The following is a 72,089-nucleotide window of genomic DNA, read 5'->3' as shown; positions in this document are numbered from 1 at the left end:
CACTGGGCCTCACAGCGGAGGCCCCGAAGAGAAAAAGGCCCTCAGTGGTTATCTTCAACATGGACCAGGATTTTACCCCTGAACTTCTTGTGAAGGAGATCTACAGGAAGAATCTAAAAAGTGCACTCCCAGACCGGGATGGGAAAGTGCTGGTTTTCCCAAAATACAAAACCAGAGTAAATAACAGTGGCAACTGTAATTGGGTCATAGAACTTGCCCCTGAGGCTTGGCGAATCCTACGAACACAGAGTACCATCTATGTGGAGTGGAGCAGTCATAAGTATTGGGAGCATGTGGCAGTAATAAAGTGCTATATGCGCTGCAAGTATGGCCACACCTCCCATACCTGCAACCAGAAAGAAGCTACGTGCGGCCACTGCTCAGAGAAAGGGCATGAATTTAAAAACTGCCCAAACAAGGAGAAAGATCCCATATGCGTCAATTGCAAATCCCTGAGGCTGGACCACACACACTCCATACGGGATGCAAAATGCCCAACGTACCAAAAAGTAAAGAGTGTATTCCAACAACGAATTGATTATGGGGACACACCATAAGAAATATAACTACGGAGTTCTGAAGATACACCAGATCAATGGGCAGCGTGCCAGGGCAGTGGTTGACCAGGCGCGCCACAAAGCCGATGAAGAAAATTCCGACATCATCCTTATCCAGGAGCCCTATACACACACAAAGCAGGTCAGGGGATTCCCAATGAGTTATAAAACTATCCAGAGTGACGAGGATACCCCATGGGCAGCAGTAGTAGTGAGGAATCCGGAAATAGCGGCAACAAAATAGTGCCCTGGGCTGCCTGTGCTCATATAATCAGCTCAATTGGGAGCTTCTACGCAATTTCATTGTACTGCAGACCTGGTGTGGAAATCGACTTTGCTATCACAAATCTCCAATCCGTCCAGACAACCCTAGCAGTACAAAGAATAATTGTAGGAGCAGATGTAAACTGCCGCTCCCCTGTTTGGCACAGTGCCACACTGGACCGCCGCGGAACCAGAAATAGACAAAGACTGGACGAATTCCTGGCAAATTCAATCCTCACAGTCAAAAACCAAGCCTTTAACCTGCCAACATTCTGCAGTACCTTGTGGGAAGCCACAATTGATATCACCCTGACCACGAGGAATATTGAAGCTCACGTGACCGATTGGACAGTGCAAAATGCCTGGACCACATCGAATAACCGTACAATAACCTACCAAATCAGCAGATCAATGACAAAAATAACTACAAACAGACAATTGGCAAACAGATTTGCAATCCAAAAGGCAGACTGGGAACTCTTCAGAGTACAACTGACCAGCAAGGCACAAAAAACGCTGGAGGAACTGGACAGACTGGCGGTGGACATTGAGATTAAAAACCCAGATACACTCCAAGAGAAAATCACCAGTATCATAACTGAAGCAGCAGAGACAGCGATGAAGAGGAAAACCCCCTCAGTCGGGGACATGCCCTGGTGGACTCCAGAATTGCAAAGATTGAGAAAACAGGTCCAGACAAAACGGAAAGAATTCCAAAGAGCACGGAGAACATGGCCACCAACAGAGGTAGCAGTACTACGGCAACAATACAAAGAGGTGTGAAACACCTATACAGAAAAAATTAAAAAGAACAAGCGAGCCTCTTGGGAAAACCTGGTCTCCAAGACAGGGAACGAGAACCCCTGGGGCGTAGTGTATAAAATCACCACAAACAAGCTCCCCAGGGGAGAAGCATCTACTGTAACGAGGATGCCCAATGGAAGCCTGACCAAAACGTGGGAGGAATCGATTACCAATATCCTTAGTGCTATCATCCATGAACCACCAGATATCCTTAATGAACAACAAAAGGTAATATGCCAGGCAAACCAAACGTACAGAACCCAAGAAATAGAACCGCCCTTCACAGTCGATGAATTACAGGGTGCGGCCTTGCAAATGCGCAACAGGAAATGTCCCGTCCCGGATCTCATAGAACCAGAGATGGTCAAAAAAGCCGTGGAATATATACCGAACCTGATACTTAATCTCTTCAACCGATGCCTGGAAACTGGGAACTTCCCGACAAGTTGGAAGACTGCACACCTAAAACTTATCTTAAAAAACCCAACAAAATTTCCGGACCAACCAGCCTCATATCGCCCCATAGCCCTACTCTCTACCCTAAGCAAACACTATGAAAGGCTGCTCCACAAAAGGATCATGAACCATTACAAAACCGCCAACCTGGAATCATCCAGGCAATATGGATTCAAACCGGGCTTCTCGACCATTGAAGCAGTCCAAAACTTCATAACCAAGGCAACCCAAAGTAACAAGAAGTATTTTCTGGTAATAGCAGTGGATTTTGCTAGGGCCTTCGACACCGTCTGGTGGCCCAGTGTCCTTGGCAGACTCGGGAAAGCAGCACTCCCAGTAAACTTGTATAACAGTGTCCGGGCATATCTGTCGGATAGGAAAATTGAGGTCGTCACAACTTTCCGAAGAGTTGTTAAAAGCGTCCGAAGGAGCTGCCCGCAGGGATCTGTCCTGGGGCCACTAATGTGGAACATGGTTTTTGATGACTTCTTGGCTCTGGACCTGGGAAATGTGGCCAGTCAGGCCTTTGCTGATCTCATTTTAATGGTGGAAGCGGACTCCAGAACCGGACTTGAAACACAGGCAAACCAAGCACTACAAACCTTACAGAATTGGGCAAAAACACATATGTTAATGATTTCACCAACCAAGACAAACCAGTACTGTATTACTAAAAGGCTCTCTAAACATCAGACGACTACCGCAAATAAAGATAGCGGGATCCACCATTAAACTAGCAAAGCAAATAAAGTATCTAGGTATTATCCTGGATGGAAACCTCTCCTTTACACCTCACCTCACCTACTTGAGAGAGAAACTAAGGAACTATGCAGCACTTGTAGCAAGAGTATCTCGCAGGGACTGGGGACTCAACAGGGAGACCCTGTCCCTGTATTATAAAACAATATTCATCCCAGCGATCACCTACGGATCGCCAATCTGGTTCAGGAAGGCCGGAACCGCGGTCAACAGAAGACTGCTGAACACTATCCAAAAGAAACATACTTCTAACTATAATTAGGGCAGGCAAAACGGTGAGCACTCACGCTCTGCAGGTCCTGGCAGGAGCTCTTCTCCTGGACCTCGAGGTGACTAGATGTAGACTCATGTATTTACTGTCCAAGTATATACCTGCCTCCATCTATGACTTTACCTTGGACCCAACCAACAGCCGGACGGCAGAGAAACAACGAATAGTGGCTCACATTTTGAAGATTTGGCAACACAGATGGGAGATGTCGCCAAAGGGTCAAGTTACAAGAAGCTTCATACCGATAGTCGCAAAAATGTACCCAAAAGCTCCCTCGTTGTTCTATCCTGGGCTAAATACAACCTTCCTCCTGACGGGCCACGGCCCATTTAAAGCAAAACTGAACGCACTCGGAATAATAGAAGAGTCCACATGCACCTGTGGAGAACCTGAAACCTGGTAGCATATTATGCACGACTGTGAATGCTACGAAGAACACAAAAGTAGACTTATAACTGAGATTCAATACTAGCCGAAAAATCAAGAGTACCATCTACTGGATACAGAAGATGAATACAAAGCCTTCAGCCGATTTGCACTTGACGTCTTCAATAGACGACGAACAGAAATAGCCATCCACAATGAATAGATGACCACAAATAATAAATAAAGGCAAACTGATAAAACATAAACACAGAGGAAAGGATAGTAAAATACTAAGGACAAACGGCGTAATACGCAGCAGAATAAATTAAACAGCATCGACCTAGGAACCAATAGGTGTGGCTACAGCCAGGATGTCGTCGCTCCCAGGATGAAACCACACACCTAGAAAAGGACCAAACCCCACCAACGAGTCATCATCAGACTGCACTTGCTGGAGGGCACTGCAAATTGCCGCTATGGCGAGCTGGGCAGGGCTCCCTTTCGCAGCCCACTTTTCTCCCTATCCCTGGTGGGGTGAGGAGAAGGACTTTCTGCCCCTCCCCCCACCACCCCCTCATTTCCCTCTGGTGGGGCAAGGGAATGCCCCACTGATATACCTGGAGTCACCTTCCCTATTGACCCCATACTTCTGTCTTTTCCCCCCAGCTTTCCGTCTCTCCCCCCCTACTCTACCTATACCGCCAGCGAAAACCGAATGCCCCACGCAACGTAAAAATTTTTAATACCAAACTCGACACACTTGCAACCTCTTCCGGCCTAATTAAATTCAAGCGTTTAATCCCCCCCCCCCTTTTTTTTTTTTACATAGGTCCTAGCAACTGAAATCTCAGGAAATTAGGTGGCAGGACCTGCCAGAGTACTTATCTAAAAATACTGGTGTACCTGGTCTGCCTCCACGGGGCTAAGTGTGGGCAACGTTGGGCCTCAGTAGGGGTCCAGCGGCTAAACGGCCAGATGAACAACAGAACACAACACTACACATGTACAATATCCATACACTTTTAAATCTCTGGCCTTCCCAGTGAACCCACAATGAAAGCAACGCGGAGATGGGGGGAATCCCTGGTGCCGTTAGACACTAAATACACTTTACCCTTCTACCGAAGGTTATTAGTATAAATTTGTGGTACAAATCTCCTCACCAATCCAGAAAACTATATTACCACGCACATCCGTGGAGCTAATTAAAGCACAAAAGTACCTCTATCTACGGTCTTCGATGTACATTACGTTACTACAACAATCATTATCGTACCAAAATCATGGTAATCTTGGGAAAATTATCCCACGGTTATTCTACTACTGTAAATTGGATGATTTCTGTACATTCTGTTCCAACACTATATTATCCAATACAGTGCTTTCACGAAGATAAACAGCAAATTTTGACTACCATCTAGAACAGGGGTGGGCAACTTTTTTGTCAGCGGGCCGAATGAAATTTTCGTATCATGACGCGGGCGGAAATTGATTGAACGATTTAACAAAAAAAATCAGAACCTAAAAAATGTTATATTACTTGAATTACCAAATCATTAATGTATTAAAAAATAAAGTAAATACAATATTTAAATAGAAGTCGATTATAGATAGGTACTGATAAGAACTACAATTTGGAATAAACATTTTTCTTGTTATGATAACAAAGTAAATGCAGAAAACAAAAACTTTAATGTGAGTGATTACATTTGGAATGTTCCTGATTTATGATTTCATCAAAATTGGGATTCAATTCACTGGTGGCTATTCGTAGAACTGCTCCTAAATTTTCATCCGTTATTCTTGATCTAATTTTGCTCTTTGTATTTTTCATTAAAGAAAATGTAGTTTCGCATAGGTATGTCGATCCAAAGAATGCCAAATATTTCTGCGCATTATCGAGAATATTTTTAAACATTTCTGGATTTAACGACGCATAAAAGTCCGTTATTGTTTTTTCAGCAAACTGATTCTTTAATATTAAATTTGATTGTATATTTATCAGTTCCAACTGGATACAAGGTGGTGCATCATTGACACTAAAATTAAAAATTTCTAAAGATAGATCTTTAGAAATTTTCTGAAAATCATCAAATCTTCTTGTAAATTCATTAAATAAGTCACTTATTATAGCCTCATTTTTCTTAAAATCAGCACATTTCAAGTTTTTTTTCTCTTTTTTGTAAGATTGGAAAGTGAGAAAGTAAAAGAAACTGTTTGTTTTGGAATTGTTGTGAAAATAACTTGAGTTTTCTCGTAAACGATGTGACATTTGTATACATATCAAAAATAAATAGTCCTTTCCCTTGTAATAATAAATTTAATTCATTTTGATGCGAAAACATATCAACGGAGAAGAAAAAGTCGTTCAGCCATTGTTCATCTTTTAATCCACAAAATTCATTCAGCTTGTCCTTAGTTTAAGAAGTTTACAATATCATCCAACAAATCATGAAATCGTTTTAACACTTTTGCAAGACTAAGCCATCTTATGTCCGTATGGTAAGGAATATCAGTAAAATCACATTCAATTTCTTTAAAAACGATATGAATTGCTGGTGGTTTAAAGCTCTTCCACGAATAAAATTAACTAGTTTCGTTACAACCGATATAACATGCTTCAGTTATAACTCTTTTGCAAGGGGTTTCTTGATGAATTATACAATGTAAGAAAGTTATTTCTTTTTCTGGAATACGCTTTATTTCGTCGCTTATTCTTTTTAATAATCCAATGTTTTTTCCTGTCAAACTAGGACACCCATTGGTTGTGATGTTAACAATTTTGTCCCACTTTATATTATGTTTTTGCAAAGTTTCTTGAAGAGCTATAAAAAAAAAATCTTGGCCAGTCGTTGTGTCTTTCTTAGGATATGCAGAAAGTAATTCCTCCGTAATTTCAAATCTATGATTTATACCTCGAATAAAGATTAAAAGTTGACTCGTATCGGTAATGTCACATGACTCATCTAAAGCCAGTGCGTGGCAAGTACAATCTTCCAATTTTAATTTTAATTGATCGCATAAATTACTCGAAATATTATCAAATCGTCTCACAAGAGTTCATCTTGACAGAGAAATTTTTTCAAACGTCAGTTCTTTATCGGGGCATAATAATTCAGCAATATCTATCAAACATTCCTTCACAAATTCTCCGTAAGAAAATGTCAGAACATTGTTTTGCAACCTTATGTGCGTCGCGGGCCGGCTACTGCCCACCCCTGATCTAGAACCTATTTATGAATTGACGATTTTTTACCTCTTTCAACGCACTGCACTACATTCACTTCAACACAACCATCTATCTCATGGAAATTCAGCAGTGAAACTTTGACTGAGGTAAATTAATTGAATTTATAAATGAATGTTCTGATACAAGATACTGAATATCTCGTGTCAACTAAGACTTTTGTAGTCCAAATCCGAAAGTGAATGTCAGCTGGGGGTAACACATTACAAAGTGGTTGCCTTCGTGCGAAGCACAGTTGATAGGATCGCCGAATTACCCACATGGGATGGAAAAGATCTGAGTTCGAGTTCCGTCGTTGAATTGAGGAGATTATATGAATCTTTTTCACAACGTGACTGAGTTAATATTAGCATTTAGTATTAGTAATCGCCATATGATGCAAGGAAGCGCATGGCTTATGCTGCCCCAGCTTTAAAAAAAAAAAAGAATAAAATGACAAGAAAAGTCAAATAAATAATAATAATTAAAGAAAAGAAAAGGAAACAGATATCCCATGCGTTTCCCTCCTCCCATAGGCCACTATTCAGTTGAACTTTGAATTTCTGAAAACTATCAACCTCTACCACCCAAGTAACTGACTGATTTCAGTAATTTAAAACTCTCTGGCTAAATTAAGGTCTGGGTATATCCTTACCATGTGTAAGCCATATCCAAAAATTTCATTACTTCATACAGCAATACCACCAACCTTTTCTTACTATTGAATGCACCATGAATTGTCAAACTAATAGAGCAAGCTTATCTGCGAAAAGATCTAAACCTCCCAAACACTTCCTAATTCATTTCACAAATATACCTGGTCTCAATTCTAATCTCAACGATGTGCATTTCCACTTGCAATCTGCCAAACCCCATGTACTTTTTCACAGAATCTCAATTATCGGTTGATTCAACTACTGCTCATCTCAGATGCCCAAATTATTCACTGTATGATTCCTTTCGCCTCAAAGGTGGTAGGTACTAGCGCATATGACCGTTCTGATATTCCCTGTCAGAGACTTGGTAATTTGGAATCTCCTCTCCTTGATCTTCACTGGCTTAAAATCTCTCTACCTCATTGTGTCAAATTCATCTGTTGTCTCTACCGTTCTCCCAATTCCACTAATCACTTGGAGCTCTTTGACTTCCTCACTTTGCAACTTGACTTTCTCCAGTCCAACTTTCCTAACAGGGAGGTAATTTTCCTTGGTGATTTTAGTGTTGACAACTCCATCCTGGCTTCCGTTTTCTAGTCACACCGACCCAGCTGGTCGAGATGCCGAGGCTTTTGCAATTACTAATGACCTTGTACAGATTGTACAAGAATACCGGAACAATCCTAATCGTAGAGCCAACACGCTTGATCTTTCTCACAAACAACCCTTCTAAGTACACGGACGAACTGAGAGGTCCTTTAGGCACTTCAGATCACAACTTGGTGATTGTCTCTTCTCCAATGGAACCTTTATCTTCCGGCTATTCCCAAACTCGTGTTGTTTGGCATTACAAGAATGCAAAATGGAATGACCTGCGAGACTTCTGTTCTTCTTTTCCTTGGTCGGATTACTGCTTCAAAACGTCTGATGTCAACGTTTGCTCAGATCGTGTCAGTGAAACTATTCTTGCAGGAATGGAATCCTTTATCCCACACTCCACTTTAAAATCCCATCCTTTATCTAAACCTTGGTTTTCCAATAAATGTGCTAAGGCTGTTCAAGAGAAGAATGTTGCATGTCGTAATTGCCTTGTTTCTAATTCTCCAGTTTCATTTTCTGCATACACCAAAGCTCGCAACAATTGTAATGCAGTTATTAATCAATATAAAGTAGAGTTTGAACAGGCTAAGAATAGAAAACTTGCTTCTTGCCCTAATGGTAGCCGAGCATTCTGGTCTCTTGCCAAAGCTATTGGCCGCAACTTTTGCTCATCTCAAAACACAAGTAGTTGCTCTTGACATCTCAAAGGCTTTCGATCGTGTTTGGCATAAAGGTCTTCTAAACAAGCTTCGATCAAGTCTGCCAGCTGTTTTAAGTAATTGGTTATCCAGTTTTCTCTCTGATCGCTCACTGAGGGTGATGGTAGATGGTTCTCTGTCTTCTAACTTCTCCACTAAAGCCGGTGTCCCCCAACTTTCAGTTCTTCCTCCCACTCTTTTCCTCTTGTATATTAATGACCTTCTTCCATTGACTGGAAATCCTATCCATAGTTTTGCCGATGATAGCACATTGCATTCCACTTTCGATTTTGATAAACCTTGTCCTGCTCAATCAGCTTCAACTTCTCGAAAATCTGCTACGAATTCCTTAAATGCCGATCTTCAGGTAATTCTCTAGTTGGGCAAAGACAACTTAGTTGATTTCAACCCTTCTAAAACTCAGTCTTGTCTTATATCTTGCAAAAAGGATTCTTCTGCCCCTATGCTTATCTTTAGTGACACTGCGGTTTCTAGGCCAAATGATATATATCTTCTGTGGAATACTCTTACTTCTAATCTCTCTTGTCACAAGCACATTACAAATATTGCTTCCTCTGCTTCTAAAAAACTTGGTTTTCTCTTTCGCTCTCGGCGTTACTTTTCTTTCTAACAGCTGCTCACTCTGTATAAATCGCAAATCCGCCCTGTCTTGGAATATTGTTTCCACATCTGGTGTGGTGCCCCCCTAAACCTCTCTCAGGCTTCTTGATTCCATTCAGAAGAGGTCAGTTATGTAATTAATGATTCATCTTTAACAAAGTCTCTCCACTCACTGTCTCATAGATGTACTGTTTCTGCTGCATGCCTCTTCTACAGATACTTCCATGGGCACTGTTCTTCTGAATTGGCTTCTATGATTCCTGCTCTCTCTTTCCAAACAGTCAGAACACGTGCCGCCACCAGCCAACATCCATTTACTGTCCAACTCCAAACTCACAGAACCAACTTTTCATCTTCTTCGTTTATTCATTCTACTGCCGTTTTCTGGAACAACCTTCTTTCATACGTATTTCCTGAAAATTACAGTCTACAGATGTTCAAGTCCTGTATCAACAAATATCTTCTTTCGTCTTCTCATCCTCCAACCCAAACACAGTACTAAGTACTATAGGTTCTAAAACCTCTCGTGTTTGAGGTTTACATAAAAAAAAAAAAAAAAAATATTTATATATTTATATATATACAGTATTTTACAAACCATCGAGTATTGCTAATTAATCAGTTCCAGGTCTAGCTGAGGACAATGTAAAAATACTAGTTGAGAACAAAACCAACTTTGAGACTTTACAGACCTTTGCAGAATCGGTCTTTAAGAAAAGAAGTGAACTAAGAACTCAAATCCAAAATCGAATATAAATCTGACAGCTGAGAAGTTAATATATATATGTTTGTATCCCATTAAACAGAAATAAAATGACTTGTTGTAAGATATGTAAATTTAATTGTATTGCTAGGATTTGGAGTTAAACTTCTATTATCTTGTACAAATGTTAATATTTATTCGCGAAGTTTATTGGATTTTTTCCAAATTGGCATAAACAATAATCTATATACAATTTTATGTACATTTTCATTCTCATATATATAATTACCCTAGCATATATATATATATATATATATATATATATATATATATATATATATATATATATATATATATTTTGTTCACAATACAGTTGAGGAAACAGTACAAAACACGTGTGTGTGTGTCCTGGTATCAAGGGTGGCCCCTAGGCATAGCCCATCTCCACCTAGTGGATCTGTATTGAATGTAGGACCTCTGCAAAGGAGCAGCCAATACCTGTGCAGCTGCTGTCTGGTGCCTGTCCCCAGGCGCGAGTAGCCAGGCTTGGGTTTTTTTTTTTTTTTTTTTTTTAAACCTTTTACATGCCAAAGTGCACGAAATCCCGCACCCATTGGAGGTAGTGCAATACCAGTGGGTGCCCGCTGTCCCGCTCACAGGCTGCCCAGTCCTGGAGCCCGCAAAAAAAAAAAAAAAAAAGAAAAAGAAAACAAGGCTGGAGCTCCAAAAACCCATTGAAGTCACACAGCCAAGACAAACATTTTTAAAGAGACCTGCAGTTATCAGGAGCATTATATATCAGTTATCCTATTAAGTTTAGCATTAACAAGGAAATAAACTGTTAACATTGATCACTATTTACATTACAGTGAGGTTTACCAGTCTCTCTGTTTGACAGTTCTAGCAACAGAATTTGAGAATTATTTACAGTCGTTTTTACAGCAACATTAGTTGTTACTTGCCAATAGTTACATGTATTTCTGTTTTGTACAATTGTAAAGACTGTCCAGTAGTCTAACTGTTCAGGAAATATAGTCTCATTTAATTTCTTCCCCGGTAGAATCTGAGCTTGTAGAGTAGGGCTATAGAAGTTCCTCAAGGCGATTTCCATGTAGATAGTACACATAGTATTCCTGAGCTTTAGGCAGGAGAGGAAGTTCCCAGCATGCATTAAAGCACTCGCAGTAACACTAGCGTTCTTGCAGAAGGTTTTTCTATACGTGTAGCTATAAATTTTCTATACGTGTAGCATTACATCAGTCAGAGAGCAGAAATTGGAGTTTTTTGTGTTCAATTGGCTTGATGGCATTTCAGATTATTGCAGGATTCATCCTATGGGGAGAAGATCTTATTTTATTTATTTTTTTCTTTCTTTATTTATTTATTATTATTATTTTTTTCTTTTTAAATAAGATTTCATGAGAGAGAAGCGTGTTGGGGTGCGCAGAAGTATGGGTATTCTTAACTGTACGTTAAGCAATTATTTACAATTCTTCGAGGTTAGCTTCCTAATAATTTAGGCCCGTTTATACACAAAGCTTCTTGGAATCTTCTTGGAATCCCATCCAGCATCACTTAGAGGAGAAAGGGGTCTACCTGTCATTTCCTGTTGCGTTGATGACTATCTTCCGATATGTTCTTCCCAAAAGTGAGTTAATCTGGATCATTATGACACCGCAGTAGAGTTTCTAGCCGCAAGTCTTTTCTTGAAAACTGCCGCAGAGAACTGTTGAAATGTAGTGAAGACATCAGAATTTTCGATGAGCAAATGTACATTATTTTCTGAGAGATTATTTATTTTACTCAGCAGTACCTGTCTTTCATTCGAATAATCATTACATTCAAAGAGAACGTGCTGCCATGTCTCAGATGCTCCGCAGTGACAGAAAGGATCAGGCTCAAGGCTCCTTTCGAAGAGTTTAGCCCGGAGCGATCCGTGGCAAGTCATTAAATATGATGTAGTCATGCTAGGCACAAACCATTTTGAGACTGTGGGTAATGATGCGAATTCAACATTTGAAATGTATCTTCGTGTAACCTCACCGTGTTCACTTTCAGCCCATCTTTGCTGCCAAACAGCGGTGAGTTCCTTCCAGAGTCTTCGTTTTTCCTCTTTTATTCTGTTCGTAGGGTCTGTTACAATGTTAAAAATATTTACAGAAATTCCTTTTTTGAGATTGTAGATCATACCCCTGTAGGAGATATAAAGATCCAGAGGCAGGGTTCCTGTTAGAACTTGTAGGGCATTATTCGACACCGTCCGAGGAACTTGTAGAAGTGTGAGCAACACCGAACGCTGTAATGAAAGAAGTTTAGTCCTGGTCTTAGTTTTTGAGACCCTCCAGAACGAAACACCTGCTGCATACGCAGCAATTGGTAGGAAGATAGTCTTATAGTATAAAGACAACGTCTTTTTGCTGAGGCCCCATTCTTTTCTGGAAATCCTTGCAATTCCAGCCGTGAAGTTTTTAATTTTCTCAGAAATTTTGGATACGTGAGTATGAAAGTTTAGTTTGTCATCGATTGTAAGTCCCAAGTACTTGGTGCTGGATACGTAGGGGATTTGTGAGCCATTTAGGATAACTCTGGGAGGTCTGCCATAATTGAATTGCTTTCGAAAAACCATGAAAGTAGTTTTTGTAGGGGAAATTTTGAGCTTATTTAGATTGGCCCAGTTGGATAAATCATCCAATATTGTTTGGATCTTTTGTTCTAAGATTGTTCTCGACATTCCAGTAACGCCAACCGCCAAGTCGTCTGCATATGCAATTTTTTTGCAATCTCCATTTTTCTTTGTCAGCCATTGGTCTAAGACTGCATTCCAGAGGAGAGGCCCCAGGACTGAACCCTGCGGGCACCCACTGGAAGCAGTCGTGCTGTAAGTCAGGTGTTTGGCACAAACCTTGATCTGTCTGTCTTGAAAGTATGATCTCATAATTTGGTAGATATGATTATCACACATGGCTGAACGTAGCGACCCGAGGGCGCTCTCCCACCAGTGGGAGTCGAATGCGCCCTCGAAGTCCACGAACACCACCAAGACATACTTGCTGTGAGAATCCTGGATGTATTTCAGAAGAGAAATTATAGCATCTTCGGTCGAGTGACCCTTTTTGAATCCGTGTTGATGATCTGAGCACAATTGCTGGTCCGATAACATGCTTGCAATTCTGGGAGAAATTAATCTCTCAAAAAGTTTCCCTAAGTTAGCCAGGAGGGATATTGGTCTGTACGCCCTTGGGTTTGTTTTGACTTTTCCAGGTTTATATAAAATTTTCAGTAGAGCTAGTTTCCAGAGTTTGGGAAAAAGTCCTTCGAGGAAGCATTTATTGTACATATTCAGTAGGATATTGGGAAACAGTTTAAAAAATTTCACAATTACCAAATTCTCTAGCAAGTCAATGCCAGGGCATTTTTTCTTATTGAGTTTAACAGTAGCAGCTCCTAGTTCCACGAGAGTGAAAAGGCAAACATCGGTAGATCCAACATAATTCTGGTTTTTCCTCCTGATCTCTGCCTGTTCTGGAGTATCACAGTGAGGTAGATCCTTTGGAAACAAATTATCAACGATCGTTCCGACAGTAGAGTGCCAGTCTGTTGTTTCTAGGTTATTACTAATTACAGTCTGATAGATATCTCCACTTATCAGTTTATTCCTCATTATTTTATATATGATCCCCCAGGGGTTGGTATTCCCAACATCTTTGACCAAGTTTTGCCAGCAGGTCCTCTTACTTTCAGATATGGCTCGATGGAATAATTTTCTTTTCTCTCTATAACTGTTTTTCAGCCTTTCAACGTCCTCGTTAGAAAGATGTCTACTACGCTGATATAAGCGTCTGGCTTGTTGAGTTTGAAGCCTCAAATCAGAAAGCTGAGCGTTCCACCATGGCACTGAAGGCGTTCTTATATGTTTCCTTTTACTTGAGTTTGACATAGCTATATATAGATGTTGCTGAACAGTGTCTACATATTCTGAAGCCGATAGTTGGTTTAATGCTTCAGCATCCTCCCCATTAAATACTGTACACAGATAATCCTCGAATTTTTTCCAGTTGACTTTATCCGTACGGTATCTTCTTAAGTCATGGACAGTCAAGTCATTGTGTTGGGAGTTCTTTGATATGTTGAACGTGATAGCCCTGTGATCGCTGTTCACCAAGGAGGGTTTCACGTCCCAGTTTCCAGTTTTGTCTTCCATCCTTATGGAAGTAAGTGTGACGTCAATGTTTGATTCTCCGTTGGTAGTGGAGAAAGTAAATGGTTTATTTTGTACATTTTTAATACAAAGGCTTGCATGTATACCATGCAAGCCTTTGTATAAGGCTCACAGCCTTTGCTAAGCTCATAGCAAAGGCTGTGAGCCATAATTAAATTTTCAAATTGGGCTCCCCGAGGATCAATGAAGCCACTGTTCCAGAACGTCGATTTGGCGTTCAGGTCCGCCGCCACCAGCAAGTTATTATTTGCGAATTTATCACAGATCTTGTCCAGTAGGTGCAATGCTATATGCACATCTTCTGAGGGGGGACCGTATAGTGAAGTTAGGTAGAAAGAGATGGAACTAGAGGATACGAGGATACACGTAGCATTCGCTGAGCATTCTCCTGTAATCGCAGTAATAACTAGTTCGTTATTAAACACAACAATTGCAGTTTTGGATGGAGGATCACAAGTTGCTATGATTCTAGTGGAATTGGGGTAGCCCATGATTTTATGCGCTGTTCCACCTACTTGGGATGAATAATATGGTTCCTGTAGACAGACAATGTCATAATTATGTTCTATGGCTACGTTTCTGATCTCATCAGCTGCGGCTCGAGAGCGCTGTGCGTTTATCTGTAAAATTTTAATTGTGTCTGTATTTTGAGAGTAGCCAAAGTTATTTCTGCTTGTAGTTGTATTATCCATCAACGATACGCTTATTTGCTAGTTCCATCGCTTTTAAAAACTCGGGGCACTTTCCATCCCTGACTGAGTGATTGGAGTCCTTGTTCTTGCGTTTACAGTTTATGCATTTTGGTGATTCTTCTCTGTTGGGGCACTCTGCGAAGATGTGACCCCCATTGGCACAGTGACTGCATGACACGGTTTTATGAGAGCAATTTTGTGCAGAGTGCCCGTAGGCCAGGCACCTGAAACATTTGTTAACTACGGTGAATTTTCTGAACTTATGCGATGTAAAGCCTAAATATATTCGATCGTTTTGAAGTAAACAGTGGAGAAGTTGAGGATTGAATCCAATCACCCAGTTAGTAATACTGTTTCCAGAATCTGAGCTGAACCTAAATGTTGTACCCTCGTTTACCTCCTGTTGTGAGAAGGAATAATCTTTTAAATTTTTATGATACAGGTCGTCCAAGATATCTGCCTTACTATAATCTTTTGGAACTCCATAGACTAGAATTGTTGGGTTTGACATTTTTGGCTTTTCTATTGAAAGTCCTGCATTCTTGAGTGCAGGCAAGGTACAGATTTTGGTGGCATCAGATGAGTTTGTAGTTTCTACTAACAAACCCTTGTTCCGGAGGAGTCTGATGTTCTTAACTTTCATTTCTTTATACTCGGTTTTGAGTGTGTTCGTCACCGCATTCCTAATGTCTTGACTGGACTGTATCACTGAGTCAGCAGTGGGTCTTAGGATTAGTATATTGCGTGGATCACCAGGTCGAGAAATCCAGGGGGTTTTGGCAGGCTCTGAATGGGCCACCATCTGTGGTTCATTTGACATTTCTGTTGATAGTTGTCTAGGCTTTTCGCCCCGTCTTCCGGAATTAACTTTCTCCAATGGATGGGATCGCTCAGGATCAAGTCGCCCCCAATTTGATTTTGCAGCCTCTGCAAAAGTCTTTTTCATCAACGATTGATTTCCTCCATGGGAACCTCCTGGGGAGAGTATATGTTGATCAAAAATATCTGCCCGACATTCTGTGCTGGTCGTCTTGGCCTTCAGCCTCTCATTATCTATTATTAGAGACATTGTTAGTGCCTCCATGTCAGCCCAAAGGCTGTGAATGAAATTTGATGCAATTTTCGTAACCATACTGGTATCTGCTGACATAAAATCTCCGAGCGCCTTCTTTATTTTTATAACTGTGGCGTGTACAATAGTTGGATCCAAAGAAGCTCCAAGATCCAAGGTATCGGTGAAAGACATGCTTTGAACCCCTGTTGTCTGGGAGGGGCTAATATTTTCAGTATTTTCTGGATTTGTTGGTTCAGTTTTGTCACCAACTGTGCCAGTATCTTTCAGTACTGTATTTTTAGACTTTGAATCTTCCGGATTAGTGTGTACGTTTTTGTGTGAACTTCCATTTTCGTGGTCTGTTCGCTCTCCTTGAACAGAAACAGCTCCAGCGCGGCCGTGTTGATCAAGTTGGGTGAAATACACCTGGCTGTCAATGGCGTGCCGCCTTCTACTATGCTGCAGTGGGCAGGGCGACGCCAGGTGGGAGTCGAGCAGCAATTTCGGGGGGGAATCCGGTACTGATTGGAAAGGGCTTGCTTGTCCATTCGTCGGCTTTTTCCGACAGCAGTAAGCAGTGAATTTCGCGCGGGCTGCGCTTGATAATTTTTTCAGGCTTATCTGGGACAGACCTGAGCAGCTTTGGCAAATTTGGCATTTGCACTTCGAACATTTGATGTAGACTCCTTTGCAGTCTTTATTAACCTCTTTTTTGCATAATTTGCAGTTGTCTGCATTTTTCGGTCGAGTCTCCCCTTCCATAGAGAACGGTATGAATGAGAGTGGGAACTACGTACAGTATATCACCCGCGCACTCAACATAATCCCGTTAGTCACTGCTGCAAAAACGAGGCTCTCCCCAAATGTGAAAGGGACCTCCTGCTGTACAGTGATTGCCGCAGGCAGGGAGGTGACACGGAGAGAGCGAGAGTGAGGGAAAACACTGTTGGTCAGTTGTGCTAGTGTCCACTAACTGCCATCGTGCTATATAAGAAATGACAAGATATCGTCCATCTTGGAAAAATTCATTGTCGCAGGCCAAAAAGGGAAAATTATAAAATACTTTTGTATCGTCTGCAAATTTGGACATTAAGCTTGATATACCCTCATCAATATCATTTATAAATACAGAAAACAATAATGGACCCAACACGGAACCCTGAGGTACTCCAAGCTTGATATTAAGCTTGATATACCCTCATCATCATTGATATACTTATCTTTGGCTGGAGCAACGCATCTGAAATTTCATGCACCAGTAGACAGGCACTCACTGATGACCTCTGTATCACTTGAACGGTCGAGCATTCACTGTAATTCACATAAATCACCTTTAATTAGGAGCACGAAATGCACAAGGTATATAACTAGACGCCACCTGGCGGATCATTCATCACCTGAAGAGGGCATTCCATTTTTCCATTTATTTGTACACACAATTCTTTACATTTTATATACAAGAACTTACAGAGAAGATATATATACAATTTTATATACATTAGCATTCTCATTTTACCTATATATATACTATATTATATATTATTATTATTATTATTATCCGTTTATTTCCATAAGGAAACCACCCCGGGACGGCAAAGTGCCAGGAGGGTGCTAAGTACAAATCAGGGTACGAGATACTACGTGCAGTGGGTTACATATACTGAACACGTAGTCTCGTCCCGAAATACATTTTATACACATTTTATGTTTAATATATATAGTATTTACACATTGATGATTCTGTACATACATTATACAACTGATATATTTACAATTCACTAATAATTCCATCTATAAATTACATATTTACATAACTGTTACAGAAGGTATATTTTTACAGTCAACAAATTATTATTGTTCTGAAAGCAGAAAGTTTCTCTTTTACTCTAAATTCTTTGGTACTTTGCAGCCGATTCATATTTTGGTAAGTCTGTACGAATCCTGGAAGATCTCTTTCCGGTATGTTGCATCCTCACACAGTTTTTCGGCATCTATGTGTAGTGAGTTAAATATTTTCGCTGCATTTGATGGGAAGAATCTTTGCAGGCTACTAAGATTGTTCAGGACTGGACGCAGTGGATTATTTACTTCCCCGCAACGTCTAGCAGTGACACGCGGTTTGACTAGAATATTATCCAGGACTGGAGCATCCACTCTGCCTGTGAGCATTTGTGCGAGAGTGTGTATGTTCCTGTTAATTGTCCGCTGCATCCAGGGCGTGATGTTAAGGTTTGAGTAGAGAATGGCCCTTGAGATAGTAAAAGGGTGGCCAGCAATTCTGTTAAGCCATCGCAAGAACCAGTACTCGATCCCAAGGACGGACTTATAATGTGAATCTGGAGCTGATGACCAGATTTGCGAGGCATACATTGCAATTGGCAGGACACACATTAAAATGTACTTGGTCGCTAGCTGAGGATCCCTAATTCCTACCAGTTCCTGTCTAGTAGCCCATAAAGCGGCGAATATTTTTGTCTTCATATGGGCGAAGTGTTGAGCAAAGGTGAGTCTGTCATCCCACTTAAGACCTAGGTCCAGGTGAGAGTGCACTTTTTCCACACTAGACCCGTTCACAGAGATCGAGATGTCATTTTTATTCTGCTTGCAAGTTATGGTCATTTGGGCAGACTTCTGCGCATTAATACGGAGCCCGATGCAATCCAGGTAGCTCTCAAATTCTCTGATTGTGCTATTTGCCATCTGACAAATACCTTCTGCTGATTCATGGTCTTTGGAAGTGATGAAGAATTTTACATCGTCAGCATATGTTATAAAATTGTAGTACCGTGCAAGAAACGGCTCCAGGGCGGCCGCGAAGAGAGTAGCCGAAAGAACTCCCCCTTGTGGCACTCCTCGCGAGATGGTAAAGCAAGATTGTAGCTTTTGGTGCTTAACAATAAGTTTTCTATGTTCTAGCAGGCTGGTTATTATAGTTAACAAATTTCCTCTTACATTAAAATAATTCTTTAAAATCGCAATGAGCGCTGGAATTGAGACGTTGTCGTAGGCTGCGGAGATATCCAAAAAAATAATATCAATTTGCTCCTTCTCATTTAGTGCTCTCTGCACGCGAAAAAGGGTTTCCAGTAAGTTTGTTATTGTTGATCTACCCGAAATAACTGAGTGCAAATGCGGTGGTCTATGGCTGAAGCAGTGTTGATTGATGGTGGGAAGCAGTGCTTTTTCGAATACCTTCTGTAGGGTGCAGCTGACAGAAATTGGTCTGTAATCCTTAGCCAATTTTGGGTGTTTAATCTTTGGTATTGGGGTTACAATGTAATTTTTCCAGGCTTGCGGGAAAGCTCCTGACCTAATGATTTCCTGATAGATGTGCAGTAATAGATCTATTATAAATGGGCTACTTATCTTAAGGATGAACATTGGAAATTTGTCTGGTCCAACAGTGGCCTTATTGGGCAGATCGTTGATTGCTTTCATTACGCTCTCTTTGGTGATTTGTATTTCACTCAAAGGAGGTCTTGTTGGTTCCTCTATTGCCGAATGGTTTCGCTTGTTTAAATCTTTCAGGAATTCAAAAATTTTGTTACCATTATCAGTGTTCTCAATTTGATTCAGTCCATGCAGGTTACTAAAAGTGTTATTAGCCCATTCCTTGAAAATGCATTCGGTCATATTCTCTGTGCTATTTCTATTGCTAGTAATTCTTTTTGCTCTTTTTAGTTTATTATGAACAACACTGCAGTGTGCCTGTCTTTTTGCTTTGATGAAATGTGCTCTTTCTTTCTTATAACGAATGTGATCGGCAGGATGACCCGTTCTTTGCCATTTTCTATACAGTTTTTGCTTCCTGAGGAAACTTGCTTTCAGTTGTGGGTTAAACCATTCTTTTGTTCTCTCAGATATTTTGATTTCTTTTGCTGCTCCTTCCAATGCTGTTTGGTATAGCTTTTTAGTGATCATTTCTAAAGCTTCGTCTACTGGCTTTTCTTGCAGGTCATTCCAGTTGTAACTAGTCAGGTGACTGAGAATGACCTCTGATTTAATATACTTCATGGAGAAAAGATACTTACTTTGCTTTTCCCAGTTCGTGTGGTTACCCTGCATGTATTTGTGTATCTTCAGTGCTGCTTCTATTTCAATGGGATTGTGGTCCGACTTAAATTTTATGCAGTTTTGCGCTAGCCTTATGTCTAAGGAACTATGATACAACAGGTCAAGTTGCTGCATTCCCCTTGTCACTGGTGTCGGAAGCTGCGTTAAGTGCAATGCACCCAATGTAGCATCCAGCTCTTTCTTGGCCTCCCTGTGTTTCGGAAAAGGCAAATTAAAATCTCCCGCTATTATTGTGTCGACTGATGGCTTTAGATTTGCAGCAAGCCAAGCATAGAGTTCGTTTCTTGTCTCCTTTGTGTGCTCAGGTGGGAGGTATATGATGCATATCTGTATTTTCACGTGCTCTTTTGAAAAGGTAACGCAAATCCCTTCAAAATTATTTGAATTGGTTTTTCGTTCTCTTATAGGCTGGTATTTATTTTGGTAGCAAATTATAACTCCCCCTCCTCGCCTATCTGTTCTTCCGGTTCCCACACATTTGCAGTTTGCTGCCGCAGTTAGCCGATCTAACTGTTTTCCATTTCCCAACCAGGTTTCGATTAGGCAAATGAAATCCAGGTCCCCGTACATCATCATCGTTTGTAGGGTGTGGAGCTTATTTGAGATGCTCCTCACGTTTTGTACAAACAGGTGGATGTGATGTTCTGCATTCCCAGCTGGGGGTAGTTTTCTTGATTGCTATTGAGCCCGATTCCTTGCATCATTTTTAACCAGTGGTCTGGCCCATCTGTCTCTGTAGGGCTTGACTAAGGTACCTACTGGCCAGGCGCTTACGTCTTGTAGGCGAGTTGCTTTATCTGGTGGACAAGAGATTATAAAGGAGGAGTAAGCTGGGTGTCGTGTTTTCACCTGCTTTACTTCCACAGTTATCCCATGTTCGCCCTCACACATGGCTTTAATGTTTCTGGGCTGTGTTGTGGGTCCCAGCCTTGATACAAAAATTTTCTCTCTGGTTGCAACGGAAGTAATGTTGTACATTTCAGAAAACCGTTTGTTTGTTTCAGGTGTGTTACAGGAAGACACGTTAATACTTTCTCTGTGAACTGGATTACGTCGTCGGCTGTCCTCGGCGAGAGTAGGCACGAAATTTTGGGATGGGCGGGTTTTTCTACCCTCAAAAGTGTTATGCTTTTTAGGTAGCATAGTGATGTGCGCATAAGTGAGTGGGTTTGCAGGAACATGATTTGAGGGGGAAGATGTAACTCTGGAGTTCGTACTCTTGGAATACATGCATGCTCCAATCATTTCAGTTGATTCCTGTTGTCCTAATATTTCTGAGGCTTCTTTATTTTGGTTTCGACTTTTCCTAGTGGAATGTGTGGAGCCATTTCCTTGTGCTGCCCCTAAAGTTTCACTGGGTTTGGTGCTATTGCTTGCGAGGTCCTGCTGCAAACAGACAGTTCGCGGCTGGGCTTGAGATTCACATATTGTTTGGCTGTCTTGTAGTTTTGCAATTCTTTCTGATTTGTTTTCCTCCGAATTCAATTCTTTTCTTGTCTTCTGTTTGTGATTTTCAATGCTTTCTGTCCTCCTGTACAATCCATGCATATCACTTCTACTTTTCTTTGGGTAGCTCTGCCTCGCATAGCAAGTTTCGTCGGTTACGGGAGCCGTTGAGCCACCTTGTGCAACGAGGACGGATTCAAAGCATCCTAGCTTTTCCTCCAGTCGTTTAAGGGTGTGCAATATTTTACAGTTTTGTTCTTTGAGAAGAAAATTCTCTTCCTGCAGTTCCTGTAGCATTTTATGTACAGGGATGAAATTGCTCGCGAAGTTTTCAGCGTATTCCACAGCCTGCATCGAAAAGGGGCTGATGCAGTCTGCAAGGATATCCTTTAATTCCGTAAGCGAGACATATTCTTTACGGTTCTCTTCCTGCCTTTCATCCGGGCTATGATTGCTCCTCTTTCTAGCGAAACCCCCTTCAGAGTGCTCGCAGTCTTCCGGGCAAATATCGCATCCCAAGGTTTCAAAAATTGATCCTTCAGGATGGCCCAAGATGCCATTTCCAAGGTCAGTCTGCAAGAGGATTTCTCTTGTTGCTTGTTCAAGGTCATTAATCTGTTCTGTGCATGAATCTTCACAAATGACTTCATTGGGTAATTCTTCATTATTTTTCCCTGTTTGTTGCCTACAGGCGTTACATTCAAACTTGCGTTTTCTAGTTTTGTTCAATCTCTTAATATCGATAGAAGTACAATCAGGCTTATTGCAATAGTTTTTGTGACAATTAATGCATTTAATTATGAAGTCATCATTGGTCAGACATATGCAGCAAGTAAGCGGCACGGCTGATGCGCTGAAATCTGTCATTCTGAAATGCAAATGGGGGCTGGAATTTCAGTAATTTCGAGGCAGGTAGTCTTTAGTACAAGATAGGGCACTTCTATCGTTCGATGACTAGCCTATGAAATATGCAGGTGGAAATGGGGGAGGTTTTAATCCCTAACTTTGTCACCGCTTGACCTTGTTCAGAGCTTAAGTGCCGTATTGCCTTAAGCAGAATATTGCTATGTTCCGCTGCACTGAATCGCTATAAACCAACCGTTCCTTTCAACTATTACCCGAAGTATGAATGCTTAAAATCAAGATTAGACATATTACCTGTTCAGGATTCCATTAGTAGACACTATATCCAGATTCCACTTCTCATAAGCTCTCTGTTAATATGCAGTTCATTTATGATCCTTTCAGGTTAACTTAGGTATTTGAGTATTTTTAGGAGCACATAATTCAGTAACTCACTGACCTTCGCCACCTAGCGGAACTTCTCCGCTATGAACACGTGTGTGTGTGTGTGTGTGTGTGTGTGTGTGTGTTTTACCTGTATCAAGGGTGGCTCCTAGGCCTTAGCCCATCTCCACCTTGCACGTCTGTGGTGGTGCAAAAACTCAGCAAGCTTTTTATCGCTTGTGGATGTCCACCTTGCCACCAGGGAGCAGCCAACACCCAGGCAGCCGCTGCCTGCCCCCAGGCACAAGCAGCCAAGCCTGGGTCTGCTATTACCTTTAGTGCCATGGGCACAAATCCCACACCCCCTAGCTCCCTTCATCTTTAGATTACACTTCGCTGGGGGAAGGGAGGGGACGGGTTTTTTCTCCCCTCGTCTCCTTTCCTCATCGCCACCCCCAATTTTCCTCTCTAGTGGTGCATGGGCATGCCCCACTGAAACCTGGGGCTACCTTCTCTATTGGGCCCATACTTCTGCCTTTCTCCCCGCCATTCTTCACTCTCCCTCCCCTCCCCATCTGTACGCTAGCGAAAACCGCATACACCTATTTTTTTTTTTTTTTTTTATAGGTCCTAGCCGTCGAAATCTCCGGAAACTACGCGGCAGGACCTGTCAGAATAAATGAGTCTACTGGGTTCCTGGTTTGCTCCACGGGGCGAATGTGGGGCAACGTTGTGCCTCAGCAGGGGTCCAGCGGCTAAACGACCAGATGAACAACGGTACACGACACACACAGATACAAAGCCCACAAACTTTTAAATCTCTGGCATTTCCCAGTGAACTGGAACACCCACTACTACCCTAGAGCGGTTTTCCATTCACAAAAATTTAATAATTAGTTATTTTCTACAAATTAGTGATACTGCAATTCAATCTTTTAAAAAGAGTTTTAATTGTTCGTTTTTTGTACTATTTTAATAAATTAAAAGACGTACGTACAGAATAATTTCGAAACACAATGCAAAATGATGTTTACACTTTTAAAATCAGGTTTGGATAATGGATTTGAATGAAGATATGTTCGCAAATATTGTTGTTCCTAACTCTTGAAGTTTCGAATTCTTAAGATTAATGTTTCGTAACAATTTGTCGAAAAATATTTCTCAATGTTGTTTGTGGCATTAAGACTATTAATGAGAAATACACTGATAGATGAATGATCACGGCTGAAAGATCATTTTATTGTTTTTAATTTTCGAAATTAAAAATAATAAAATACAATTTAAGGTCATCTATGAACGGTTAAACTTCGATATCAATTGAAAGAGAAATTGCCAAAGTTATATTGTAATGACATAATTGACGATTTTGCCGCGAAGCGTTCTAGAAAATTTATATAAATCCAATAACTCATTTTTATTAAATATGAGTTCTTCTGTTAATACTTTACCTACTGTGCAATAAAAATAAGGTAAATATACATTTTGTTTTGTATTTCCTTTTATTCATTTTCTCATCCTTCGTAAATCTATACCTATAATAAACAATAATACAATCTGGGATAGTCCCCTATATTCCACGATCGGTTGCATTCTTTTTTGGACTGAAAACCGGAATCTCCGGATTGGCAACCTGTGAAGTTGTCTCAGATCTACGAACTTTGCTGTAATGGGAGACAGATACCATAAACGTTCCAACTCACAGTTATGTTTATAATATTAAATTGTCCCACAGAAATACATATTCAAGTTCTTTAAATCAAATATCCGTCCCTTGGACCCATCCACAATTTTTTTTTTTTAAATCATAATATGTATAATATGTCAGAACGAGATTTCATTAAAATAAAACAAATATTTAAACTTGAAACTGAAAATTAAACCAAGATTTTATTAAGTGCTTAATACACGAATTAAACCCACCCTCCTCCCCTTTATGTTTTTAGAAAAATTAGGTTAATAAGGGCTTTTATTCATCTGAATATTAGCTCTTATTATGGTAATGATTCTACATTTTTAAAATCAATTTAAATTGTAAATTGATACATCTACGTAGACTACTCGGGCTGCATAACCATCTTTCTTCACGATTGTTGCTTTACCTAACCATCGTAAAGCATGAAGGAACTGAGGGAAAACACGAATTTCATAACCCACACTCCACCAGATACGTGTTTCCCAAAAAATTAGTGATTAGAGCATTAAAGGCAAATAATCAAATAAATGTTAGCCCTCAGTGCGCGTAATATTCAATTGAGAATTAGCTCTTAATGTACCTAATCCTTTAATGAATATTAGGATTAATGCCTATTCAGGCTACACGTTTTTAAAATCAATTTATAAAGTAAATCGATTGCACTTTTACGTAGACTACTCGTGTTGAAAAATCTCATTATTCCCTGAATTCCGTTCAACAATCGCCATCGTTGTGCTGGCAAACATGCATAATATGGATAATTTCGAAGAAACATTTATTCTCAAACAGAAAACCAAATGTTTATTCGGAGGTACACATCCAAATGCATATTCGCCCTGCACTAATATCCTGCAGAGATAAGAATCCACCTTTTGTTAAATCACACATCTATCCTGTGCCTTTGCTAAGTCTAGGAAACAGTTACATTATTTGCATATTCAAAATGTACGCAATACCACCCAATCCACGTCCACGCCTCGATTTACCCCAACAGAAAGCCCACGCCACACCTACACCTTTTCATAAATTATGTCCGCCCCACACCACGAGCAACGAAACTAAAAAGATGAAGTCAAATACGAACCGATGTTAATTAGCAAGCGTACCTTGGTTACCATTCTTGATCAGAGTTTCGTTACTATTAATTAGTACGCTTACCGTGGTTACCATACCTGATTAGAGTTTCGTTACTGTTAATTAGCAAGATTCGCATACTTCATCAGAGTTCCGTTGCTTTTCCTCCAGATCTGCTCCACTACCTACCCTCATTGTATTGCTATGATTAAACACCTGAAACCTACGTACTCAGTTCAGGAATGTGGTGCCTCTCATAAAACGTTCCCGTTTAGTTTAGTTTTGAATGTAGGCTTAAAATTAGTAAGGAAAAACAGGCGACTTACATTACTCGACCAATGTCCTTCACCTCTTACCTCCACTGGATATCGCTTGCAGCCTAATTCTATTCAGTATCGAGTAGCAAAGATACACCCAACACGCACAGTATATATACATTAGAGTCGTGACGTACGTATTGTCAAATATACATTGCATTGTTAAAGCAACAATTCAACAAAATCACTTATTATTATTCAAATGCAATTCGTTCTCATTGTAAGTTACTTCTATTGTTTACCTTTCTCCGAAATTTGACAACAGGGCAAAATACTGAGCATCAAGGAAAATCAACAACCGTTGGCACCGAAGCAACGAATCCGTTGGCAATAAATAATAAATTTTCTGTTTATACCCCGGGACGACCAAACGGTCAGAGGAGTTTCAAGATACACAGAATACAAGAAACAGCACCACTCAAAAACTCCTCGAATAGGCAAGTTCCCCAGTGAGGAAGACTGTTGTTACCTATTCTTGGAAACTCTGGACATCATCAGGCCCTCTGGTGCCGTTTCAGGGCTATTTTGTATATGTGTGGGATCATAACTCGACTATCCACTTGTCCCTATTAGACTTAGAAAAGCAAAAAGGTAGAGGGAAAGTAATAGTAGGAGTGGAAGAGTAAAAGAAACGGTGTAGAAGAATGAAAGGGACAGTAACTACTTCAACTCACACCACTCAAATACTCAATAAACTCCTCGAATAGGCAACACTTCCTCAGTGGAGAAGGCTGTTGTTACCTATTCTTAGAAACTCCGGACATCATCAGGCTCCCCCCGATGCCGTTTCAGGGCTATTTGGCCCTTCTTCGGTGGGTGGGTGGGTGGGTGGGTGGGTAGGTACTTAAGTGATGTCTCAGGGCTATTTATGTATGTATGTGAATATCTACTCGAATATCCACTTGTCCCTATTAGACTAAGAAAAGCAAAAAAGTAGAGGGAAAGTAATAGTAGGAGTGGAAGAGGAAAAGAAACGGTGTAGAAGAATGAAAGGGACAATAACTCCTTCAACTCACACCACTCAATAACTCATAAACTCCTCGAATAGGCAACGCTTCCCCAGTGGAGAAGGCTGTTGTTACCTATTCTTGGAAACTCCGGACATCACCGGGCTCCCCCTGGTGCCGTTTCAGGGCTATTTGGCCCTTCTTCGGTGGGTGGGTAGGTACCCAAGTGATGTAATGATGGCAAAACAGTTATTAAGTATAACTCCACAATACGAGAGATGACTGATGGTGTATAAGATGAATTAAGACTATAATGCATTAGGGCTTATGCCTCAGGCTGCGAGAAAATTAGACTATGTACAAATTAGTGCAAATCGTTAGAGTAAGTACATATGTGCACTAATTTGTACATAGTCTAACTTACGGTTCTAAGGCATTAAGCGCTAAGACATTATAGTCTTAATTCATCTTGTACACCATCAGGTAACTTTTGCCTGGCACAGCCTGCAGCAGGGTCTTTCTTAAGTCATCGTACAACCTGTATTCGAAAAGAACATGTTTCCAATTCTCTGACATGCCGCAGAAACGGCGATCTGTTGGTAGCAAACCGAGATGTAACTTTTCGTTGAGGGTCCCGTGTCCGGTAACCAAGTAGGAGGATTCGAAGGTGAGGGAAAGCCAGGTCTTTACCGTTTTCAAGGTTGTGAAAGTGACCTGGGATGGGCAAAGTGCACATTCCAGAGTCATATTGCAAGTCAATTTAATGTTTCACTTTGGAATACCGAATGTTAAGGAACTATCAGTCTATCTCAGGTTATAGTAGAAATTTGTTGTACAAATCTCACCAATCCAGAAAATTATATTACCACGCACATCCGTGGAGCTAATTAAAGTACCTCTATCTACGGTCTTCGATGTACATTACATTATTACAATAATCATTATCGTACCAAAATCATGGTAATCTTGGGAAAATTATCCCACGATTATTCTACTACTGGATATTGGATGATTTCTGTACATTCTATTCCAACACTATATTATCCATTACAGTGCTTTCACGAAAATAAAGAGCAAATTTTGACTACCAGCTAGAACCGATTTATGAATTGACGTTTTTTTACCTCTTTCAACGCATTGCAGTACATTCACTTCATTACACCATCTATCTCATGGAAATTCAGCAGTGAAACTTTGACTGAGGTGAATTAATTGAATTTATAAATGAATGTTCTGATACAAGATACTGAATAACTCGTGTCAACTAAGACTTTTGTAGTGCAAATCCGAAAGTGAATGTCTGCTGGGGGTAACACATTACAAAGTGGTTGCCTTTGTGCGAAGCACAGTTGGTAGGATCGCCGAACTCCCCACATGGGATAGAAAAGATCTGAGTTCGAGTTCCGTCGTTGAATTGAGGAGTTTATATGAATCTTTTTCACAACGTGGCTGAGTTAGTATGAGTAATCGCCACATGATGCAAGGAAACGCATGGCTTATGCTGCCCCAGCCTTAAAAAAAAGGAATAAAATGATAAGAAAATTAAAATGAATAAATAAATAATAATAATTAAAGAAAAGAAAAGGAAACAGATATCCTAAGCGTTTCCCTCCACCCATAGGCCACTATTCAGTTGAACTTTGAATTTCTGAAAACTATCAACCTCTACCACCCATGTAACTGACTTATTTCAGTAATTTAAACCTCGCTGGCTAAAATAAAACTTACTGCAATCTAGGCTAAACATCTTTCCTGTAACTTGAATTTATGGTGCCTAATTATAAAATCATTTATATGCGTGAAAATTTCGTCCTCATTCATTTCATCCACCAAGTGTATGCTGGTTTTGGGGTTAATGTCACCCAGGTGTATTACCTTTCACTTTGCTGTATCAAAGCAGAGCTGCCGTTTTTCCTACCATCCCGGAAATATATATGTCACTCTGGAGAGGGAAAGCGTTCTCTTCTTAAAGTCCCAGTCCTTCCGGGCAACTCTTGAGACTTGGGCAGCATTCTTCCTGATCTTAATCCTGAGTTGGTCTAGAAGAGTGGTGTAAGAAAGGTTTTTATCTGAGATTAAACCTAGATATTTAAGTTCTCTTTTTAGTTTCACAGTAACACCTTGGGGTGGTTCAGTAACACATTTGGGGTGATCTTCCCATATAAAATGTACCTTTTATTAGGATCGGATTGGTTTTCTCCGGGAAAATCTTTAGATTATTCTCTGCCCAAGCTTGAAGAATACAGCTGGCCGCGTTGGCAGTCGCTTCCAGTTGAGCTCTGTCAGCAGAAAAGAGCATGACCAGGTCATTCGCATAGGCCCGGAACTGTATATTGTTTAGTTTGGTGTTCAACAAATCATCCACCATCAGATTACCCATAGGGTTCCGTTCTGGGGCCGCTCCTGTTGAACATTGTTTATGATGAGTCCCTCCAGTTTGACCTGTGGGACGTATACTCGTAGGACTTCGCCGACACTTCATCTTGGCTGTGGACGCTAACACTAGAGCGAGACTGGAGTTCAAGCCGAATTCACCTCCGAATACTGAAAAACTGGACGCACAAGCACTTCTTAGAAAATTTCCAACTAACACAACTTCAAAGCTCCTGAAGGGAGCACTAAATACACGGCATCCCCAGAAAATTAAGGTCACAGGGAAAAGCTGAAAGCTAACTATGCAACTGAAATACCTAGGCGTCATCGTAGATAGCAATTTGTCCGTACAACCGTGTGCGCGACAGCGCAGTGTCATCATAACCCTCCTTCCCAAACTAGCAGGAAAACGACCAGGTTTGAATCCTGTCGACGACGCGAGTAACTTGAATGGGCTTTTTTCACTCCATGGCTGAGTTGACAGGTCTTAGGTAATATATATATATATATATATATATATATATAATCTCTATTGTGTACAAAAGGATGTATACAATGTACCTTCACGGCAGGAATGCCAGGGGCTTCACATTGGCTGGTGGACAAAAAAGGCCTTGAGGACGGGGCCCACATCGAAGTTGGGGTTCATTCCCCAGGGCCAACAATATAATAAGATTCAGTTAAATTATTCACAATATATTCATAAAAATATTATACATCAACGGTTTCCCCTAGAAACTGCATTTTTTCCTTCAGCAAAATAGGCAAATCCCCCAGAGAACACACGCAATTTACAGATATATTACATAAAATGGGTATATGTAAGAAATAACGGGCGGCCCTAATATAACAGTTTAAGTTTAGGTTTCCTTCCAGCCACCTGAAATACCTCAAAGACAAGATTAGAAATTGTACAGCCCTGGGGACTCTAAAAACTTACCGTGTCATTGTACTACGAAGCCTTCTTCATGGCGGCCATTACATGCTGATCGGGCATCTGGCATCCAACACCCATGATAGCGGTAAATAAAAGGCTGCCGGACACCATACAGCGGTAAATATAAGGCTGCCGGACACCATACAGCGACAAATCTTGCTTACCACCACCACCAGTGCTTGCTGTACTGTCAGTACGCATGCCATTCAGGCACTTGCAGGCGTCCTATCACTGGACTTCGATGTGGCATCATCATATCAACTTGTGAAAGTGTTGCCGGCCAGTTTCATGGGACACACCCATGAAACCCTTTAAACTGTGGAATATTGTCCTAAACGTAGATGAATTCCTAAACTACGATCTTCAAAACGTACAGTCGCAGGCATATGCAGATGCTTTGGTACTCACTGTCACAGCGGACTCTCGACAACAACTAGAAACAAGGGCCAACAGTCCTCACTAACATGCAGGAATGGGCAAACCATACTTCTTTCACATCTCATCAAAAAAAAAATAGCTCCTTATCGATCAAAGGGAACCTAAATATTTAGAAGCCACCACAAATAAAAATACCGAGAACAAAATCCTATTAACATAGCAAATGTAGACATGTAGACATGTATAGTATCTTATGTAGGACGTCACCTGAACGTCAGTTCATCTCCGCCTTTGTGCACTGTGATGATTAGAGAACGCACTGTAACAGGCCAGAAATGTGTGTAATGTTATATTCGTGCAGTGTGTGTTGTTTCTGGCCGTTTTGTCACCAGGCAGGCGATCACCTGAAAGGCCTGCCCAGTGTCCGTCAACACCACGGGGAGGTGGGCCAAAACTACGCATGTATCGCAGCCGCCCACCGAACCTGCTGGTTTACCAGCTCTTACTGCCCTAATATCAGAGCAAACAAACAAAAAAAATTTTTTAAATAAATAAATAATAACAATAAAATTTTAAAATATAAAAAATAATAACAATAAAATAAAAAATAAATAAAAAATTATAATAAAATAAAAAATAAATAAAAAATTATAATAAAATAAAAAAATATATATAAAAAATATGTAAGTAAATAATAAAAACTAGATAATAAAATCCTGTCCCTCTGGCAGCCCAAAACCCAGGGTACCAGCAAAAATAATTAAGTAAATGAATAGAAATAAAAAGTGAAGAAGAAAAAAAAAGAAAAATTAAAAATTTAAAAAAATAAATAATATAAAAAAATAAAAATATGATAAATTAAAAATAAATAAAGAAATCAAATATAAAAAATAAAAAAAAAATAAAAAGAGAAAAAAAAGAAAAAAGCGAAAAAAAAGGGGGAAAATATATATCTGAGCCCGCCCGGGGCAAGGCCAGCGCCAGTAGGAGTCTTCACTAGGAAGACTAGGAGGTATTCCGTAGTTGAGTGTGAAAGCATGACGAGTAAATTCTTGCAGGGTCTGGAAATTTTTTCTGGTGCTCAGGAAGTCCGGCTCATTTCCGGGGACTATGATACCGGTGGAGAAAAGAAGGTTCTGTCGAAGATCTAGGTATTGATGGCAGTGGTATAAAATATGTTCCCAGTCTTCTGGGTCGCCACAAGGACAGAGATGTGATTCAGCAGGGTTGAAAGTTGCAAGTTTGGCATTAAGGGAGCCATGACCCGAGAGTAAGTAGAGAGTGTACAGAGCAGGATGAATCCATTTCTGAGTGGACTCTAAAGTGGCAAAGGTGGAATGAACTTTAAAGTAACAAGACCTTTAGAGGTGGCGGACCATTTGTCTTGCCAACTCTGCATCAGAATATTCCAACAGCGTCTTTTCTCTGTCTTGGGATCCACAATGACATCGACAGTAACACCAAGGAAGGTGACAGGGACTGCGTGCCTAATGTAGAAGCACAGGCCTCGGTGCATAAGAAAGAGATCGAGGGGCAGACAGCCGTTAAGGACCTGCAAAGCAGGAGTAGACACAGTCCTACAGGCCCTGCACATTGCTAAAAGAATTTTACGTTGAATGCTGTGAAGTTTAGTCTGTACTGAAACCTTCTTAATAACATAGCAAATGAAGCACGTGGTGATGCCCTGGAGAGGAACCTGACTTTCACTCTCCACTTAAAATACATCCAAAAGAAGATCCGAAATTACATCGCCATTGAAAATAGAATTACTCAAAGAGACTGCGGCCTTAAACGTCGCACACTATCCTTGCTCTATAAGGCTGCCTTTGTGCCAATCATCACCCATGCCTCTGGCATATGGTATCACAAAGCAATAACGGCGATGAATAGAAAGAAACTTGACACAATACAGCGCTCCATACTACTGACTATATCTACAGGATACTGCACGATTAGCACCCACGCCCTACAAGCGCTGACTGGTGCCCTCTCCTTGACCTGGAATTGTCCGGACAGGCCTTATCTATAACGTCACAAAATGCAGAACAGTAATCTGCCGTGCATATACCACAGACCCAACAAACACCCTCACGATGGAGAAAAGACGACTTGATACTCACCTAATGCGGATATGGCAGGATCGCTAGACCAATTCCACCAACAGACACATCACTATGAAATTCATGTCCAAGACCGAAAGGACCTACCCAACTCGCTACACTGGTTTTTCCCAGGTCTATATGCTACCTTCCTGCTAACGGGACACGGACCCATTAGGAAGAAATTCTCCATCCTAGGCATCACCAACTAGGTTACTGCGGACTCCCTGAAAGCTGGAAGTCCCTAATTTGCAGATATGAACTATACGAAGCTCTCCGTCTCCCAACTAATAACAAAAATATATTACCTGCTGCTAGACCAGGAACATCACATCCTTAGTGATGAAAGGTACATGCCATCAAGATATTCGCCCACGATCACTGCAAGAGACGAAAAACCTACCCGCTGAACTAAGACATAATTCTGACGTCGAATGTCTCTTCAGTAGCAACCGAGGTATACATCCACCCACGACCAAACCAAGCCTGGCAATAAAACCGAAAGCACAACCTGGACGCGAGAGGTGTTCCAGGAACGATGTCTTCACCGGATACGACACTTACCTGATATAGACTCTGCACCGAACTTCAAAACCTGCAGCTCTGCTGCCAGCGCCATCTGGTGTTCTGTATCACGCTCCCTTGGATGGTACCTGTAACCACTCTTCCCCGGCGGGAAGAAGGAATTCTGCCTCCCCCTGCCCCCGCTTCTTCTTCTTGTGAGGCATGGGCCTGCCTCGCTGTCTTATTTGGAGCCGCCCCTTCCCTAATGTCCCCACACTTCTGTCTTTTTCTCCTAGCCTTCAGTCTACCCACCCTATTCTATCTATATGCAAAAGAATGCCCCACACGTCTAAATTTAAACATGTCAAATTTACCGCGATCATCAGTTTTTGGTTTTCCAACTTCAGCATTTCCCCTACTGTTTTTCTTTTTTAGGCCCTAGCCATGAAATCTCTGGAAACTAGGTTGCAGGGCCTGTCAGAAAAAAAAATTCAAACTATTGGGTACCTGGTCTGCCTCCGCGAGTTTTAGTGCAGGCAACGTTGGGCTCCATGAGGGGCTCAACCGCTGACAGGCCAGAAGAACAACTGCACATGATATTACACACCACAAGATCCACACATTTTAAATCTCTGACCTTCCCAGCGAACTGGTACTCCCAACAATTAAAGCAACCCGGAGATGGGGGGAACTCCTGGTGCCGTTAGACACTACATACACTTAATTTTACCTTAGACCGCACAAAAACCAGAGGAAAGAAAAGAAACGCCTCTGTACCCACCCACTTGCAGGAGGCTTAGACTCCACAAATAACCTAAAGCAAGAGACGGAACGCCTCATCGCCCATTTGCAGCAAGCATGGCATAACAAGTGGACCACCTCCACTAAGGGAGTTATTACTCGGAAGTTCTTCCTGCACATTAACAGGGTGTAGCTGAGACCTCCCCATTGTACTCGCCAGGATTATTCATAATGTTATTGTGGATGGGCCATGGCTCGATAAAAACAAAATTAAGCTTTATGGGAATCACAGACGACCCAGCATGCTCGTGTGGAGGCTTGGCAGCACCTCATGTTCAACTGCCGCTCTATGAGGACAACTGCAGCAACCTAATTACAAAGTTAATTGACTTTCCATGAAATCAGGAACGACATATTTTAGATAATGAAGAGGAGTATAGGGCCGTAAGCCAATCTGCTCAAGACCTGTTCATAAGAATACGAGAGCAAATGGCTATTAGAACACCCAATATGAGTTAGAAAACCTGACTACGACAAAACCGAACTAGTAACTATCTAGACCTGACAAACAACATTGGACTGAATAAATCGCGATCTGGACCACCACCAAACGTTGACAAATTCAAATTATATTAGGGTCACGAAAATTTTACATATACCCAATTGATATTGTGTCTGTAAATTGCGTTGTACTCAGGTCGATTTGCATGTTTTGCGGGACGAAAAATTCCCAGTTTCTGGGGGGAAAAAACCTTGCCATCTACGCCTGATACCAACAAACTCAGCCACGGAGTGAAAAAAGCATATAAAAGTTCCTCGCATAATCGAAGAGATTCGAACCCGGGCCTTTTCAACCTGATGTAGGCAGGATGGTGACAATACCATTGTGCTATTCGCGCAGTCACCAAACTTTGACAAGTAACGTTGGTCTGGGCAAAAGAACTTGCTAAATTGCCAGCCAATGGAACTATGCCAACTAGCGATCTGAGATAGGCGCCCTCGCCCGACTCTCTATATTATCCTAATCCCCATTCTCATTGTCGCCAGATGGATTAACTATCTCCCCACCTTGGGGGCGCCTTCATCTACATCGACAATAATTCTGCCTCTTCCCCCATTCGTTTTTGACACTCAATCATCTACTCTACTTTCATTCGATGCTTTTTTTTTCTTTTAGTAGCGTGCAACGTGGGGACCCATCAGGGGCCCTGTGGAGAAAATCCAGATGTACAACAAAACCCAAAAACTACAGTTCAGAAAACAACACACAATCCAAAACTACAGTTCAGAAAACAACACACAATCCAAAACTACAGTTCAGAAAACAACACACAATAAAAATACAATAAATTTTTTTTTTTTTTTTTAGGTCCTAGCCACTGAAATCTTAGGAAATTAGGTGGTAGGACTTGCCAGAGTAACTTAAGCCTACTGGGTTCCTGGTCTGCCTCCACGGGGCAAAGGTGGGGCAACGTTGGGCCTCAGCAGGGGTCCAGCGGCTAAACGACCAGATGAACAACGGTACACGGCACTACACATATACAATACCCATACACTTTTAAATCTCTGGCATTTCCAGTGAACTGGTACACCCACAATGAAAACTACGCGGAGATGGGGGAAACCCCTGGTGCCGTCTGACACTAAATACACCTTACACCTTACCTTACCCAATCCAAAACTACAGTTCAGAAAACAACAACCAATCGAAAACTACAGTTCAGAAGACAACAGACAACTCTACACACAGCTCTCATATATCTGGCCCTTTAGCAGTTGTACTGATCTTCACAGAGATATGAAGCGGAGATGAAGTGACATTCTAGGAGCCGCCCTTAGAAAAACACATATCCACAACTCACACCTCGTGCTTTTACAGAGTTATCACCGAACAGAATAAACGGCACAGATGAAGGAAAACACTTGAGGTTCCTCCCCAAATACTGTCACTATAACATCAATTTATTGATTAGAGATATCTACCCAGGCCTAGGCCCCTTCAAATGAATGAATGAAATCCAAAAGGTCTAGACCCCTGTTGAAGAGAAGCCTCAGACTATCATATGCTGCGGCCATCAGGTTGCCCAAGATTTCTGCCATTGGAACAGAAGCACATGCTCATTATCAAGGCAGCAGATGACTGATATCATGTACAGCGATGGCTTAAAAGACACTTAAAACTCAAATTGATCAACATAAAAATTAAAAGTGTCCGAAAGATCCGTGAAGGGGTAGAATCCTGGAAGCATCCTCCAAAACAGATCTTGACCAATTGCAAACTTGTGGAAAAACTGCAAACTTGAGACCGCAAAACTTAGAGGGCTTTGTATCATCTTCGATGTTGACGTCTCACTCTAGAAGGAAGAGTTTCTGCGGAGTGGTTTTCAACAGAAATTTATTTGGACACAGACAGGGAGGAGGCATCCAATGAAATCAAGATCCATTACTCACCGACTACCAGGTCACTGCACAAGGTTAACTGAATTTTCCAGGTATCTCCCAGAATTAGAAAACTTTTGCATTGTGAAGAAAGGTGAGCTGGTCATTGCACCGTTTCCGGGACTCTATATGAGTTCTAAAATGTTACAATTGCCTAGGACATGGCCATACCTCAAAGACGTCTCAAAACGCAACCAATTTTCGGGCATTGTGCAGAGCCAGGTCATCTTTACAAGGACTGCCCGAATAAATCCTCCCCACAACTTGTGCCAACTGCAAGGCTATTAATAAATCCAGCAATCACTCCGTTCGGGAGGAAGCCTGCCTTGCATATAAAAGAGCAGCTGAAATAACCCATAACAATACAAATTATGGAAAATGGGCATCTAACCTGAAAACATTCAGACTTCGCTTAGCCCAAATAAATGGACAAAAATCAATCTCTGTGACTTCTCAGCTCCATCCTCTCATGGCAGAACTTGACCTAGAACTTCTCCTCCAGGAACCCTACTGCGTTTGTAGTACAGTCGCTGGATATCCACTTGCATACCGATAGATACTGACTGCAAATCAGCTATGCCTTGCAACTATTATAATCCGCAACCCGGACCTGGTTGTGACTAGACTTGATTTCTTATGCACCCCACCTACCTAACTGCAGCCACTGTGGAAGGCTGCTTTGGTCATATCTCAGTCTGTTCATCCCACTTTCAGTTCGACACTGATATCCACCCGCATATTGCCACCCTGGAACAGGCACATGATCTGTTTGAAGATTCACGTGTTATCATCGCAAAAAAAAAAAAAAAAAAAAAAAACAAATGATGATATTAGGGTCCCCGTAAATGATTACATCTACCCATATATTTATTTGTCCGTAAATTGCGTGTGTTCTGGTCGGTATACCCGTTTTGATGGACGAAAAAAAAAAAAAAAACATTTTCCGGGGAAAAACCTTGCTCTCTACGCCTGAGACCGACTAACTCAGCCACGGAGGGAAAAAAAGCCAATTAAAGTTCCTCGTGTCATCGACGGGATTCGAACCCGTACCTTATCCCTGCGGTGTGGGGAAGATGGTGGCGATATCACTGTGCTACCCACGCAGACTGGTACAAGTATCCGTCGCGAGATGGGAAAACACATTAAGAGAAGAGAGAAATAATAATAATAAGTATAAAAGGAGCAAGACCATCCAGCCCCACCAACTGGAAGTGCCTCCTGCTCTAGTGATCACCTGGGTAGGAAGAAAACGCCGACACTTGAAGTGGAGCACCGAAATGAATACGTACATCATGCAAGCATACTACGAAATAACGAAGGTAGAGAGACCGATGTGACAACGTTCAGGGCGAGACTACATACAAAGTAGTTGGAACGATTTCTGCATATTCAGGTCACCGAACAGCGAATAGCAGACTAATGAAGGACCATCGTCGCTAAGAACCTTATAGCTCCTGCAATCTTGGAAAAAATCAAGCAGGACGTGAGCGATCAACTACAAAGGATAAACATGGTCAATACGGAACCAGAGGAGGAAGAACATACCACTACCGAACCAGAGGAGGAAGAGCAAGAAGAAATACAACCCACAGCAGCTGAAGTGGAAAGAGACGAGGTCGTAATATCCAGAATAGAAGACGAGTGGAAGAAGCCCCTAATAGAATTCGAAGTAAAGGATCCCACAAAGACAGACGTAATACCGAAGCAGAGGCCCAATAGAACCACGTGGAGAGTCACAGATCACCTCAATCGGCAAATAATGTCACATTACCTCGAGAACAATGGCGCAAAACTGAAAGCCATCCACAGACGTATATTGTGCTGCCATAGCAACCACTAGGATTAATGGAAGAGAAACGAGGGACCAGCAGCAGAAGAACCGAAAACAGAAGGAACCGCCCGCTTGGGAACGAAGACTTCGGCAGAAGATAGAAGAACTGAGACTCAGGATAGCCCAATTGACCCAGTACCAACGGGGTAATAGGAGTAAGAAATTGATTGGAAAAGTGAAGAACATCCTCAAGAGAGACAGAGTCCACAGCAAACACGAGACAAAAAAATCAGAGAATAGAAGAGTACTTGGACACACTGAAGCATAACCTCCTCGCACTCACCAAGTGATCACACCAATACAAAGAGCGCTCCCAGAGGAAAATAAACAACCGAATTTTCGATGAGGGCTTAAGAGCTTTCTACAGAAGTCTTGGAGAAGACGGTAAAGAAGGTAACGGATCACCCGAGCAGAAGAAGATTGAGGAGTTCTGGGGTTAACATATGGAGCAGTAAAGTAAGACATAACAGCCTAGCCCCCTGGAGAACTAGATCGCAAGAAAACCAAAGATGTACAAGAAATGAGAGAGACAGGGATTCAGGAAGAAATAAAACAGACGATCAAGAACTCTCACAAATGGCGAACTCCAGGAATAGATAACGTCCACAACTATTGGAACAAGAAGCTCACTTGCACACACAAGCACCTGGCAGAGCAGTTCACCCAATTGATAAGGCACCTAGACAATCCCGAAGTTTCTCACTCAAGGAATCACACAGCTGAAGCCTAAAGACGAAGATACAAGAAACCTGACGAAATACAGGCCAATCACCTGCCTTCCAATGATGTATAAGATCCTGATCAGGTGCATAACCAAGAAGATATCAGACCACTTGGAGAGCAAGAACATAATGGCCGAACAGCAGAAAGGATGAAAGCGGCTGAGCAAAGAATGCAAGGAGCAATTAACCACAGATGCCGCGGTTATAGAGGAAGACTAAAAAACCAAACTATTATATTTAGGCCACCCGAATAATTAAATTCATCTGCTGTGATGTGTCCTATGTCTGTTAAATGCGTGTTTTCTATGGTCGATTTTTTGTTTGCGGGACGAAAAAGACCAGTTTCTGGGGGAGGGGGGGAACCTTGCTATCTACGCCTCAGACCGACTAACTCAGCCACGGAATGAAAAAAGCCCATTAAAGTTCCTCGCGTCATTGACGGGATTGGAACCCGGGCCTTTTCCACCCGGTGTGGGGAGGACGGTGACGATACCACTGTGCTGCCACGCAGACTATAGAGGAAGACTACAAGAATCGCCGCAACCTGTACACCGCCTACATCGATTACCGCAAGGCCTTCGACTCCATGCCTCATAGCCTCCTAATAGAGGAGCTGAACATCTACAAAGTCAATCGAATAGTGACAAACACTCTAGGCGAAACGATGGCGAAATGGAGTACCACCATTAAGGTCGGAAACGTCACAACTAGGCCAATCCCCATCAGGAAAAGAATCTTTCAGAGAGATGCCCTGAGCCTATTGTGGTTTTTGTCTAGCACTTAACCCACTATCTACCATTCCGAACGGCAGCAAGTATGGATATAACCTCAAAGAAGGAAGGACAAACCTACACCCTCACCCACCTGATGTACATGGATGACATCAAGCTCTACGCGGGAACTGAGAAACACCTTCAGCAACTACTCCAGATCACCGAAGAATTCAGCAATGATATTAGGATGGAATTTGGTCTAGACAAATGCAAGACTCATGGATTGCACCAGGGAAAATTAGTCAACCGAAACTACCAGCTGCAGACTGGTAAAGAGATCGAAACCATGGCAGAGGGAGAGATATATGATGAAGGCTCAGCAGTTACAGCAAAAGGAAATTAAGGCCTGCCTGACCTAAACATACCACCAGAGACTCAGAAATCTGCTGAAAGGAAAGCTGAATGGAGGTAACACAGTTAAAGCCATAAACAGCTATGCAGTCTCTGTGCTAACATACTCCTTCGGGGTAATAGGAAGATTGGACTAACTTGAGCTGGAGGAAGACAAGGACAATGAAGACCAAGAGCCGCCAACACCACCCGAAGTCAGCCGTAGAGAGACTGAAAATTGCTCAGAAAGAAGGAGGGAGGGGCCTGATAGACCTCATCGAACAACAGGAAACAGCGATTGCTAACATGAAGGATTACTTCCAGAAACACACGGCAGCACTCCATCAGGCCATAAGGAAGATAGACAAGCGTTATACCCCACTCAACCTAAGCGAGGAGACCCCTCCCAACCAGGAGGTTCAAATGAAGCTAGAAATTTGGGCAAAGAAGACGCTCCATGGCAACACTAAAATGATCTCCAACAAGATCATAGATAAAATTGCTTCCAATGCATGGCTCACTAGCGATACGCACTTCCCCAAGAATGAAGGATTCATGCTTGCTATCCAAGCCCAGGTAATCAACACCAGAAACTATAGAAAATACATCACCAAGGAACCAGAAGTGTCCGATGACACGTGGACGATGCCAACTGGCCACAGAAACGATTCAATATATCACCGCGTTCAACATATCATCACACATCAACACATCACCCAGACTGAGTACACTCATAGACACGACCACGTAGCCAGGATAATACATCAGAAGCTAGCAAGGAAATACCAGTTGATCAAAGAACGTGTAGTGTACTACAAATACGAACTCCATGCAGTACTAGAGACCCCAACCCACAAGCTGTCCTGGGACCGCGTCATAATAATAGATAAGACAATGCCACACAACAGACCGGACACAACCTTATCGGACAAGAAGAAAAAGGCAACCTATCTGATTGACATAGAGGTACCCAACACTGGCAACCTGCAGAAAACTCATGGGGAAAAAATCAGGAAGTACACAAACCTAAGAGAGATCAAAGAAATGTGGCATATATAACAAGTAACGACCATTCCGATCATCGTGTCAACCACCGGTATGGTGCCAAAAACCCTACATAACAGCCTAGCAACAACAGGTCTCCCAGCGAATACCTACAAGGAACTCCAGAAAGTCAGAATCCCGAACACCTGCAGGATAGTTAGAGACTTCGACCAACAGTAACACTAGACATAACAACTACCTTGTGTACTTGACAGCAATACCCGTCACGAGGTGAAACCCCCAACCATGGAGGAATAATATAAGAGCAATAATAATAATAATAATAATAATAATAATAATAACGCAGCAGCACCCTACCAGGCCATAAGGAAGACAGGCAATCCGCATATCCCACTCAACCTAAGGGAGGATAACCCTCCCGCCCAGACGGCACAAACGAAGCTAAAAAGATGGGAAGACACTCCAAGGTAGACACTACAATGACATCCCTCAAGACCACATAGATAAAATTGTTTCTAATGCATGACTCGCGAGTGGGATGCCCTTTCCCGAGATTGAAGGATTAATGCTCGCCATCCAACACCAGGTAATCAACACAAGAAACTATAGAAAATACATCGCCAAGGAGCACTTTGTGCTCCTTGGCGACGAGGCCACGTGGCGTATTCGACATGTGTTATCACTGGGGACGCAAGATGATCACCCAGACTGAGTACACTCGCAGAAATGACCAGGTAACCATGAAAATACATCAGAAGCTAGCAAGGAAATACCAGTTGATAAGAAAAGTATTACAAGTACGAACCTAAGGCAGTAGCAGAAACTCCAACCCACAAGCTTTATTGGGCTTCGTCATAAAAAACGAACAAGACAACCCCGCACAACAGACCAGACATAACCTTTTTCGACAAGGAGGAAAAGGCTACCTATCTGATAGACTTAGCGGTGCCCAACACTGAAAACCTACAGAAAACGAATGAGGAGAAAATCAGGAAGAAAGAAAACCTAAGGCAGGAGATAAAAAAGATGTGGCATATACAACAAATAACGACCATCCCGATCATCGTGTCAACCACTTTTATGTTGCCAAAAAACCCTCCATAGCAGCAATAGGTCTCCAAGAGAACATCTACAAGGAATTCCAAAAAGTTGGAATCCTGAACACCTGTGGGGCAGTCAAAGAGTTCCTCGACCAACAGTAACAACGGACATAACAACCACTCTGTATACTTGGTAGCAATACCCATCACGGTGTGGAACCCCCAATCAGGGAGAAATAATATGAGCAACAACAATAATAATAATTATTATAATTATAATATAATACAATTTATTCATCAAAATTTTGTTTATAATAATAATAATAATCTTCGTTGTAATCAATGTAACTCTGGAAGCAAAGTACTTTCTAAATATAGCAACCTGGCCCCAGCCAATGACTTTATAATAACATTAAAAAATTCACCTATTAAAATTTTATTTTAAAAATATGGTATTATTATTTTGCAATGCTATACTTTAAACAGATTTCATTATTTATTTTATTTATTTTTTTTTTAGGCTGAATTACCTTATGGCGTAAGATTCTCAGAAAAATAGAAAATTACAAATTATAATCAAATAATAAAATTTATCAAAATGCAGTCTCATTCAATAACTTTATACTGTTCTTAATGTCACGTGATCTAGTTATTTGTTAAGCCTATTTATGTCTATTTGTATTATTTGCATTACCATTTTTTATAACAAGCAAATACAGTCACTGTCAGGTTAAGATGACATGTTTTATATTCTAAAAGCTTCTCTGATCAAATAAAGCTTTCATAAAACAACAAAAACAAGAATTAAGACATTTATTTCTCAAAAATTGGTCTAATACGAAATAATTGTTTGCGCTGTAGCTTTAAGCATTTGCCAGATTTCTAGTTTAGCGAAAGATTAACTTTACTTACGTGAAATTCTGTAACGGGCTGCCATATAATATTTCATATCGAATTAGAAACATAAATAAACTCTTCTTGTCACATTTACAATTATGCTCCAGGGTAAAAATAAAAGTGAAACTTTTTTATTAATATAAGCACATTTACATAAATACATCTTATCTCTTTTGGTTCGAACATCCGGTTCTTTCTTGCTCGTTAGATGGCGCCTCGCTTCATTTATTGAAGCCCGGAAATTATTAATATTAATTCAATGATTTCCGGTAAATTAAAATAAATTATTTTAAAGTATTTATTAATATTTAGTTATAAATTACCTGTTTATTTTTAAGATAAATTAAGTGAAATTAAATTATTAAACACTATTTGAGTAAAATTTGTAGAAGTAAGGTGTGTAATTAAATAAATACTACATATTATACATTTGGATGAAGGCTAGTAAGTTATTGAATACAGAAAAAAAAAAAAAAAAAAAAAAATACTTGGCTAATTTCCGTTTTCAAACGGAAATAAGCTGATTTATTCGCTACTGATAGGAAGTAATAATAAACATGGTACCAACGAAATTTCCTAAAAGATAAATGACGCATGATTGCTCTACTGAGTGGTAAGAAAGTTACTGGCGGTAAGAAAATTAATTTTATTATCTTGTTATATAGTGAATAGTTATTTTGAGTTCTTGTACACAGGGCCGGTTTGGCGTGTGTGATCGCCCTGAACCTCGCAACTCCGTTTATATCTATAGGAGTAATCGGTCAACAAGTCTGCAATTATTCCAAGGTAGGGTGATTTTAACGGAACTTTTAATGGATTAATTTTTCGGACTGCATACGCTATTAAAGCGAAAATAAATTCCTGAATATGTATCTCTTGTATGTTATAGTCATTTCCCTTTTACATTTTACTAGTCAATTTTGGTCGTTGGAGAGTCTACACTGATAACACAGTGGCTACAACCACCGTCCTCCTGGCACTGGGTAGAAAAGGCCAAAGTTCGAATCCCATCAATGACGCGAGGAACTTTTATTGGGTTGTTTTCATTCCGTGGCTGAGTTAGTCAGTCTCAGGCATGGTTGTTGTATGATTTTCGGAGCATCAACACCTTAGACCGTATTGTGCCATACGTAATATGTTTGTTCCTCATCAGACTAACTCAGCCACAAAAAGATACAAAAAAATCCTCACTTCCTTGAGGAAATTCAAACTCAGGTCTTTTCCATCCAGTGTGAGGTGGGCAATGATTGTATCAACTATGCTGTCCACAAGGGGTTCAAGCATTGATGCTTTTCGCCCAGGTATCTTGAGTTTTTCGTCCAGCAAAACAGGAAAATCGACCAGTGAAAACATAATTTATAGACATAATTCTTATGAACTTATACGTTCGCTCTTGGGTAGCCGTTATTGCTGTTTTAGGCGCATCAGCAAATTAGACCATATTGCGCTGTATATATAATAATGTCTGTCTGTAAATTTTGTGTCTACTTAGCTTTTCCCAGTTTCCTGGTGGAAAAAAACCTCGTCTCGCCTGAGATTAACTAACTCAGCTACTTTGTGAAAATAGCCCATAAAAATTCCTCGGGTCATTGACAGCAATCGAAATCAGGTTCTACCCCTTTCCCCCGATTTGGGGATAACGGTGATCATACCACCTGTGCAACCCATGAGGGCCAACAAGCCAGTGTTTTGATTCATGTTCTGTGTTGTCATATTTGTCAATTTTAATCATTTAAACTGTCACGACTGAGAAGACATGTATTCCAGAACGAATTTTCCAGAACTATTATGAAGACTTCAACAAAACGTCAAAGACGCAACCAAGGAGGATAAATAGTGGACAGAGAAGCAATCGCTGTCTATCGGCTCCTGCGTGGAAAGACAGACTAAGTTCACCACGGCCATCGACTAGACATGGGCTTCCGCCATTGGCCCGATGACTGCTTCTTTCTCCACTGTCCCTCCACTCTTGGAACCTTAACTACAGCACTCAGCGAACAGCCCATTTCAGTTTCCGTAATGTATGGACAGCATACCACGAACTTGCCGATTCACAATTACCGGTTCTCGCCGCGACAAGTGTGCCACCAGGGAGGAAGGAACATCCGATTACTAAAACACGAGGGTGGTCGTATTGTTTTCACTGCATTTGCTTTGGTTCAAAAACAAAGCAACAGAACTTCACGTATATTCTTCTGGTTTTATGAAATGCGATCATTTTGCTGGAGCTGCCACAGGGGTTATTGATTGGTCTAGACAGCCTCTAAATTTATACAGCCCCGAATCATTTTCACAGATGCCATACTTCGTACAGCAATGCACCAGAAGTTTTGACACAAAGTATTTTCATATATTTTCTTTGCTTTATGAGTTACAACTGTTGTTCAAAGTAGACATATGCTGCCATCTAGTAACAACATCGTTAATGATATAATACGCTGTTGGTTTTTTTTATAAAAACAACAACTCATAAAACGTCTCTGCCAGTTTTATTGTTTAGTCTAATAGACTGTTAAAATCACAGAAATATAAAGTTTATGAAATAGTTGTACAAGTTATTTATTTCTGTATTATTTTTTTTAATAAAAGTGAGCACTTCACACTAGATCGTTCTTATCAAAAATAATTTAATAAGGTAGGAAATATGATATCATTATAAAATTTAAAATTCACGGTGATTCAGCTTTTGATACTTATTATTTTTCTTCCGATGCGTTCACCAACTGTGTATCCTGAATCCATATCCGCCTAGACATTACATAAACTGATAATTGAATGAAAGAAACCCGGATGCTTGTAGTTGATAAGAAATGATGTAACATTACACATAACATCTAGGGCTATCTTCAGAAATAATACTGACGAGTCAAGGAGTGAACCGTGTTGTTAACTAGTGTACCACGAAATCTCCAAATAGGGGGTTTCACTATTCAAGGGGGGGATGGAAGACAACTATAAAACTTAACTCTTTAACTGCAACAAAAAGTTCCTTTTTTCTTCCGAACTGCTGACCAAAATCACTAGCCTTTAACTTTAAATGAATTGACAAACACATTCATCTGAAGTCCCAAAGTTCTAAACATGGTTATAAAAATGAAGAATATTGTTAAAGCCACGCTTAAGAAAGTGAGGCCATTAAAAATAATCCAATAACCAGAATACTGATTAACTGTACAATCTAAGCGAAGATGGAACACATGTACTTGCTAAAAAGAATCATGGATTTTGTTGGTTAACTTAAAGAAATTTGGTTAGTCTGCATTACAAGGCCTTCAACCATGGAGCTTTGAGACAATGAGTGATAGGCAGGTCTATCAGATTTCTTCGCAGTGATTGGCTGATTATGAACATGATTTTGCGTTAGAGTGAATACCATTTTGTAACCGAGTACAGCTGGTAGGAATACGATGTACAGGTCTGGAAAACTAGTTGTAGTTGGGTTTTAGGAGTATTAGCGACTAAGGCATATTGTTCCGTATATACTGTCTATAAATTCCGTGTGTTCTGAGGATCAACTTCAGCCACATTGTGGAAAAAGGCCCATAAAGATCCCTCCCGTCATCGACAGGACTCGAACTCAGGTCTTTTCCACCCGTTGTGGGGAGGACGGTTATTCTACTAACTGTGTTAAGTACTACATATGGGAAACAGCAATATATACACTATATACATACTTGGTGTGTATGGGTTTAGTTATTAATTAAAGATTACGCTGTTTAATTTAACGTCCCATAGTTTTTTATGCTTTAAGATGTTAAGGGCTTTACTGAAGTGGTAGCAAAGATACGATTTAGGAAAATGGTTGTTAATTAGTTTATTGTATAGTATCTGGATGTTATCGATAGTTGTTTCCTTGTTGCTGCAAATGGTAGCTATTCTGATGTTTTGCGTTAGTATAACGTTGGCATGTACTCCTCTAGAAATATTGGAGTTCCACTGTGTGAGGTTGACTATATTAAAGTTGAAGGCGTCACGTTTGTTGTATAGGTTGATGGCAGCTTTGTTGTTTATTAATGTAATATCTAGATCTAGGAAATGGGCTGTAGTATGGTTGTTGTTGTTTGTTTTTTCTAGTACGAGTTCATTGGGGTATAAGTGTCCATAATCCGTGATGAAATTAGGGCAGTTAACTATGAGGTCATCTATATATCTGTAGAAGTTAAGGTTCTGTGGAAATGAGTTTTCAGACCAGTATAGATAAAGGTTAGCTATAATGCATGAAGCAGGATTTCCCATGGGTGTTCCGTTAGTTTGCTGATATAGCTGTTTATTGAACGTAGTTAGATTTATTTTGGTGCAAGGTCTGAATTTGAATCCTTGTGCTAGTATATATCTAAGTGTTGGGTCTGCAACGATGTTTAAATTTCCTGTGATGATGTGCCCATGGTCTGTATCAATATATTGTTGCATGTTACGTTGTTTGACAGGTTAAACATAGTTTATTATTACATGTGTTGTATTTAAAGTTATAGATCCCATATTTATCCAAGTTAGAAGCATTAGATGCTGCTGTGCTCTGTTCTGTGTGTGTAATATGTGTATGTATAGAATGATAGACGTGTTGCGGGGTAGTACAGAGCATGTACTGTACAAAAACCTATTAAAAAAAAAATATATATATATAAATCTTAATGACGTCTAGAAGGACTTCTTTACTCCTATTTCCCACAAACTTGAAAAAACACTGTATAGATTATTGACCTTCCACTAATTGGAAATCGTATTCATAATTTTGCTGATGATAAGACACTCCATCCACCATTCTCGAACCATGCCAAGTACTTCGCGATTATCCACTACGAATTCCTAAATGTCGATTTCCATGTGATTCTCCAGTGGACCGAAGAGTAATTAGTTAACTTTAATCCTCCTAAAACTGAGTCCTCTTTCATTTTTTTGGAAAAAATAGTCTACATCTCCCATCCTCATCTTCGATAACATTCATAGTTTCCGACAAGATCATGTCTGTATTAGGGTTTGCTCCCACATAAGGGTAATGTTTTCGAAACCCCTCCATAGCTGCTAGACTCTATTCAAAGAGAGAAATGAGATTAATTAATGACGCAGCTCTATCCATTTTCTCTCTATTAGATGTTCAGTTTCTGCAGCGTGCCTTTTCTACAGATACTTCCACGGGCGTTGATCTACTAAATTGGTATTGTAATTCCCCCAATTGTTTCTCCTCCTCATTTATCCCTTCTACTTCTGTTTTCTGGAAAAACTTTCCTTCAGATTCGTATTTTCCGAAAATGACAACCCACAGAAATTTAACTCCAATATGAACGAATATCTTCTGTCTTCTCAGCTTTTCACTTACACACGGTCCTAAGTACACCCAGTGATCACTGATTGATGACTGCCTACCTAATATCTTGTTGGGCCACCGTTCGTGCGGATAACAGTCACTATTCGTCTAGGCATTGACTCACACGAAGGCGTCCGTCGGTGTGTTTCACCAGGTATTTAGACTCATCCAACCAGTACACTCGTTTCCAGTCCTCCAGTGTCCAACCAGCACACTCGTTTCTAGTCCTTCAGTGTCCAACCAACTTGTTTTTGATCGACTAACTCATTCACGTTGGGAAAAACACCCATAAAAATTCCTCCTGTCTGTCATCGATGGAACTCGAACTCAGGTCTTTTCCACCCGGTGTGGAGATCACGGTGATTATACCAACTGCGCTACTCATGAGGGCGCACTGCCTTGCAAAAGTTTTCGGTCCTCTTAGACTGGAATTTATAATGCTTTAAGTTTTATAATTATAAATCGATAAACAAATTCAACTTGATGAAATGCACTATTTGTCAATATTCTAAAATGAACAGAAATACTTAACAGTCCAATAAAGCATAAAAATGTTAACCCTACCACAGCAATCTGAGTCTTTATGATCATACAATAATATGAAAAACTGTAACCATTGATGTATTATAAAATATGCAACCATGATGGTTTCCATGGCTACCATAAACGATGCACTCTGACGCGCCAATGGGGAAAATCGATAAAGATCAATTTGTATCGCCTCTGACTTCAAAGTATGAACCCTGAACAGAGCAGATTTTTAAAAAACCCAGAACAAAACAAAAAGCAAACTAAGAATCAGATATTTGTAATTTTTGTAGTAAGAGATGATGTTGAGCCTTACATCATAAAATGTAGTTCACTTCAATCTTCTTTCTCTTAGGTTACGTCATGAGACCCCAACTGTGGTCGACGCTTCAACTCTTGAGCTTTACCAGATGACAACCTCCATTAAAAAAAGCTCCCGTTTCATCCCACTGATATCGACCTTGTGAGTCGATACAACCCTCCTGCTTCCCTCCTCCATCTGAATTTTAAATAACTGTTCCTCAGAAAGCGTTGCACAAGAAACGTAAACAACAAACATCTTCGACTGAGCAAATATAGACCAACCAAAACAGCTAGAACTTTCTTACCGATGTTATTGCAGGCGATACAAACATTTGTTAGAAATGCGAAGTTTTTCTGGCAGAGAAAAATTTCTTCAATTGGATTAAACCAAGTTGGTTCATTATCTCTTCTAAAAAGAAATAATTCCTGATAGGTATTAATATAGGACGTGCTCTGGTTTATCACTTCTGTTTACTTATATCTGCAGTGCGTGTAAGAACGTGATTCATCCATCTTTCCCAAGTCATGTCATACCTTTGCCTAAATTCATTAAGCTTAATAAAGACTATTTATTAATTTTAGTTTTTTCCCAATGGCAAGCGAAAAATTTTATAGTTTGGTTTCATGTTCATTTTTGGTAGGTCGACTGGAAAAGGCCCCCATCTGTTCTGTAGGTACTGATCTTGATTCGGATCACAACCTTAGACTTGGTCGAATTCCCTTCAAGAAAATTGAAAATAAAAGAAGGGAACGAAATGTACATTTCGTTCTAGTAGATCTTTGCCCGGGCATTTTTTGGAACAGATTTATGCTACAGCTTCTTGTAGTTCCTCTAATGTAAATGGTTGCTCCACAGCTTCCGTCTCGTAATTTTCATTTTGCTTGCATAGGGTTTGCTGCTTTTCTACGTTTCGGGTAACCACCTCCTTGAAGATGTTGTCCAAAATATTGTTAATGGACTGCTTCCAAGTAGTTGTCAGTAGTCCTTGTGGGGTTCTGGTAGTTGTGAGAACTTCCCCCTAGGGAGTTTGTTGGTGGCTACCTTGTATTCCGCTCCCCAGGGGTTTTCATTTCCCGTTGTTGTGACCAGGAGCTCCCAGGAGCTTCAACCTCATTCTCCGGCCAGGTCCTGCGTGCCTGCTGGAATTCCTTTCTTCGTTTTGTAACTTCCTTTAGGAGTGTCTGGATCTCCTGATTCCACCAGGACACCGCGCCGGGGGTGGGATTTTTCTTCCCAATTGCCGTCTGAGCTACACTGGTAATGAGTTCTGTAAGTGTCCTTTGGTGGTGATCTGGGTCTGATTCAGTCTCCTGTTCCTGTGGGCCACCAGATGTAGTTGCTTCCAATTGTTGTGCAAAGAAGCCCCAGTTCGCTTTAGCAATCGCTAATCTATGTTGCTGTTGTCTGATGATCGGTACTGTTGTTAGCGTTCTTGTAATCCTGTAGGTGATTATCCGGTGGTCAGAGATCGTCCAAGCCTTTTCTACCTTCCAGTCAGGGCAGTGCACAGCCATGTTGGTTGTGGCAAGGGAAATGTCGATAGTTTCCTCCCAGAGCGTGTTGTAGAACGTCGGGAGGTAGTGCGGTTTGTTTAACACGGTGAATCTCGATCCGGTTAAGACTTCCAGGCTATGCCATATGGGTGAACGACAGTTGATGTCCGCTTCAACTAGGATTTTTTTGGTTTGGGAGTGCATCCCGCACGTGCTGAAGGTAGTTAATTGTATATCTTATTTCCTGGCCTGGTCTAGTCTGCAGTACAGGGAAACCACAAAGAAGGTGCCAATAGGAGATATTACGTGGGCGAAAGCGGCTCAGGGAGTACATAGTTGAGTCACTTTAGTAGCCGTTAGATACGGATTTCGGAGGATTATCGCTGCCGGAGGGGTATCTTCATCCGCTTGTATGAGCTTGTAGACCAGCGGGTGTCCCCTGACAGTTTTCGCATGTGCATATGGTTCTTGTAGGAGGTGGATGTCAGCTCCCTCCTCATTGGCCTTTACTAGGAGTTGGTCTGCTACCGCTCTGGCCCGCTGAGCATTATGTTGAAAGATTTTAATCTCAGTGGTGTTGTACTTTTTTAGTTCGTGTTGCCATAATCTGTTCTTCATGGTATGTTCCTTTTGCCCTTAGGTGTGAGGGGGATTTTGAGTCTCTGATTGAATGAGCGCTTTCCATTCTTGCTGACTTACAGTTTGCACAGACGGTTTATTTTTATTTGGGCAGTCTTTGTACTTGTGCCCTCTCTCAGAACAGTGGCCGCAGGTTGCTGGCTGTTGTGCGCAGGTATGGGTGGTGTGGCCAAACCTACAACACCTAAAACACTTTGGCACGACCACGTATTCCCTGAATCCATGGCAGGTCCACTCAAAGTAGATTCTCAATTGAGTCTTCAGCACTTTCTAGGCAGCCGGGACGAATTCCAACACCCACTTGGAGGCGCTTGCTTTCCTAGACTTCGTTGCCTATCTAGGCTTAATGAGGTTTCGCTGTTCTTGCTTTGGTAGGGTTTCTCTGAGATTCTTTTAGTAGATCTCCTCTGTCAACTCCTGCGGATTTGTATCCTTGTTCAGATCGAAGGTAACATCCGTTGGCCCTCTTCTCCTGGGTGGCTCAGCAGTTAAGCCTAAGGTCTTGAATTTCTGGTTTTTCATTATTCCTTGTATTTCTTCTTATGTTTTTGTTTCAATGGCGATTCCTGCGCTTCACATTTTCCGTATGGATTTAATTCTTGTCGTTATAAAGTCATCTTTCATAGTGTCCATGACCTTATTCTTGATTTCCTCGCTAGTCGCTGCTTCCCCTTCCTTGAGTCTAAGAATGACCAGGTTTGGCGGTTTGAAGAGTGTTTTCTTATTTGCTTGTGCTGGAATTTGTGCAGCAGGTGTATTTGCAGGTGTCCTCAGTGTGGCAGAGTAAAAGAGAGCTCTGTGACATTTGTTTGTTTCTCTCTCTCTCTCTCTCTCTCTCTCTCTTCCAAGCAGGCTTCTAATTTAGCCGTTGCTTTTTCCTTTGCATGGTGCTCGGCCATTAATATGGCTTCGCGTTTAGACCATATGGACACAATGTCCCCTCTTACTGATGTGGTGATTTTATTGTTATTATCCTTCATGAAGTCTTTTAGTTTGGTGCGCAGTACCAATACCTGATTTACAATATCCCCTTCTAGAAGTGAAGGATCCAGGGTGGGGGGGGAACCCTTGCCTTTCTGGGTGAAAAATCAGCATCTGTTTGCTTACCAGGGCCTTCCTGTGAGTCGTTAGGCTCAGTCTGGCTTCTCGTTCAGATTTGAGGACGACCATCCTCTTATATTTTTTTTTGTGGACCGGAGTTGGCCTCTGGTCCTCTCGGTCTTTTATTATGGTAATGTCGGCATTTTCTGGGCTGAAAGTAGGAGCCTTGATGAGCCGAAAGAATCAGCCTCGTAGAACTGCAAGTAGGAGCCTTAGTGAGCCCAAAGAAGTAGACTTGGAGAGCTGAAAGAAGGAGTTCTGGGAATGCAGTAAGGAATAGCCGTAACGAAGACACCTGACCATAGTATCTAAGTGAAAGTTATATTAAGCATACGGTAGGTTAACCGTTAGAGAAAGGACTGTAGTGCGATATTAGGGGAATTCAATGAGAAAGATAAGATTAGATAGGTGAACCAAAAGGGAGTAAATATACTCGAAGGCAAATATGGTTGGTTTAAGCATTAATTTGGAATAAGGTAATGAGTGGAGTAATAGTGGGAAAGAGGTTATTATTAAAATGAGAAAGTGAATGGAAGGATTTGTAGTAAGAATGGAAGTGCTAAAGATAAGAAGATAATTATGTATACTTAAATAGTTAAATACACAAAATGATTAAACTGAGTTGGTCATTCAGCACACACACATGCCCACTTGTAGGAAGGATGTTGCTAAAGCAACGTTCAATTGGAATTAAATAAAAATATAAAGGTCAGATATTCAAAAGATCGTGGAACCTTCTGAAAAATACTGCTAGTATAGGATCAGGTTGCGTAAAGTGAGAGGCAAAACAGAGAGAGAACCGAATAGTAGTTGTAATTCTGAAAATTTAAGTATCTCAAAAAAAAAAAGGATCTCACAATTGGCGAACGCAAAAATGCCTCACACGTTGAAAACCGCATATTTCGGCGAATATTTGGGCTGACTCCCACAGGTCAGGTGGGAGGGGGATTCCCAAGTTCAAACCCCTCACATCATCCACCTGAAAGAAAAACTAAGGAATTACGCAGCATTAATATCAAGAGTCTCACGCAGGGACTGGGGATTAAACAGAAAAACCCTGTCCCTGTACTACAAAGCAATTTTCCTCCCAGCCATTACCTATGGATCCCCAATATGGTACAAAAAAGCAGGAACAGTAATAAATAAAAGACACCTGGACACAATCCAGCGTAGCATTATGCTCATCATCTCTCGTGCATGCAGAACAGTGAGCATGCACGCCCTCCAAGTCTTACAGGAGTCCTCCCACTGGACCTGGAGGTGACTCGCTGCGGGCTGATGTACCACCTGTATAAGGGAACACCCACTACAATCTATGGACTCACCCTAGAACCAAACAACAACCGCAAAGCAGAAAAGCATAGAATCGTGGCTCACCTGCTACAGCTGTGGCAGGACAGATGGACAGCATCAAACAAAGGCGAAGTGACGAAGAGATTCGTACCACTGGTTGCCAAGACGTACCCCAAAGTCCCCCCCCGTGGTTTAACCCGGGGTTAAATGCAACCTACTTACTAACGGGCCATGGCCCATTCAAGGCAAAACTGAACATGCTGGGTATAACGGAGGAGCTAACTTGCACCTGTGGTGAGCCTGAAACATGGCATCATATAATGCACGACTGTGAGTGCTATGAGGAACATAGAAGCGTGCTAATAACTAAAATACAGTGCATACCAAAAAACAAAGAACACCATCTCTTGGACACAGAAGACGACTACGCGGCTTTCAGCCAATTTGCACGAGAAGTCTTCGACCGAAGAAGAACGGAACTTGCCATCCACAATGAATGAAACATACTTGAAGAAAATCGACCACCACACAAGACTGCAAAGAGCAAGAGGAAATCAAAATGAGCAGGGAAGAAGACAACCCCGACCAAAGTGAGACCACAAACGGATCAAAGGGCCCAACAGGACCCTACAAAGATCAAGCAAATAGCAAAGTGACAAGGAACCTGGTCAGACACAGCCATTGGAAATAGCGACGAAGATGAGTACATGCAAACAACCCAAGTGACAAAAAACCCGGACTGGACATAAATGCAGGAACTACTTCCAGTACGCCATATGGCGGTCTGAATAGGACTCCCTAGTCCTATTCACCTTTAATTCCCAATCCCCAGGCAGGGGGAGACGGTTTCCTGTTCCCTCCCCTGCCACTCCCCGCTTTTCTACTCCTGGTGGGGCATGGGCCTGCCCCACTGCTTTTGGGGACACCTACTCTATTGTCCCCATACTTCTGGCTTTTCCCCCCAGTCTTTAGCCTCCCTCCCCTACTCTGTCTATACACCAGCGCATGTCCCACACAATGTTAAAAATTAAAATATGTCCAAATTCAAACCGCGCACGCAAAACTCTTTCGGCTTAAACCTTTTTCAGCGATTATTTTATTTTATTATTTTTTTTATTTATTATTCATTTTTTTTTTTTTTTTTTTTTTTAGGCCCTAGCCACTGAAATCTCAGGAAACTAGGTGGCAGGGCCTGCCAGAGTAAAATATCAACTACTGGGTACCTGGTCTGCCTCCACGAGGTAAGTGTGGACAACGTTGGGCCCCAGTAGGGGTCTAGCGGCTAAATGGCCAGAAGAACAACGATACAGAACACTACACCTACAAAATCCATACACTTTTAAATCTCTGGCCTTTACAGTGAACTGTTACAACTACAATGAAAGCAACACGGAGTTGGGGGAAACCCCCGGTGCCGCTATACACGAATACACTTTACACTTACACTTTTTTCCCAAGTTCAAAATGCCCCTAAAGAGACAGGGAAACTCCAAGGTTTTCGAGGTCCGGGAATAAGATGGTGGTATTTATTTTCTAAACAGATGTGCAGGAGCAAAGTTGGCTCAACCCCATAGAAAGTCTGTGTAGGAAGCTGGGGGGGGAACACCAAAAGCATGATCCGGGTATTGCTATCAAGTTGGTCTTGTTTAATTGAGGGAACCTTCCTCTTTATACCAGTATAATTAGAATTCCTTTCAGCTACCTGGAACAATATTTACAGAAATGTAGTGCGAGTTCCGACCACTTGGTGCACAGTACCAAGGTTGAACATATTAAAAATATAAAAAAGAGCCATATTATTGTTTCCTGGTTGCTAAGTGACAAGTATAATTGGCATAATATAAATTCAGTTCTTATATAAGTCATAAGGGTAAAATTAAGCAAGTATTTCCTCTCACGACGAGCTAAAAACAAATATGATGCCCAAGATGGCGTCGCTATTTTTGTTGCAACATGTTTGTTCGACATCACGACGAGAAGAAATGGATCCGCAACTAAGGCCATGTTACTCTGAGTATATTGTCTATAAATCATGCCAAAAAACCATGCTACCCTCGTCTGAGACCAACTAACTCAGCCACGTTGTGAAAAAGACTACTTGTTCTTTTATTAGATATGGCTGTCATTCATAGTTAATGGTGTTTATTTTATTTACCCACCTCTAGCAGTGTAAACGCACGATCGCCAGTCTAAAGCGACCCATTTTTACACCCATTAAATTTTTCTTCAATTTATGATTAACTAATTTTAATTATTCAGGCACTTTTGGTTCAATGGAAGCAAAATTCACGTCCGACCTTAATTTCTGAATTATTAAAGTCTGATTAAATTAAATGGAGGGTGAGCAATAATGAAGTCATTTAAGATGTGGGCTTTTACTATACAAAGGATGGTGGATTTATATACTTTCAGATACTTTCTTTCGGTTAGAGGAAGTGAAATTGAACACCTTGAACAGATGTTACAGTAGCCTAGATACGTAGGACCTTGTCTTATTGTGATTTCTCATCAACACAGTTACGCCATTGAAAGCCTTGAAGTATCATAAACTCCAAGTTGCTGACGACAGACACTGCTGGAGTTAATGACGTAACTATGTCGCTTCGCTTTATTAATTTTTATGTTCTCTGTCAACTTCCAATAAACATTCTCTCTCTCCCGTCATTGTCCCTCACCTGAGGGTAGGCCTGCGCCAGGAAACTGACTGGACGCATATTTTTAGCTCTGTGTTTTTCCCTTTTTTAATATGGACATATCGTTCTTCATCTGCAGAATTGTTTTTGTTTCGTATTTTGACAGTATAAGTCCTTATTCAAAATTAAACTTGCAGTATTTTAACTTTCCTTTAACATATAACTAATTTTTGCCCTTGAATGTCATCCTTAATTGGATTCAGTTTCTCATCATCAGTTTCTATGATGATGCCCGTATTTCGGGTCTTTCGGATGGATTTTATTTTAGTATTTCTCAGGTCATCAGTAAGGGAGGCGATTACAGTCTTCTTAATCTCCTCTCTTGTTTTTGGTGCATTGGCTGTCGCCGGCTTGAGAACTACCAGGTGTGGTGTTGGTAGTAATGTCTTTCTTTTTGGTGATGGGTCCGTTCTCGTATTTGGCTTTGTGTTCCTCAGCGCATCAGCAAAAGTTGGGGCGCGCTGTAGCATTTGTGTGCCCCTACATTCCAGTATGCCTCGAGTTTGGCCTCATTCCTCTCAAAATCAAGGTGAACATTGCGCAGGATGGTTTCAAGCTTTGCCCAGATACCAACAATCTCGCCCCGAAGAAACGCTCCAACCCCCCGCTCCCATCCCTAGCCGCGAGGAGGTAGCCAGGAACTACTAGAAGCGAAAACCTTAGGGGGGGAAATTTTGACATGTTAGTGGACCATAGTTTAGAAAAGAATTTAGGTATAGAGTATAACAAGCTTTTTGATTAGTCATGCAACTGATCAATAATCTACAAGGGTTAGGAAAAGAGGAACAATAAAGTAATTTAAGATATTATGACCAAGTGATATTATACATTGAGAACAGCCAAAAAGGCAAAACATAAGGCAGTCCAACATACCCAAACCAAAACAACTATGTACACAGGATCATATACTTAGAGACTATGTACAAATTATTTAGTACAATTTAAATATCTGCAACAAAATGGAAATACCAAGTTCGTTGATGGCTAAACCAAGTCCTAAAGTTGCAACGAAAAGAAGTCCTGCAAACCGTCAGGACAGCTAGATTAGTGATTATGAAATTTTAATTTTAAATAATGAATTAAGCAATATATACAATGATTCAATGTTTAAGAAACTATTTTACTTTACAAGAGGCCATCAACGAACTTGGTATTTCCAAGTTCTTGTTTCCAAGTTCCCACAGGCTAACAAGGAAAAACAATTATTTGAAAATTGGCTTGGTGGCCTTTTGGGCCACCAAGCCAATAGGCAATATAAACTCGGTTTCCGAGACCCAGAAAACGGGGCCTTAGATGAGGGGAAACGTCAATCACCCAATGTAAATTATTTCTATTTTTGTCTTTAAGTTTAAATAGGACTTTAATTTGATTACAGAAGTCTACGAATGTGTGGTCCGATGATTTTAATTTTCTTAGGAATAAATCTTCTAAAAATTCTTTTTCTTTAGTGTCACTAGGGACATCATAAACTATCATATTTGGGTTCAGCTTTTTTGGAAGATTAACTTTATAATATAACTCTTTTAGTTTTTATTGCAGTTCTTTATTGTATCCAGATCTTGCAGGGAAGCCACTTCAACTGCGATACCTTTATCCCTTAAAGTCCTTACAGAGTTTATCCTGGTATGTTTGAGATCAGTTTTTAAATCCTTTGTAAAGGATGAACGTATTTCCTCGCTTGTTAAAAGAGAACAATTTACATCTGGCTTGATAATTAGAACATGTTTGCTGGAATTTATCAATGGAAGAGGAGTATTAGTGCTTGTAGAAGACTGTGAGGGAACAGTATTGGCCGCTGCTGGAGTGGGAGTAGATGCTGTATCTGAGGAAGAGGATAGTTGAGCATCTTAGCTCAAGGATTTGAACATCCTTCAAGACGATTTGATCAGTAAGTGTGTCATTATTTTTATCCTGCTTCTCAGTCAGGAAAGCCAGTTTCTGAATTATTTTCTCCATGCTGTGCCACGCTGTCCAAGAATTAGCCATCAACCTGGTGGTAATGACAGAATCTTTTATGAAAATGGAGAAAAACTGATTTCTAACAAAGTTGAAAGCATTTATAATATTTTCAAGGGAGTTCAATGAAAGTGAAACAGTATCTTCAGTTTTTGTACTGGAGGAAACAGTTTGTTTTTCATCACCAACACTTGAAGTCTTATTAACAGCCCCTGGAGCAGAGGAACCAGCTTTGCGGAAATCAATCATCTTGACATAGGGATCTGGGGAAATGCCAGAAGCAATAGCAGGGGTTGTGTTGAGAGGCTTAATTAGTGAGGAGCAAGCAGAGTCACTTGAACTACTGAAGGAAATGGTGTCCATGGTAAAAATACAATATGCGATAAGTTGTAAAAAAATTGCCACTAGGGGGCGCAACTAGGTAGGAAAGACAATTTCTTGATTGAATAAACCATCCACCAAATTTGAAGCAAATCCGGCAAGTACAACTTGAGAAATTTGACTTTTAAGATTTCACTAAAAAATCTCAAAATTAGCTGGATGAAAAGACCGTTTTTTGATTCGGTCCTGTGACTCCTGAAGTAATTAATGGAAAAGGCCGAAACTTTGTGGAAACGTAAATATCCCAGTAAGAAAGAGGCTACACTCCCTTTCCAGAAGTTTTGGGACACTAGGGCCCAGAAAAAAAAACAATCTCGAAAACTAGCCACCAGGGGGAGCTGAGAACCAGGCAGATGGATGCAGAGATTTAAAATAAATCCATCAATGTATGAACCAGGCTGATACACCCCATAGAAGCTGAGAAATCGTCAGTTTTATTTTAGAGCCCAAATAGCCCAAGGAAAGGCATCTATTATTTTGAAGGCCAGTGTATAAACATACTAAAAACCAATTGGCAATATACTGACATTTTACATTAGGAATAAACTTAAATTAATATATGTGCTCCTAATAATTTGCATTAAAGATACATAAGAATCACTCTTAAAGCACTAGTCAAAATGGCAGCTGCCATAGTAAGTCGCCATTTTAAAAAGACCCTGCAGAAGGTAATGAAAACCCCACATAAAAATTTCTAAAACATCATATTATAATACAGACTTACCCATAAGGCTGTGCACATAATCAATACATATATATATCATAACTTTACAAAATGGCTGCCCTCGCTGTAGGGAGCCAAGATAAATTAAAATGGCAGCGCCCGAAGGACATGTTCCCTCCAAAAAGTACCGCTCTCGGTTCCTATTGGCAGAGAGCTTGGGGAAGAAGGCAAGATGGAAGTCTCACAAACAAAATATTTTCCATGTAAAATATTGTTGGACAATGTCAAACATTTTTCTTTATTACTTGGCTGGGTATGGGCCCATAAAAGTATATCACTGGAAACCCCAGGGCCCCAAGCAGCCACCCTGCAGTGTCAAAATGGTGTCAAGATCCCTGTCACCTCAGAAAATTGAGAGACAGGAACCAAACTCAGAAATATTTACCAACAGAGAAGGGGATAATGTTATTTGGAAGCCATTTTTCAATGGTAATGAAGGCAAAAATTAACGCTAAAAATCATTTTTTCAAACGGATTGCATGGCGCAACCCCCTCTCTGTCAGTCACAAAAAAGGTGTGTATGAACTCACCAGAAGAAGATCTAGTTGATACACATGTTTTGAAGTAGGAGGGTGGTCACAAACACTAGTATTATAGATATATCCAGGAACTTACAAAACCATGACTAAACACATCATCATACAGTACCAGTCTTCCTGCGCCTCCTGGGCAAATATGCCCATATGCACAAATTAACTTGAAAATTTTAAAAGAATAACATACCAAAATTGGTAATGTAGTCAACTAAATTCCGATTAAAAACTTATATTAAAAAGACTCTAATAATTTATAACTTACAAACTTGGTCGTTAGCCTATCACCACAGAAAATAGTTGAGTATCTCCTGTGGCTCTAGTTGCCACCCTTTCCTCGGGGAGGACGACTTCTACTTTCAGAGAGTTTGTTTTCTCATAAAAACCTTATCAATATAATCATTAAAAAGATTAAAATTACTTCTACTTTCAAACAAAGTATATTAAACATTAAGATTCAATCCGAGAGCCACCTCAAGGATGAGTCTTAAATCAGCTCAGCGTACAGGAGTTTTACCTTCTACTTCAGATATTTACCATGTTCTGTGAAGAACAATCGCCCCTCCAGATACAACCCAAGGTATCTCACATTCTTCACATACCTAAGAGAGACATCCCCACTTCTTACTAATGGGGGCCTAGTCAAACTTAACTTGCCTTTTAGGAGCATGGTAACGGTTTTGGTAAGCGAGATACTCAATTTATGGAGATGACTCCACTCCAGTAACTCGCCAAGGACAACACTAGATTTGTCCTCCAGCTCCTTCCTGGAATTTCCTTGTGTAACAAAGACCAGGTCATCTGCATACGCTATGGCATGGGTATCCCCATGTTATGTTCCAAAAATTCATCTAGAACCATATTCCAAACATAGGGCCCCAGTATAGAACTCTGCGGACATCCACGCTCAACTTTATATTTATGTTCTTCAAAGCTCGTTCTTACAATGATACAACGGTCCGAAAAATAACTCTGCATGGTCTTATAGAGATTTCCGGGACAGAGTGCAGTTCTAGCCCTGCGTAGGATGCTACCCCACCACAAGAGCTCAATTTCTGCGAAGGATGCTACTCCACCACAAGAGCTTCTTAGAGCTCAATTTCTGAGCTCTAAGACAGAACAAAACATGAGTGCCGACCGGGCTAGCCGGGTTGGTAAAGTGCTTGCCTGGCAACCCAAAGGTCGCGGGTTCGAATCCCGCCTTGGGCTTGGATCAAAGTACTGCAAAAACCTTGGGAGGTGCATTATGGCCACAGAAGCCGATGCGCCAACAACTACAAAAAAAAAAAAAAAAAAAAAACATGAGTGATAATGGTTAATGGTTCAAATTCAGTGACAGAGTGGCTGATAAGAATCCAGTTTTGGGTGATGTTATATATGAGGGTGTAAAAGTTCTTCAAGATAAATGGTCAGCACTCAAGAGTGGCAATGGATGAGATTAGAATATCGGCATTTGAAAATAACTTTTGAGATTATTTGCAAACAGGAACCCTTCCATTCTTTGCAGGTAGGAGGTGGGGACCCATAAAGTTATGGGTTTTCCAGCCTCGGCAAGAATTATTCCCTTGAAAAACCTCCAAAAGTGCAATAGTTGTTTTAAATAATGATCTGGTGGTTACCAACATTACAGGTCTGTATACAGACACTGTGGCCTGTTTAATGATCTCCATACCATTCATAAGTTTTTATATTGCGTCTGTTTACTGCCCGCCAACTGAGGACATAAAATTGAGTCTCTATCGGATTCATGTACTTTTGAACTGTCCATTGTACTCTCAACCCACAGTGGATTTAATGCCTGGACTTCACAAAAAGACAAATGATTAATGTGGAAACGGAAGATTTACGTGAACTGTTATTGTGTTCAATTGTTATTGCGTTGATTTATGTTAATCAATGGTGATTTAATGGTGACTTAGGTCATTTGCTGTTGACAAGATGTCAGCAGGTTTGAAAGTTGAAAGACTAGATATTGCTGTTAATTGAATGTGGAGGTGGTCTTTCTCTGAAGAGTATTTCTGTAGTTAAACATAGTCTATTGTATGTAAACTAATTATATATTGTTTTCCGGATTCTCAGGAATTCTGAGATTGAGCACATTTAAAAGAAGTGTTGTATATATCTGTTTATATAATAATTACTGTTTCTTGGTGTACTGAGGATAATTTGTGGAATTTTCTCCACAAGAAATTCACTTTTCATTTTATTTAATTATTCGCTCGCTCCAAGTTCAGGCAGCGAGATAGGCACCGACCGGTATTACTACCTCCGGTGGGTGCCTACTGGTATTGCACTCCCTCCTGAGGAGATAAAGTAAAAAAAAAGAGAGGAAAAAAATGGATCAATGTGATCTTCTAAGAGCTATTCAGGGTGACAATATTTTATCTTTGCAAGACACCACTCATTGTTGAATAATGTCGTGAGTGGTATCTTTGCAAGACACCACTCACGACATTATTGAAGGTGCTGGAGGCACCATAGGAGGTGAAGCTGAAGCTGGACTCCTTCTAGCAAATCAGAAACAATTTGTTGTAGGATTCCAAAGTGTGAGGCAGATTCTACTAGATGTTTTTCGTTGCCATGTGACAAGGTGTTTATACAGTCTTGTAGGGATTTCCGTAGGTCAGCATAAAGAGGGTAGTGATAGACCAGGTGGTTCCAGTCTTCCAGTTGGAGACAAAGGCAAGAATCGGTATTGCTTATTCTGAACTGAAAGAGTTTGGAGTTGAAAGAGCCATGTCCAGTTATGATAAATGATGTGTATAGGTTTGGAGAGAACCATGGGGAACTTTTCTTGTTGGCAGTAAAGGAGACATCTGGTATCCGGGTTTTTTAAGCTTCTGTGTGGGATTCAAACCACTCGCTTTCTTGCATAGAGTCCACTTGAATTAAGCCTTCTTAACACAGTCCGGTTGGAAATGTTTTCACCTTAGCCGCAGCAACCTCAGGAGACAGCTGATGACAGGACATCGTAGGGTTCTCTCTTGCTGTTGGAGCCAGATAGCGGTCTGTTCTGGTTGAGTAGCCCCCGGGCGACCTTGGCCAGCTCTTCTTCTAATGGTTCCTTTTTTCTGTAACTGTTTCCATAGTGCCGAGACGACACTGCATGAAACATTAAGCCAATGCGACCTACGCCTGAGACTGCTCGGCTTCAAGTCGTGCAACAGCCCGCCATCTCAAAGAATCATCTAAACGAGGATGACTGGAAATGTGGCTCAGTGGGACTGGAAATGTCCCACTGAGCCACATTTCCAGAAATGTGGGGTAGGTCATAGATGCATTACGGATAAATTTATATTCTGTTCGAAAACAGAAAGCAAATTTGTATAAAAAATGTTATTAATTCAATTGGGGGATTAAATTTAAATATATTTATAAGGATGTCTGTAAGACGTAATCTCCCTTTCATTTCTTCCTTGGACATTCAAAAGGAGTAAGGGAAAAGTTCTGGAACGTGATTATGTTAATAAAGGTAATAAAAGTAATATTTAATGTGTTATTTCTTAACACAATGCTAATGAATAAAATAAATGCTTATTAAAGTGCTAAAAGCCTGTAGTCATATCATTAAGAATCTATTGCTTCAACATTATTAGCTGTTTGTTCTTCCATGTTTTATTGTTTACCAAATAGTCCAAGTGGAGCAGATCATTGGTGAAGTTCGTGTTAGCTGTTAAGATAACTTCTTATGAAATAAAAGTTGTGCGTCTCTGATTAATGGTTCTGGATCTGCAATTCATTCGGTGCAGAATCTGTTTGTGAAAGATCTCTCTGGAAGATTTTGTAAGGAGTTGTTCACCCATCTGAAACATGATAATGGAATTTTCCAACGCAGAGAGGCAGAAAAAAAAAAACGTCTCTCGCGGAGAGCCGGATGGGAATATCTGTTCTGGTTTTTCTTAAACATGCATTATCACTACCAGTAATTGCCTGTAAATGTAAGAGGCATTCATGATTTGTTTATGAAGAACACGTCATAGTCTGGAATTAGTATAAATATTTCTTTCAAACATTTCATTTTCCTCTTCCATCAAAAGTCGCCAGTCCATTCCTCCCTTAGAAACCACTGGGTTGAAATCAGGTGAGATTTAAATTCTTAGTTTTAATCGCATGAAATCAGGCTTTTCCTGCTTTTAATGATTTCATGTTTTGTGTTGTTTGTTATTTTAGATTTTGCATCAAAGAGACTCTGTCCATGAGGCGTTAGTATAGTATACCTGTACGTCAATATAGCGTGTATTCGGTGGTCCTTTTATCTATTTTACGAACTTCAAAACCTACACCTTTTCCATAAGACGTTTAAGGACAGCAATCTCAGAAATCTGTGAAGATTTCATTTTTGAAAACTCAAGAATTAATGTTTTAGTATGGGTCAATTCCTAGTTTTACGATAATAGACCTCTCTGTTAGTAGAGGCATGCGATGCAAGAAAGCAAGCTTATGCAGTATCAGCCAAAAAAAAACCCCTCCCATTTAACCCTTCCATTCATTCGAAATGCCTGTTCAGCTCAGCCTTAAATTTATTTAGGCTATCAACTTCCACAACAAAAGATGGAAGTCTGTCCCTCAGGTTCTTAACCTCAGCAAGAGGAAGAATCCCATCAGCATTCAGCTTGCTCGACCCATTCAAGGCCTTATACATCTCAATCAGATCACCTCGCAGGCGCCTACTCTCCAGGCGGTGTAATTTGCAAATTTAAGCCTTTCTTGGTAAGAGCACCCCCTTTGTTCCCGTCACCGATCTTGTTGCCCTTCTTTATACTCGTTCTAGCAACTCTACATCCATCCTAAAATGAGGCCTCCAGAGCTATACACAGTGGTGCTCTAGGCAGTGCTTGACCACTGCCTTGCATAATAGGATAATCAGCTCCCTGTCCCTGCTAGCAAAATTCCTATATATCATTGACAAGGCTCCATGACCTACCTGGCAGCCCCTCTACACTGCTCAGCGAGCTTCATATTTGACTGCACGATTACACCAGGTCTTTTTCATTCTCCACCACCTTGAGTGTAGCACCATACAGTTGTTACATTTCTCTTCGGTTGTTGCTACCCATATGCAGTACTTTGCATTTGTCAATGTTAAACTTCAGTTCCCACTTTTCAGCCCATTTGCCCAACTTATCTAGATCTAGTTGGCGTAGCACACTGTTTTAAGTGTCGTTAACAATCCTTCCAACCTTTGTATCATCTGCAAAAACTTGGACATTAAACCTGATATACCTTCATCAATATCATTGATAAATATACAAAATAACAATGGGCCCAACACCGAACCCTGAGGAACTCCAATAATAACATTTGTCCACGAAGAGCAATGTCTATTGATTACCACTCTCTGTCGTCTCTCACTCAACCATCCCTTTATCCATTGTAGCAACTTGCCCTTAATGTTACACCTCTCCATTTTGTACAGCAGTTTTCCATGTGCAACAGTATCAAAAGCTTTCCTGAAATCCAAGTATATGATACCAAATTATTTATAGTATTCAGTTCCTTTGTGACCACATCATAGTATCCGATCAAATTGGTCAGACAAGACCTCCCTTTAACAACCCCATGCTGTGTCTTAACTATTACTGCAGCTTGTCTAGATAATCCTGCAATGCTTCTTTAACCAGTGATTCCATTATTTTCCCTGGAACACAAGTTAAACTAACATGTCTATAGCTACCTGTGTCACCTTTTGAACCCCCTTTTGTGAATCGGTGATACATTTGCACGCCTCCAGTCCGTGGAGACCTCTCCTGAGTCCAAGGGAGCTCTCATAATTATGGCTAAGAATTTGCTTACTTCCTTTGCTGCCTGCTTTAAGATAACTGGATAGATCCTATCCATCCCAGGTGCCTTTTTTATGTTTAACTTCAACAATTTCTCCTCCACTTTGTTCTAAGTTATTACAAAATCACTTAGCTCCCTGTTAGAGTTCAATAAGCTTCTGGCATTCCCCTCCCTGAATAACTCCTGATGTGTGAATATAGATGCGAAATACTCATTCAGTTTATCAGCTACATGAGCATGATCATCAATAGTCAACTCATGTATGTTAAATGGTCCAATCTGATTCATCCTTTTCCTTCTAGCGTTTAAATAAGTAAAGAATTCTTTGGGGTTTTTCTTTGCATCCTTTTCCAAGGATTTCTCGTAATCTGCCTTCGCCTGCCTAACCGCCTTTGTGACTTGATTACAGACTAGTTTATATCTGTCATAGGCTTCTCTGCCACCTAATACTTTGTATGCATCTCATACATTTTTCTTCTCTGCCACGAGTATCATTAGTTCATCTGAAATCCCTTTAGGCCTAAACTTGAACAGTATTTCTTAGTTGGAATGAAAAGCCTAGTAGCCTACAAAATTAAGTCCTTGAAGGTTTTCCATTTAGAGTTAAACGTTGGTAACATCATCAGTTGGTCCCACTGTATAGAATTTAAAAAATCTCCGAAACCCCTGTGGTCACCTTTACGAATGCAAAAGCCCTTCCCTTTAGTCTTGCTGGTAGTTACATCCTTTAGTAATTTCAACATCAGTACATTGTGATCGCTGTCAACTAGTGGTTCCTTTATGTGCAAATTCTTAATGCAGGAACGATCATTGCTGATAATCAGATCAAGAGTATTACTCCCTCTGGTTGTCTCTCGAACATGGTGCTGCAGAAAACAGTCATCCAATAAATCCACAAAAGTCTCGCTAGTGTGCGAGTGACCAACCACAAGTTCCAGTCAATATCTGGAAAGTTAAAATCCCCCATTACAACTCATTCTGGTTTACTGGCCCAATCTATTTCTCTGCACAATTGCTCATTATACTCAGCAGATTCTTTAAGCCTAAAACACACACCTACTCTCATTTTCCCTTTGCCAGTGCTTGTTTCACACCAAACAGACTCAACGTTGCATTGTCCACCAACGTCAATTGGATTCACTTCCTTATATGTTGTGTTTCTTAACTAACAGCATAACCCCTCCTCCTTTCCTGTCCTGTCTATCCTATCCGTACACATTGTACTCCCCAAATTCCAATTCTGCACTGCTTATATCTATGTGACACCACGTCTCTGATATCCCACCAATATCTGCCTTTGATGTCTTGACTAGCACTTCAAGCTCATCAAATTTATTAACTATACTCCTGGCATTGGTGTACATGCAAGTATACATGCACCTGTTCCTACTATTAGTTAACCTAACACAATCCATGTATTTCTTTGTTCCACTATGACTCCTAGCAGTCCTGGAAATCTCTATTGCCTTGCTTTCCAGGCTGCTGCTCATTCTAATAGGAGCAGTGCAAGATTCACTTTTACTTCTGCCTGCGGCGACTGTTAATCTTTTAGTCTGTGTGTCCCCCCCCCAAGGTAGCAGTTTTCTGACCCACCTAACGCTGCCTCGATGGCATCAGCAAATATGCTTGCACCCACCCTTTCTATTTAAGCGTATCCCATCTCTGTAGAAGCAGTGTCTCCTGTTAACAAGTACAGATCAGGCTAAAAAAATTCTACCCCTTGAGCCTTGCACAATCTTTCCAGGGCCGAATTGATCGACAAGGTTCTCATATACTACTTCCTATAATGTCTGGGCAGAATTGCAGACACTTTCACATTCAACCCTAACTCACGACTTTTTTTCAAAATTGACCTGTACTTGTTGAGTAATTCTGTAGATCTCTTAATGTCATTAGCTCCAACGTGTACAACAATATCACCTTTTGTGCCCTTAAAAGATATCTGCTCTACAATGTCATTAACTTTTGCCCCTCGCAGACATACCCTGATCCGGTTCCATTTTAAAGAGAGAATTGTCACCCTTTTAGATTACCCTTCAAATGGGGCAGATTATTTGAAGAATTTCGGCCTGAAATTCTGGCTTTTACAGAGTTTAGTGTACTTATGTATCTATCTTCTGCATCTGTGTACAGGATATATATTTATTCTAGATCAATTTTTCCCTGTTCAATGTTTTCATATTTCATTTAAACAACGCTTATAAATTATTTCATAGATCTAAGAAACTTTATAGTTAAATCTTTATTACCATTTTATAAATTTTGGACTATTGAATACACTTATCTTTTAATCTTTTCTAGGTCAACGATACCGTTTCCAGGAAGTCAACGAAGGATTCAGTAGATAATATGCCAGCCATGAAGAAACCAGCATACAAAGATGCCGGTGGATTGATCATTCCCGGTTATATATTTAGCACCGAAGAGTGTTTGAAAGGATTGGAATACAGGCCAACAGCAGACGATGTTTTCATCGTTACTTACCCAAAAAGTGGAACTACATGGGTTTCGTATATCCTTTGGGCTCTTTTAAAACCAGACGTTCCTTTGCCCAACCTTAATGAAATTGAAGAGAACTTCATTCCTTTTCTCGAACTCAGGGGTTCAGACGAATTGAAAAATATGCCTCCCCCAAGATTTATTAAGACCCATATGCCCTTCGATCTGCAACCGTACCACCCAACAGCAAAATACATCTATGTGGTTCGCAATCCTCGGGATGTTTGTGTTTCTTACTATAACCATGCAAAGCAGGCAAATTCATTCAATTTCAGCGATGGTAGTTTGGAAGAATTCTTCGAATCTTTTCTGTCCGGAGAGATTCCTTGGGGACACTGGTACGATCATGTGCTTTCGTGGTTAGACCGCAGAAATGATCATAACGTGCTGTTCCTTGTTTATGAGGAGATGAAAGCTGATCCTGAGCAAGCAATATTAAAGATTGCAGGTTTTCTAGGAGAGAAATATAGATCAGAATTGGAGGAAAATCCTCAGTCTCTAAGGAAAGTGATAAATATAACGTCTTTCAAAAATATGAAAAAAACGATTGACTTTTTTCAGTACCTATCCCGTAATGAAAAGGATGCTCTGGAGAAAACGAATGAAGTTCCGAAAAAAGACAAAGCAAACTGGGATGACAAGAAAATTGCTTTTTTCCGAAAAGGCGAAGTTGGAGATTGGAAAAATCATTTGACCTCAGAGCAGGTGAAAAGACTTGATGAATCTCTCATGGCCAAACCTCGTGCTGATGAAGTATTGTCCTTGTGGAACATGTATCTTAAATAGTGACAGATATTTGCATAAACGTGTGGAAAGTTTGTCACCTTATGGAGAAAATCTTACTCCAAAGTTTCAATGTAACAGAAAGAAATTGTGTTCTGAATGTATTTCAACTTGATTTTTTAAATTTTTAATTAAAGTATAACTTTCTCCGTATTCATTATGATTCCTTTTCTAGTCAACTAAGAAATCTAAGTCAATTTAATTTCATCAATAAGCTTCACAACCCCAGAAAACTCCAGGTTCATATCCCATCAAGATGGGAAGAATCTTTATAGTGTTTTCCCATACCATGGCAGATTTAAGAGTTTCATGGCTTTCTTTCCCTTCTTGGGTGTTGTGAATGTATTTCAACAACTTGGCAGGTCATAGACAGATGGCAGAAGGCGGTTTCGTTGCGACAGCAGCAAACTTTTATTCGTCCCTTTGCATACAAACATGTTTTAATTCTAATAAACATTCAGTAATTCTTCGACCAGGTCTGTACCAAATAAGACTGAAACAAATCACCGAGAACACTTGCGCCATTGATGAGAATATTTCGCAAGAGTTCATTAAACTCACTAAAAACAGTAATTGCACATCTCCACGAGCAAGGTGGACAAGTTCAGAATTCATAGTTTTGTTTAACCTTTAGTATATCGCAGACTAAGATGTAATTTTAATCAGAGAAAGGGCACATAAAAAGAGAAAATATTTCTTATACCATTAAAGTACGAGATTGAATCATCCTTAAATATTAATTCTTCAAGCACCACACTTATTTTACCTTGAACATTTCAGTTTGAGTTATTAATTCACGATCCACATGAATATGGTTGCTGTCCCAATAAGTTCATGTGATCTGTTCATTCCTCATTAAATTTTAATACCACTTGGACGTTGCGTGTCTGTTCTTTCGTTTTAGAGTGTTTTTGAAGATTTAACAGATGGTATCCTGAGACCGTTTCATCAGTCCCAGTGCATTTTGCATAACGTTGGACTAGTATGAAGAAAGCTACTTCTTTTCAAGAAAAGAGATTTCTTTGACCTATTTTCGAAGTGAAGTCGCGTGCGTATTGATTGAATACAAGTGGCGCGTACTTCCTGCGTCTCTATTGACCTCTATGTTTATCCATACACAGCCAAGAAGTGAAATCATGGACAATATTTTCCTTATTAACAAAGGCAATCTAATAAAAGAAAGCCTGTTTAATTTGCTATCAACTTTAAAAATAAATAATATTAATAAGAATTGTCACTGATTTCATCCGGGTACTTGCCCAATTCTTTTTTAAATTTACCTAAGTTACATTTTGGTCTATTTTTCCACCAACACAGCGGTCAGTTCGGCTACTGATTGCGGGCATATTGACCAGGCAAGAAGCACACGTTCTAGGCTATCAGAAAGGTTCAATGGGGTTAAAATCGGCCACTGAAGCTCTTGTATGCCCTGTTTTCAAACCTATTCACTACAGGCTGTACAGCATGACATGGAGAAACAGAAAAGGGATCTCCCTATATTACTGACACAGAGTAGAAAGAGAAGAATTGTCCAGAATGTCAATGCACCGCATGGCATTCACTGTACCAGGAATGACAAATGGTCCACGCCCAGACCACGAGAAACAAGCCCACATGGTGAGAAGACATCTACCAAGCTTTATTGGGTCGCGTCGACATACTTGTAAATAACGTTGTTCCAGCTTGACCCAAATATGGCCATAAGATTGGATAACCTGTGCCGGGATTCATCACTCCATGTAAGCTTTCCCACTTTCCGGGAGATCAATTATGATGAGTTCTGTACTAAGCAGGTGGGTGTTGTGCATTGCGTGCTGTGATGCTTTGTTTGTCTGTTGTTTTTCTACCATAAAATCCAATGCTATCGTCGTTGTACTAATTTCAGTTTAATTTTCTAACATCAGAGTCTGGATATTCATTCTCTCTCTCTCTCAAACGGTGTCTTTTTTCCAACTAAGGATGACCTAATATCTCAAACATGTTTGGATTCTATTTAGAGCCTTAATTGCCTTATAGATTGATCGCTAAATTTGCATTATTATTTCCGCGAAACTAACTTAATTAATCATTAAATTCGCTGTTCAGAATTTACTTGGAGACTATTCGTCTTTCAATGGTCATATATCATCCATTCTCAAAGGCTAAATATCCGTTGTAGATCGATGGAAAAATTCTGACAGGCTCAGTTCTCTGATAAAGTTTCCAGCTTTATTATCCTAAACAACGGAGTCCCTCTGGGCTCCTCGCTTCGACCTGATCCATTCTGTTTCACAGGGCCCTGGACGTCTAACTAGTTTCAGCATAAATGGGCCCTGTGCATTACGAACATGTAAATACAATTACTTGGATAAACTTCTAGAATAGATTTTATAACATTTTGAGAACTGCAAATTTTGTATTAAACAACAGTTTTAATGTTTTAATTTTCATCAGGTTAGAGCAAATATAATTAAATATTCAGCATAGTGAGCTTAAGAATAAATTAAGGAAATACTGCATTTACATTACCTTATCCGCTACATACCCACAACGTGTATATTTAAAAAAAAACTTCGCACATCATCAGTCCATCCCTTCCAAGAATTTGTCTTCATTGAATTTATTTAAGCTACCCACTTCCACAACAAAAGAAGGAAGTTTGTTCCAACAATCAATCTATCCTGCAACCATTCTTCCTCAGGCGATTAATTTGGGCACAAAGAAGAATCCCATCAGCATTGAGCTTGCTGAAACCATTCAAGGCCTTATACACTTCAATCAGATCACCTCGCAGGTGCCTAGTCTCCAGACGCTGCAATTTGCAGAACATAAGTTTTTCTTTGTAAGAACAGTCCTTTGTTCCCCTCGCCAATCTCGTTACCTTCCCTGCACCAGCAGTTCCAGCATATCTACATCCTCCCTAAAATTATGCCTCCAGGCTTCATCATGCGGTTTAATCATCAGCCTTATACAAAGAAATAATTAACTTGTTATCTCTGCTAGCCAAGTTCCTGTGTGTCATTGACAAAACCTCATGAACTGTCCTGGCAAAATGTCTGCACTGCTCAGAGAACTTCATCTTCAACTCACTGCACAATTACCCTCAAGTCTTTTATATTTTCTACTACGCTGAGTGTGGTAGTACTACATAGTTGGTAAGTTAATCTTGGATTACTGCTACCCATGATCACAGATTCACGTAACAAACTTGCATTTATCAAAGTTAAACTTCAGCTGCCATTTCTCACTCCATCGGCCTCATTTGTTTAGACCTTGTTGCAGCAGCTTACCCTGATTACTGCCA

At 40.6% G+C, this 72,089-nt stretch overlaps 1 protein-coding gene across 2 annotated transcripts; it reads left to right on the top strand.

Annotated features, from left to right (window-relative positions):
• Positions 1 to 43,465: 43,465 nt before the first annotated feature.
• LOC150087449 (sulfotransferase 1B1-like) lies at positions 43,466 to 68,959 on the top strand. Of its 2 annotated transcripts, none has more exons than XM_090372077.1 (2): positions 43,466 to 43,579; positions 67,826 to 68,959. In XM_090372077.1, the coding sequence occupies exon 2, from the start codon at positions 67,874 to 67,876 to the stop codon at positions 68,807 to 68,809; it is 936 nt and encodes a 311-aa protein (XP_090228203.1). In that variant the 5' UTR covers positions 43,466 to 43,579; positions 67,826 to 67,873; the 3' UTR covers positions 68,810 to 68,959. The 2 variants fall into 2 exon arrangements, with proteins under 2 accessions (XP_090228203.1, XP_090228202.1); XM_090372076.1 differs by lacking the exon at positions 43,466 to 43,579 and adding an exon at positions 63,774 to 63,824.
• Positions 68,960 to 72,089: the final 3,130 nt, after the last annotated feature.

Source organism: Mastigoproctus giganteus, chromosome 4 (assembly GCF_048544385.1).
Source record: "Mastigoproctus giganteus isolate SK-2022 chromosome 4, ASM4854438v1, whole genome shotgun sequence".
Lineage (NCBI taxonomy): Eukaryota > Metazoa > Arthropoda > Arachnida > Uropygi > Thelyphonidae > Mastigoproctus > Mastigoproctus giganteus.
This window is presented reverse-complemented; position numbering and strand designations above follow the sequence as displayed.

What these genes read in the sequence shown, in the direction of transcription:
- LOC150087449 (XM_090372077.1), top strand. Translation starts at nt 67,874, where the DNA reads ATGCCAGCCATGAAGAAACCAGCATACAAAGATGCCGGTGGATTGATC.